This window comes from Cannabis sativa, chromosome 7 (genome assembly GCF_029168945.1).
Source record: "Cannabis sativa cultivar Pink pepper isolate KNU-18-1 chromosome 7, ASM2916894v1, whole genome shotgun sequence".
In the NCBI taxonomy this organism is placed as follows: domain Eukaryota; kingdom Viridiplantae; phylum Streptophyta; class Magnoliopsida; order Rosales; family Cannabaceae; genus Cannabis; species Cannabis sativa.
This window is the reverse complement of record NC_083607.1, coordinates 37,853,659-37,925,747: the sequence shown is the minus strand read 5'-3', so window position 1 is coordinate 37,925,747 and position 72,089 is coordinate 37,853,659. Positions and strand designations below refer to the sequence as shown.

The following is a 72,089-nucleotide window of genomic DNA, read 5'->3' as shown; positions in this document are numbered from 1 at the left end:
AATTTTAGATTCCAAAAAGAAATTTTCTTATATTTCTAATTCCAGAATACAATACAGTTACACTTTCACAAGTGTTTAATAACCATTTTCTAACAATGGATTCAAACTGTATGGAATATGAGTTTAGTATTCTGTGACCAGGATCCACTTGCAATATTCTAAGAACTCTTTGATGTAACTAAATCTAAGTCATCAAAACGACACAACCACATTTTATTAATCTATGGCTTTTGTATCTTGTTCATAGTGGTTTTGACAAGATCAATCTCTGCAAAGAGTTTATATGCCTATATCCACTGAAAGTTGTTCATCTCATTCGTCGATGGATGTACATTCAGGGGTGGATATGAGTTTTTTTCGTTGTATTCTTAAAACGATCACTCTAGATTATACCTTATGCAAAGAAATTTGAAATGTTTGAAAAATTTCATAATTTCTAGCAATGGTTAAAACCATTAAGGTAAGTGGTTAAAGATCTTGCGAACTGATAGGGGTGGAGAAATAGTTAGTAGATATGTAGTTCAAAGATCATTAAATTGATTTTTAAATTATATCCAAACTTACCTCCCCAGAAATTTCGATTTGCATATTGATGATTAGTTACTAGTTGTTGCCCAAGACCTTCTATGGTAATACAATTTCAGAATGATGTAATGGTTGTATACTTAATGTAAATCATTACTAGATTCCTGGATGACCTAATCAAAATCTTAAGAAAAGCTAGAACTATTAACCATGGTTTGTTAGCTATTCTAAATGATTAGGGGTGGACCATCCCATAGTCAATGGATAAGAAAGTGTTTGTTTAAACAAATACTACTTTTCTAAGAAAAGGACTAAGTCTGAAAATAAAGTAGCAAATAAAGGAGATAGTTATTTCTTGATTCCAAAAGTGTTCTATCATCTTATTTGACATATGATGATCCCACTGCCTCTGTTGCCTTGTCACAACCAAAGAGGTTTATACCATTTAGTTTTCTTAGACATAATTCATGGTACCTTATCGTAGTGGCAGAGTTTCTAGGAACTTCACCTTCTTATGACTTGGAAGACACTAGTGATTAAAATCCATTGTGAGTTTAAACAAGTAATGGATTGTCAAGATAAGAAACTAAGAAGAAAGCCAAGAGAACTATAGTTTAATCCATTCAGATGGAGTAACCTAAAGTTTTCTATTACAAGGACATAAAAGGAAATTTTCGTTTATAAGTCTATTCAATGGACTTAACAAAACTTCCTATTCCTAGTATTATGGGTTTGAGTTTATCTAAACCTATGGCTTATGGTATACCTGGTAATTACTTACTCTAATGCAAGTAACTTACTTTAGTAAGATGCTGAAGCATTTTCTTTCTAATGACAATCTATAGAAGCTTCTCGACTTCTAGGCATAGATTTTATTTATCTAAGGAAAAGTCTCAACTATTCCAGAGAAGATAAAGCCATGAAAGAATTTCTTATATCAACAGTGAGAGGTCTCAGATATGCTTTAGTATGCCTTAGACCAGACACCTGCTGTTGAGTGGGAGTAATGAGTAAGTATCAGATTAATCCAGGAGAAGAACATTGGAAGACAATCAAGTAAATCTTAAGATTAAGAAGAGGAACTATATGTTAGTTAATAAGGGTGTATTTAAAACTCTTAGACTACACCACATCAGATTTCGAGATTTGCCTTTGTGCTAGAAAATCTTTCTGATAAGATGGTGATTACTCTGGGGGTGGAATAGTGATTTTGGAGAAGTGTAAAAACCTATCTGAAGTCTCTAGGTCTACCAGAAAGGGACTGAATGTTAAAGTTGCAGGAAAGGTACTTATTTAGTCTAAGGAATGTTCTATACATTTTTGGCACCATTCCAAATTGCCTAAACTACTAGTGTTATTTCCTGATTAACCAAAAGTAGTTGCCCAAAGTATTGAATCCAGTATCCCAAGAAGAGTAGACATATAGAGAGGAATTTCACATTATTAATGATTTTGTGATTAAGGAAGAGTAATGGTGGAGAAAAGGTTGTGTTTAATTCAACCTTTCAGATCCTATTACGAGGAGTTTATTACTACTACACTTGATTTGTATATCAAGGTGGTGAGATTATTTGAAATGGACTTTTTGTTTTATATTAGTGGAAGTGGGAGTTTGTTGGGTTTTATGCCCTAAATAAACCTCATTTCAATATAATCAGATTTACTTATTAATATAGATCAGAAATAACATTTAATGTTGCATGGTTCACATGATTTATTTCATGATTATATGTACATAATGTATGAATTCATCTGAAACCCTTTTCACATACTTGATCCTGTTTATTGTGTTGTCAGCACATTGGAAAGTAAACATGACTATGTGAATAAAGTTTCCTAGATTTATCAGACATAGGGTTTTACTGATATGATAATCTACAACAGAGTTTACTTGCATTTGGAGAAAAGCTATGTTCTTTCCAGAGCATTGGTTAAAGTAAAGCTCAGGTTGGATGCGTGGAGTATGCATCGGAAGGGACCGATATTGAACTTTGACTTAGATTTATTAAACTTACCGTAATATCTATTCAAGTCAATATCGCCTAGTTGATACTAAATCAAATGATCATAATCCTATTATGATTAGGCTCAATCTCATGAGGTTATTCGTGTTCTTTGATTTGTTAGTTAAGCCTACTTTTGGGTTAGGGTGATACGTACATTTTGGGAACACGGTAGTGCAATTGAGTGGGAGCGCTAACATAAACATGGAATCTATAGCTTCTATCTTGCGAATAGTAAGTAAAGGATGATCTCCTTCGAGCTTGACCAAACAAAAATAAATGGTGGAGTACTCATTTCACATAAGCTGAATTATCATTTATATAGCGTTAAGTGTTTTAAGGATAAAATACATTGTAGGGTGTAACGGTAATCTAATCCCTTTACAGTGTAGATCATTCATATAGAGGATCATTGATCAAATTAGGATTATAACAATGGATAACTAATGATGTGTCTATATGGTGGAACATATAGAGCATTCTATATACTGAGAGTGCAATTCTAAGTTCTACGCGTGGATTCGACGAAGAATTAATAAGTCAGTGAATTTAGGTTATAAATTCTTGATCTTCTTATTGGAAGCTCGGTTATATAGACCCATGGTCCCCCCATTAGTTGAGATAATATTGCTTGTAAGACTCATATAATTGGTTTTGATTAATCAATTATAATTCTCAATTTAGATTATGTCTATTCGTGAATTTTTCACTAAGTAAGGGCGAAATTGTAAAGAAAGAGTTTTAGGGGCATATTTGTTAATTATGATACTTTGTATGGTTCAGTTGATATATATGATAAATGACAATATTATTTAATAATTATTTATAGTTATTAAATAGTTAGATTTGGCATTTAAATGGTTGAATTAGAAAATTAGCATTTTTGAGAAAATGAGATGCAGAAATGATAAAACTGCAAAATTGCAAAAAGTGAGGCCCAAATCCATATTGTATAGGGCCGACCACTTTTATAGGGTTTTTCATCTGATATTTTCATTATTTTAATGCCAAATAATTCAAATCTAACCCTAGTGGAATGCTATAAATAGATAGTGAAGGCTTCAGGAAATTGACACTTAACTTTAACACTTTTCATTCAGAAAAACCTGAGTCTCTCTCTCTCTATACCTTGGACGACCACTCTCTCTCTCTCTTCTTCCTTAAGATTTCGAAATACTTAGTGATTAGAGTAGTGCCCACACACAACAAGTGATACCTCAATCATAGTGAGGAAGATCGTGAAGAAAGACTTTCAGCAAGAAGGAGTTTCAGCACTAAAGAATCAGAGAAAGAGATCTAGGTTCAGATCTTGATAATACTCTGCGAAAGAAAGGATACAAGGGTTAGAGATCTGAACGAAAGGAGTCAAATTATTCCGCTGCACCCAATGTAAGGTTTACTAAACTTTATATGTGTTTATTTCATCGTTTTAGAAAGTTCATATTTTGGGTGTTAATCAACATACTTGTGAGTAGATCTAAGATTCTGGTAAAATAATTTCCAACAGTTACAACCTAAGATCTATGACCATATTATGTTAACTGTTCGTATTTCGTTCATTCCATCGGTATGCTCCCAAGTACTTGTAATTGTGATCCGTTTGCCAGAACTATGGGGTCTTTCTGTGGAAACCTTCACGAACAATCGTCGTTTTTTTTATGGTTTTTCCGCTTCTCACAGCTGCTCTTTCCACACCTCCGGATATCTGGTGCCAAATCGTCCCCCTTTTCCTTATTTCTTCGATAATAGAGTTGGCTATCTTTGTGGCATCGATTGTACAAGTTCGTGAAGATGGCTGGATGAGTGGAATGAGGGAAAGCGGCTCGATCGACAAAATAGAAGAGTAGCCCAACCCGCAAAGTAACCATCAATGAATTCCCGAGCAATTCTCAACCAACATATGTGATTCATTCCTGTAAATATTATAACACACAGAAGACTCCCTACCTTAGGAGCGGGATGAGTGATACATCCGGCGAGCGGCGGTGAAGAACGCAAGCAAAGCTGGAGCCCGGGCATTGTTATATTCCATCAAGAGAAAGGAGGCAAACTGGTAAGAAGGCCGACCACATAGGGGGGGCGAACCGAAAAGCTCAGCTTTGCGGCGCTGACCAATCTTCCGTACCGCCCCCTTACTCTCTCTATAAAAAAGCCTGCGGGAAGTGCGAAGGGCTAAACCAATTTTGCACCGTTTAACCTCGCATGATAAGTAGTTTGTAAGTGTTTTGTATGGTATGAATCACCCTAATGGTGGCGACCATACTTGACTTGCAAGTTATGAAACAATGGTGGAAGCTCATAAGATAGAATTGCCTTGACTCTCGCCTAAACGGGACAACGCTGAATTCCAATCTTGATCGAATAAAAGGTTGCTAGAATGGTTATCATTTTAGATGAGCTGACAACTCTATTCAATGGATGACGCTTTGACTCTCGCCTAAACGGGACACTGTATCAGTTTGTTGAAAAACCTTGGAAATTATTTAGGATTGTAAGTTTTAGTATTTTCACTTGTCACTCCTACTTGCTATATGTTCATAATTTCTGAATTGTGTATGAATTTATATTGAACCATGTTATTTTCTGTTATTAAGTTGTAGTTTAATTTCGAATCTTCATTGTTGGTCTAACATGTTTGTTTTTCTAATGAGATAAATTCCTAATGGATTTTCACCATTAGACATACATAATAGTGTAAGATCTCGAAAGATAAATATTGTATATGCAACATCTAGCTGTTCATCAATTGATGACACCTTAGACTAGTATTTTTACAATATGAAACAAGAGGATTACATAAATAAGATTACTTTGTCTTTCGCTAATCGAAGCATCGTTGGATTCTTATTTATAAACGAAATTATCCTAATTCCTCTTAGCTTATTCATTTCGAATTAGCTCAATAATATATCATTGGATGAATGGTCTATAAATCATTTCATGTCATTATATTTTCTCTTAAGAAATTAAATGACGCATATGATTATAATCCCGAAATTCTATTCCCAGTTGATATAAATCCTCAATCTTAGAAATCTCCTACTTGTATGGGCAAATCTGACTTAGAGTTTGTATTAGTAGTGCTGGTCCAAGATAAAATTACTCATTATATTTGGTATAAATTTAAGTCTTTGACTTTAATTTTAGATTCCAAATAGAAATTTTCTTATATTTCTAATTCCAGAATACAATACAGTTACACTTTCTCAAGTGTTTAATATCCATCTTCTATTAATGGATTAAAACTGTACGGAATATGAGTTAGGTATTCTGTGACGAAGATCCACTTGCAGTATTCTAAGAACTCTTTGATGTAACTAAACCTATGTCATCAATAGACACTTCCACAATTTTTTTAATCTATGACATTTGTATCTTGTTCATAGTGGATTTGACAAGATCAATCTCTGCAAAGAGTTAATACGCCTATATCCACTGAAAGTAGTTCATCTCATTCGCAGATTGATGTACATTCAGGGGTGGATATGAGTTTTTTGTTGTATTCTTAAAACGATTACTCTAGATTATACCTTTTAGCAAAGAAATTTGAAATGTTTGAAAAATTTCATTAATTTCTAGCAATGGTTAAAACCATTAAGGTAAGTGGTTAAAGATCTTGCGAACTGATAGGGGTGGAGAAATAGTTAGTAGATATGCAGTTCAAAGATCATTAAATTGATTTTTGAATTATATCCAAACTTACCTCCCGTAAATTTCGAGTTGCATATTGATGATTAGTTACTAGTCGTTGCCTAAATCCTTCTATGGTAATACAATTTCAGAATGATGTAATGGTTGTATACTTAATGTAAATCATTACTAGATTCATGGATGACCTAATCAAAATCTTAAGAAAAGCTAGAACTGTTAACCATGGTTTGTTAGCTATTCTAAGTGATTAGGGGTGGACCATCCCATTGTCAATAGATAAGAAAGTGTTTGTTCAAACAAATACTACTTTTCTAAGATAATGACTAAGTCTGAAAACAAGTAGCAAATAAAGGACATATTTAATTCTTGATTCCAAAAGTGTTCTATCATCTTATTTGATATATGATAATCCCATTGCCTCTGTTGTCTTGTCACAACCGAAGAGATCAATACCATTTAGTTTTCTTAGACATAATTCACGGTACCTCGTCGTAGTGGGAGAGTTTCTAGGAACTCACCTTCTTATGACTTGAGAGACACTAGTGATTAAAATCCATTGTGAGTTTAAACAAGTAATGGATTGTCAAGATAAGAAACTAAGAAGAAAGCCAATAGAACTATGGTTTAATCCATTCACATGGAGTAACCTAAAGTTTTCTATTACAAGGACATAAAAGGAAATTTTAGTTAACAAGTCTATTCTATGGACTTAACAAATTCCTGTTCCTAGTATTATAGGTTTGAGTTTATCTAAACCTATGGCTTGTGGTATACCTGGTAATTACTTACTCTAATGCAAGCAACTTACTTTAGTAAGATGCTGAAGCATTTTCTTTCTAATGGCAATCTATAGAGGCTTCACAACTTCTTAGGTATAGATTTTATTTATCTAAGGAAAAGTGTCAACTATTCCAGACAAGATAAAGCCATGAAAGAATTTCTTATATCAACAGTGAGAGGTCTTAGATATGCTTTTGTATGCCTTAGACCAGACACCTGCTATTGAGTGGGAGTAATGAGTAGGTATCAGATTAATCCAGGAGAAGAACATTGGAAGACAATCAAGTAAATCCTAAGATTAAGAAGAGGAACTATATGTTAGTGTATAAGAGTGTGTTTAAAACTCTTAGACTACACCACATCAGATTTTGAAATTTGCCTTTGTGCTAGTAAATCTTTCTGATAAGATGGTGGTTACTCTGGGGGTGGAATAGTGATTTTGGAGAAGTGTAAAAACCTATCTGAAGTCTCTAGGTCTACCAGAGAGGGACTGAATGTTAAGGTTGCAGGAAAGGTACTTATTCAGTCTAAGGAAAGTTCTATACATTTTTGGCATCATTCCAAATTGCCTTAAACTACTAGTGTTAATTTCCTGATTAACCAAAAGTAGTTGCCAAAGATATAGAATCCAGTATCCCAAGAGAGTAGACATATAGAGAGGAATTTCACATTATCAATGATTTTGTGATTAAAGGAAGAGTAATGGTGGAGAAAAGGTTGTGTTCAATTCAACCTTTCAGGTCCTATTACGAGGAGTTTACTACTACTACACTTGATTTGTATATCAAGGTGTTGAGATTATTTGAAACGCACTTTTTGTTTTATATTAGTGCAAGTGGGAGTTTGTTGGGTTTTATGCCCTAAATAAAACTCATTTCAATATAATCAGATTTACTTATTAATATAGATCAGAAATAACTTAATGTTGCATGCTTCACATGATTTATTTCATGATTATATGTACATAATGTATAAATTCATCTGAAACCCTTTTCACATACTTGATCCTGTTTATTGTGCCGTCAACACATTGGAAAGTAAACATGACTATGTGAATAAAGTTTTCCTAGATTTATCAGACATAGGGTTTTACTGATATGATAATCTACAACAAGAGTTTACTTGCATTTGGAGAAATGCTATGTTCTTTCCAGAGCATTGGTTAAAGTAAAGCTCAGGTTGGATGCATGGAGTATGCATCGGAAGGGACCGATATTGAACTTTGACTTAGATTTATTAAACTTACTGTAATATCTATTCAAGTCAATATCGCCTAGTTGATCCTAGATCAAATGTTCTTAATCCTGTTATGATTAGGCTCAATCTTGAAATGCTATTCGTGTTCTTTGATTTGTTAGTTAAGCCTACTTTTAGGTCAGGGTGATACGTACATTTTGGGAACACGGTAATGCAATTGTGTGGGAGCGCTAGCATAAACATGGAATCTATAGCTTCTATCTGGCAAATAGTAAGCAAAGGATGATCTCCTTCGAGCTTGACCAAACGAACATAAATGGTGGAGTACTCATTTCACATAAGCTGAAAATATCATTTATACGGGGTCAAGTGTTTTAAGGATAAAATACATTGTAGGGTGTAACGGTAATTTAATCCCTTTACAGTGTAGATCATTCATATAGAGGATCATTGATCACATTAGGATTATAACAATGGATAACTAATGATGTGTCTATAAGGTGGGACATATAGAGCATTCTATATACTGAGAGTGCAATTCTAAGTTCTATGCGTGGATTCAAAGAAGAATTAATAAGTTGTGAATTTTAGTGCTAAATTCTTGATCTACTTATTGGAAGCTCGGTTATATAGACCCATGGTCCCCGCACTAGTTGAGATAATATTGCTTGTAAGACTCATGTAATTGGTTTTGATTAATCAATTATAATTCTCAAATTAGACTATGTCTATTTGTGAATTTTTCACTAAGTAAGGGCGAAATTGTAAAGAAAGAGTTTATAGGGGCATATTTGTTAATTATGATACTTTGTATGGTTCAATTAATAAATATGATAAATGACAATATTATTTAATAATTATTTATAGTTATTAAATAGTTAGAATTGACATTTAAATGGTTGAATTTGAAAATTAGCGTTTTTGAGAAAATCAGATGCAGAAAAGATAAAACTGCAAAATTGCAAAAAGTGAGGCCCAAATCCACTTGTATAGGGCCGGCCACTTTTGTAGGGTTTTTCCCTCTGATATTTTCATTATTTTAATGCCAAATAATTCAAACCTAACCCTAGTGGAATGCTATAAATAGATAGTGAAGGCTTCAGGAAAATTACACACTTTTCCTGACACTTTCTGATTCAGAAAAACCTGAGCCTCTCTCTCTCCCTATCTTTGGCCGAACCCACTCTCGCTTTCTTCTTCCTTAAATTTCAAAATTCTTAGTGTATGAGTAGTGTCCACACACAGCAAGTGATACCTCAATCATAGTGAGGAAGATCGTGAAGAAAGATCATCAGCGAAGGAGTTTCAGCATCAAAGATTCAGAGAAAGAGATCCAGGTTCAGATATTGATAATGCTCTGCTACAGAAAGGAATCAAGGGCTAGATATCTGAACAGAAGGAGTCATATTATTCCGCTGCACCCAATGTAAGGTTTCCTAAACTTTATATGTGTTTATTTCATCGTTTTAGAAAGTTCATATTTAGGGTGTTAATCAACATACTTGTGAGTAGATCTAAGATCCTGGTAAAATAAATTCCAACACTTCGTTTCCTTCATTCCCCTTTGAAAGAAAAGAAGTAAAAAAAAAAAAGAGCCCTAGGGATACACCCATTTAGAGAGAGAAGGTTGTTGGGTTTTGTGCCCTAAATAAAACCCATTTCAATATAATCAGATTTACTAATAAAGATCAGAAATAACATTTTATGTTGCATGGTTCACATGATTTATTTCATGATTATATATATAATGTATAAATTCTATTTAAGTCCAAGGTGGAATATAATCTTGATTATATGTTAGAAAGTTTATTCCCTGATTTGTCAGTTCACTGGATTTAGACTGGCATGATATAATCAGCGATAGGTATTCTTACACCTTGGATAAGTGTTATGTTCTTTCCAGGGCATTGGCAAAGTTTACCAGTATCGGATGTATGGAGTATACATCGGAAGGGATCAATATTGAACTTTGATTAGATATATTAAAATTTACCGTAATATCTATTCAATTCAATATCACCTGTTGATCCTAGATCAAATGATCTTAATCCTGATATGATTAGGTTCGATCTCAAGAGTCTTATACATGTTCTTTGATTTTTTAGTTAAGCCTACTTTTGGGTCAGGGTGATACGTACATTTTGGGAACATGATAGTATAATTGAGTGGGAGCGCTAACATAAATATGGAATCTATAACTTCTATAGGAATTTAGAAGTGAAACGATGATATCCTTCGAGCTTGGCTAAACAGAGATAAATGGTTGAGATCTCATTTCACTTCGCTGAAATATCATTTATACGGAGCTAAGTGTTTTAAGGATAAAATACATTGAAGGTGTAACAGTAATTTAGTCCCTATTCAATGTAGATCATCTATTAGAGGGTCATTTATCAAATTAGGATTATAACAATGGATAATTAATCGCGTATCTATATCGTGGAACATATAGAGCGTTCTATATGACTGAGAGTGCAATTCCAACTTCTAAGTGTGGATTCAATAAGGAATAAATAAGTTAGGGAGTTTACTTGGTAAATTCGGTTCAACTTATTGGAACCTCGGTTATATAGGCCCATGATCCCCATACTAGTTGAGACCATACTGCTTGTAAGACTCAGTGAATTGATTTTAATTAATCAATTATAATTCTAAAGTTAGACTATGTCTAGTTTATGAATTTTCACTAAGCAAGGGAAAAATTGTGAAGGAAAAGTTTCTAGGGTACATTTGTTAATTAAGAGAATTTGATTAGCCTAATTACTAATCTCCCTAACCTAGCCGCCACTTTAAGTATTCTTCTTCACCATTAAAATTTGAAACCCTTGAGTGATAGAGTAGTTCCCACACACATCAAGTGGCATCTCAATCATAGTGTAGAAGATTGTGAAGAATCCAATCAACAAGAAGGAGAATCAACATCAAAGGAAGGAGAGAAAGAGATCCAGGTTCAGATCTTGGTGATGCTCTGCTACAAAAAGGAATCAAGGGCTAGAGATCTGAACGGAAGGAGTCATTATATTCCGCTACAGCCAATGTAAGGTTTCCTAAACTTTGTATGTGTTTATTTCATTGTTTTAAAATTCATATTAGGATGTTAATGAAACATATATGGTAGTAAATCTAGATCCTGGTAAAATATTTCCAACAAAGGTTGCAGAAGTGCTTCTAGATCTCATGGAAAAAGGCAGAATTTAGAACAACACTTTCCATCTCTTGCTTTCATAGAAAAAAAATTTAGTAGATGAAATCCTGAAACCATTACCGCATGCCAAAATTTGATTTGGAAGAGCAAGCCAGAGAAAAGAAGCGTTGAGATAATATACTTTCATCCGAATCTCATCTACTGAAAAAGGGGGCCCTCTTGACTAGAAAGGATTTTTAGGCAGAATTGGCATAATTATTACCGTGAGGATTGAGCTTCCAAAAAAGAAATTCTTCCAGCGAAAAAAGAAAAAAAAGTATTCTTAAGCCAAATGCTCTTGGATGGGCGGTTGAATAGGGAGAGAAATCTTTTTTTCTCCTTCATATTGAATGTAGTCTATCACTTTGAGGTCATGAGAACCTTGTGAATTGATATAAATTATGGCATGCATTTCTGAGGAGAGTGGCACGGCCAAACATCATCCCAGAAGCGAATCAGCTTACCATTGCCCAACCAAAGTCTAGCCCAAGTCCTGCCTGAAAATCTCTTTGTACCAAATAATACCAATACCTTTCTAGATGCAGGATATTTTAGAGGTGGGTTGGTCAATCCATTTTTGTCATTGGAGAGGTACTTAGCAGCCAAATATGAGCACCATGGCTTTTCTTTTCCTTTGGAAATCTCCATAGCCACTTCATAAGAAGGGTTGGCTTGGTTGAAGTCCACCTCCTTCGTTAAGGTGATTGAAAAAAGAAAGACCACAATTTTTTTTTTCATTTTTTGTATAGGATGTTAGTAAAGATGAACATGACGAGGTCTTACTGTATTACTTTTTTTTAGTTTTTTTTGGAAAATTCAAATTCAAATCTATGTCATTCTTGTGGCAATTTCCTCTTCAAATCACATCAAGATGCACTTTGAAGGAGTGGGGAAGGCTACCCTGGGAATTCGGATTATGGTGGGGTCATAAGAGATGGCAATGGTGCTGTCATGTGGAATTGAACAGGTCTCCTCTAGGGATCAAAGATGCAACCTTTGCAGAAGCAAAAACTCTCCTGCATGGCCTTTTGTCCAAACTATTGATTCTTTTCAAGTCATCATATCAAACAAAAAGGGGATCTCTTAACATGATTAGATGGGCGAATGGTAAGAATCAAGAACCTTGGCGCGCTTTATTCTGAGAAAACATTTCTCAATATATGTTGAGTTAAAATTCATCATGTGAAGAGGGAAGCGACTCATTTAGCTGACCGTCAGGCTAACTTGGGGTTAGGCTGCAGTCTTGTAGTTAGTTGATGGGAGGTCTTCCATTCTAGTCCAGAAGAGATTTGAATTTCACTCTTTCCACCACAACTCATCTCTCTGTGGGACTTGTTCCCTCTTCAACTCAGTGCTTTATAGATAGGAATTTTTATTGAGAATGTAGTCCCACCTTACCTTTCAAAAAAAAGTTGCCGAGCCGAAGGAACTCTCACAAATAGAATTTGAGTCCCACAGAGAAAAGCTAGTTGGATAAACAAGACAGGGATCGCCCGCTCGACAATGCTACATTGGGGAGGAGACAAAACACTTTAGGATAACAATTGAAACTCATATTCAAAAGCTTTTTCGATATATGAAGAAGATTACTATGGAAGAGTTGGTGAACATTATTCTGACTCATAGCTCTAAGATGACTAGCATGAATAAGCCAGCTTCAACACCACCTAGACTCAACATCATATACAGACTTGCACCGACCTCAACATAAAAGGAGGAACATGGTCTGTCTATTCGTACGCATTGGCTTAACTCACTCCTAAGCTCCCTAGACACTGCAAAGAAGACATAATGAAAATTGCCTGGTAAGGGCTGTACAAGGGAACGAGAAAGAAGTTTAAGAAGAAAGAGTTTAAGAATGCGCTTAGTTAACAAACATCGAGTTTGGAGTCGGGGCAGCATGGATACGAGACTATTGAAGTGAAGTTTGGAATCATTGTGGTTTTCTTTCTTCAGATTACCCTATTGGAGAATCGCCAAGGCCTTTCAGCGATTCGACGTGCCCCCCTAAGCTAGACGCTTCACCTACCTGACCTCAAAGAGAATAGAATGAGTCGCCCTAGCCCTAGTCTTACTCTTAGTAAGAATTGCTCTGTAGGATAGTAGGGCGAATGAATTGCATTAGTGCGATTTGGCTAGCTGAATCGCCCTTAATATATATTTATATACCAGGTCAACTGACGCCAGCATCACCACTCACTACGGAAACGAAATTTCCTTAGTCATTTTTCTGTGAAACAAAGCCAAGCCTAAAGCAGATGGACAAGAGAGCAAGGGAAAGACAAACTCTGGCTCTTTCATTTGCCAATGGTCCCCATCGGGCGACTGTCCAAAGCGAGAGAAGCTGAGTGCCTTAGTTGCCGAAGGAGCAAAGGAAGTGGAATCTGACTCTGAGAGCCCAACACGAGTCAATCCTTTACAATTGTTGAATGCCATCCATACAGAGTCCTCTCGTCTTGTACATTAAGGTTTTTCTTAATGAGAATGATGTGTTGGCTATGGTTGACACATGTGCCATGCACAATTTTGTGGCTGAACGGATGGTGCAGACCCGGCGGGTAAGAATCCAAGAAGATTAAGGATGTCAATTCGGCAGCCCAACTAGTGTTGGGTATGGCCTATGGTGTGCACATGAGCATTGGTTCTTGGAGCGGACAATTGAATCTAATGGTAGTGCCGTTAGATGATTTCGATGTCATATTGGGCAATGACTTCTTTGTGGCTGCAAAGTGGCGTTGATGCCGCACCTTGGTTGGATGTTGATCGCGAATGAGAGGCAACTTGTGCCTGAATGCAGCCTACCAGACAAAGGCAGGAAAGCAAAGGCATGGGATGCTATCTGCTATACAAGTGGGCAATGGTTTGAAGAAGGGTGCTGTTACTTACCTATCGGCTTTTATCGAGGTCTTGAAGAGCCACAAGGTGGAAATTCTGGACAAAGTGGCTGAGATTCTCAAAGAGTTTCCAGATGTAATGCCATCAGAACTCCAAAAGAACCTTCCCCCTAGACGGGCCAATGATCACAAGATTGATATAGTCCCTGGTGCCAAGCCCCCTGCACGTGCACCAACTCGGATGTCGCCCTTGGAACTGGCAGAACTTAGGAAGCAGATGACAGAGTTGCTGGATGTAGGCTTTATCCAGCCTTCCAAAGCACCCTATGGGGCCCCTGTGCTGTTCCATAAGAAGCAAGATGGCTCTTTGCGCATGTGTGTGGACTATCGTGCACTGAACAAAGTGACAGTGAAGAACAAGTATCCTGCTCCTTTGGTGGCAGATTTCTTCGACCGATTGTCCAAAGCCTCTTTCTTCCCAAAGCTGGACCTTCATTCGGGCTATTGGAAAGTCAGAATTGCAGAAGGAGATGAGCCTAAAACCACTTACTTCTATTACCAGATATGGCTTTACGAGTTCCTTGTCATGCCATTTGGGCTTACAAATGACCCGGCTACCTTTTGTAATTTGATGAAAGATGTCTTTTATAACAACTAACTATATTGATCGCTTTCTTGTTGTCTATCTTGATGACATTTTTGTCCATAGTGAGTCCCTAGAGGATCACTTGTCCCACCTTAGAAGTGCCCGGGCATGCCACAATGAAAGCATCCCTGCCCCTTGCACTCTCCCCGATGGTGCCTCTTGCAGCTAGGGCACTCGGGGTAGGAGAAGCGAGTCTCATTACCACCAGGACGACTCCTCTCGTTCGGTTCCCCCGAACCTCTTGTTCGACTCGAGCCGCCGAAGCGTGGGTGCCCTCTTCCTCTCGATCAATGGCCGAACCACTACTCCCCGCTAAATCCCGATGCAGAGGGGTAGGAGCTCCGCCACCAACCGAGTACCGGGCCGAATCTGACATACACCCCACTGCGCCCTCAGCTCGCAGTGCCTTCTCCACCATCTGCGCGTAGGTGGTGCTGTCGTCAGTGGTAATCATCAGGTCATGCCTGATCTTGGGATTCAACCCGTCCAGATACTTCTCCTTCCTGCTGAAGTCGGTCGGCACAATTCCCGAGGCTAACCTCGCCAACCGGTCAAACTGAGTAGTATACTCAGTGACACTCATGTTCTCCCGCTGGGTCAGGTGAACGAATTCCTTTCTCTTGGCGCTTCTGACCGCCTCATTATAGTACTTCGCGTTGAAGAGTTCCTGGAACCTTTCCCAGGTCATGGTGGTGACGTCATGGATCTGAGACACCATGTCCCACCATACCAGGGCGTCCTCCTGGAACTGAAATGTGGCGCACACCACTCTGTCGTTGCCGGTGACACCCATGAAGTTCAAGATTCTGGTGATCACCGTAAGCCACTGCTCGGCTTTCGACACATCTGGACCTCCCAGGAACACCGGAGGTGCTTGCTTCCGGAACCGCTCATACAACGGTTCCAATCTATGGGCCGCCACCACTAACTCGGCCTGGGCAGCAGGGGCAAAGGTGTGCCGCCGGAACTACCGGCACCGGAACCGCAGGAGCACCCCGCTCGTCTCAACCTCTCGAATCTCGAGGTCTTGCTCTTCGATCCCGGCTTGCATCTCCGCAAACCGTAACTCCCGGGCCGGGGCTCCCCGATCGGCCGGGGAGCCCGGGCAGCCCGTGGTGGGTTCTCATCACCCCGACCACGAGCCCTGCCTCGGGGACCTCTGCCTCGGCCCCTAGCAGGTGGGGGAAACTGAGCTCCCTGTCCCTGATTCGACCCTACGGAGTTGCCCTGACTCCTCGTGGTCCGCCTGGCGTCCATCTAGTTCGAACCGCCTGCGAAACCAAGAGTTGGCATATCAGGTCGTATTCAGGGCGAGCTTACTAATGCCGCTTAATTTGGAAATTAGAAATGAAACATGCGCCTATTCTACTATCAGGCTACTAACATGCTTCCTAACATACTTTTCTTTTCCATAACTGAATAAAATAATCTACTAAAGCAATAAAGGCTTACTGAACCGTGAACCGAGCTAACTGCTGATGATGATTGTACATGTCGTGACGATCTTCGGAAGACAACCTGGCGGCTCTGATACCAAATTGTAACACCCTAACTATCTTAGGCGTATTACGTGATTTTTTAAACGTATCGTGTGTACTCGTTGCTAATCAACGAGGTTTATGGAAAAACGTGATTAATTAAAATTTTGCTTTTTCATTGAACTTATAAACCATTTTACAAAAAGTCTCGGGATCCCGATTTATAAAAATATTTACAAACGTTTTTACTGTTCAACTTTTACATCAAAATAAAGTCGTCTAACGACAAGCTTACAAAATCTCGCCCGTGTCGTCCCGAGGATCGTACGCTCCAGCCTAACCGCCCCGACATGTACAATCTCATAAGCTCGCTCACGGTCCATCAAGAATCGCCTTGCCTTTACCTACACATGAACGTAAACCGTGAGTCGACGTACTCGCAAGAAAAGCATACTAATATCATACATAAAACCGACCGCCGTGTCCAACACGATACCGAGTCCCGCCATCGCCATGTCCAACATGGTACCGAGCACTACCGCCATGTCCAACATGGTACCGAGTTTTGAACGTTCGTGGACCCGTACTATTGACAAGTATCCTCCCGATCGGCCGAACCGGTCATACTCCGCCGCTGGTCATACTCCGGCTCGTACCGACGGGATAGGTCAATAAGATCGAACCACCAACCGGTGTCGACTGATCGGCCGAACCTGGCCATACTCCGCCGTCGGTCATACTCCACTCGTACCGACGTGACAGGGGTTGGGTGGTTCGAAGCCTAAATACATATCTAATGTAATCTAATGTGCTTCCTACATGCACGCTAAACATGTAATCTACATATGCATACCGTTATACTAATCTTACCCGGATTCCGATTTCAGGTGTGCGGTCCAACCCGACCGGAACCGAAGCCGAACGGCGGACATCGGCTCCTAAACCATAAAAATCACAACGCTATAAGCGACACGCTAAATCACTTCCCGGGGACTAAAACTTGAAACTAAAAGTTTCCCTATCGATAAAAAGCATGGCAATACCCCTAAAGACCCAAAAACGAGGAAAACTAGGGTTCTGAAAAATCCCCAACCTACAGATCGGGTTGCCCAACCGAATTCCGGCTCGGGAAAATTCAGGACCCCATCCGAATTCCGGATGCTCAACCGAATTCGGTTCCTCGCAAAGAACCTAAAAATCACATATCTTGACCAATTCGAACCCAATTGATCCCAAACTTTCCAGACCTCCTCCATAGGTCCCAAATAACAATTCTAGAGCATCAAACCTACCCAGAAACCCCACATGCAAAATTCACCATTGAAGACCAAGCTTTGAGTTCAAGAACTCAAACTTGGTTAAATCCACTATCATGCACCCTAGCCTAGTTAATTCTACTTAACTAAGCATATAATCACCTCTGAAAACATACAGAAACACCCAAAGAACTTCACAAAGAACATATTCACATATTTTCCTTCAAAAATCATACTTTTTCACATAAAAACTAAGAGCTTGAACAATCCTAACTAACAAGCATTCAAACAACTCAATCATCATCAAAATAATCATGCTTTGAACCCTAGAAAAATAACAAAATCACAAAGAAAGCAACAAATACTAAAAACTCATGCATGCATCATCATTTTTCACATAGTTTTTCAAGAAATTAAAGGAGGAGAGACATGAACCAACCTAGCTTGAGATGAACCCTAAGAGATGATGAACCACTAGCCAAAATCCAAGGAGAAAAGTCCCCTCCTTGCTGCTCAAGGTTTGGCCGAAAGAGAGAGAGAGAGTTGTGTGTGTGAGTTTTTGAAATTTTCCTTTAAATTGACTAAGTGTTGAAATAGTGAGGAAAAGGGAATATAAGCCATATAACACATTTTATTTTCAGCCAACAAATAAATAAAATAAACACTTAACATTTATTTTCCATTTCATAAATCACATAAGACAAAAATACTAATGGGGCAAAAAGACCATTTTGCCCCTCCACCATAAAATTATGAAAATCATACTAAAGGGGTATTTTTGGGACATTCTAAATTCCCGGCCATTCCCGACATTCCCAATGTCTAAACCCGTCCCCAAAATACTAACATACTAAGTTGTGATTTCTACTGAGCCAAACGCCGAGTTCCAAAATATCGGACACCGGAAATGCGAAATATAAAAACTGCTGAAGACATAATTATGCATATCTGAATTCCATAAATATCCATGATAAATTATTTAAATAGCTATAAATAATTTCCTGATTAACATAAATAACTGCAAATTTCCAAATTAACTAAGCGGGCTTTACAACTATCCCCCCCTTAAAAGGATTTCGTCCCCGAAATCTAACCTGAATAACTCTGGATATTGAGCTCGCATATCTGATTCTAGCTCCTGTGTGGCTTCTTCCACCTTACTGTTTCTCCAGAGAACCTTGAACAACGCTATGGTCTTATTCCGAAGGACTTTATCCTTTCTATCCAGGATCTGCACTGGCTGTTCCTCATAAGACATATCCGATCGGCCGAAGGCTCTCATAACTGAGTATATGAGAGGGGTCTGAAACGTATTTTCTCAACATTGAGACATGAAATACGTTGTGCACTGCTGATAAAGCTGGAGGCAATGCTAACCGATATGCCACTTGACCTATCTTCTCGAGAATCTCGAATGGTCCTGTAAATCTAGGGCATAACTTGCCTCTTTTCCCGAAACGTTTAATCCCCTTCATCGGAGATACTCGCAAAAACACATGGTCCCCTACTCGGAACTCAACATCTCTACGTTTCGGATCTGCGTAACTCTTTCCGTCCGCTTCCGTGAGGCAAGCATTCTAGCTTTAATCTTCTCTATTGCCTCGTTGGTCCGCTGAACTGATTCCGGACCTAGGTATTTCCTCTCCCCTGTCTCATCCCAGTGGATAGGGGATCTACACTTTCTACCGTACAACAGTTCGTAGGGTGCCATCCCTATCGTACTCTGGTAACTGTTGTTGTACGAGAACTCTATCAATGGTAGATATTTACTCCATGAACCCTCAAAGTCCATAACACAGGCTCTCAGCATATCCTCCAATATCTGAATTGTCCTTTCGGACTGACCATCTGTCTGAGGATGAAATGCTGTACTGAATTTTAGCTTCGTACCCATTGCCCGTTGCAAACTCTGCCAAAATTTGGAGGTGAATTTCGGATCCATGTCCGAAACAATAGACTTCGGTACCCCGTGAAGTCTCACTATTTCCCTGACGTACAGTTCTGCCAACTGATCCACTGAAAATGTTGTTCTGACCGGCAGAAAATGAGCAGATTTCGTAAATCGGTCCACCACTACCCAGATGGAATCATGCATACCCGTGGTCCTAGGTAACCCGACCACAAAATCCATAGTAATATCCTCCCATTTCCATTCTGGTAGGGTTAGAGGCTGCAACAACCCTGCTGGTCTCTGATGTTCAGCCTTGATCTGCTGACAAGTGAGGCATCTCGATACGAATTCTACCAAATTCTTCTTCATACCGCTCCACCAGAAGTACGGTTTCAAATCTTGGTACATCTTGGTGGTGCCGGGATGCAGAGAATACGGGGTAGAATGAGCCTCCTCAAAGATCTCGTTTCTCAAGTCCACGCTGTTCGGGACACAAACCCTGGCTTTATACAAAAGCATCCCACTATCTGACACTGAAAAGTCTTTGGCTTGACCAGCCAATACCTCATCTCGGATCTTCACTAACTCCGGATCTGTTGTCTGAGCAACTTTTATTCTTTCTAACAGATCAGATTGCAGCGTTAAGTTGTGAAGCTGACCTACCACAAACTCAATGCTGGATCTAACCATATCCTCAGCTAGCTGAGGTGAGATCTGAACCATGCTAGCTACTTGCCCGGGACCCTTTCTGCTCAGGGCATCGGCCACTACATTGGCTTTCCCGGGATGGTAAAGGATCTCACAATCGTAGTCCTTCACTAATTCCAACCAACGCCTTTGTCTCATGTTCAAATCTTTCTGAGTAAAGAAATACTTGAGACTTTTATGGTCGGTATAGATCTCGCACTTCTCACCATACAAGTAATGCCGCCAAATCTTCAGTGCAAAAACCACTGCGGCCAATTCTAAGTCATGAGTCGGGTATCGCTGTTCATAATCCTTTAACTGACGGGAGGCATAAGCGATAACCCGATCGGCTTGCATCAATACGCACCCCAAACCCTGTTTGGATGCGTCACAATAGACCACGAACTTCTCCTCGTCCGAAGGCAAAGCTAGTACGGAGCAAGAATCAATCTCTCGTTTCGGCTCTCTTGAAAACTAGCTTCGCATTTATCCGACTCGTATAAATCGCCGATTCTTCTTTGTAAGCTCGGTTAGGGGCATTGAAATTTTGGAGAACCCTCCACGAACCTACGGTAATACCCGGCCTAATCCCAAGAAGCTTCGATCTCCGTCACTGTCTTCGGTCTCGGCCAATCCCTGACGGATTCAATCTTCCCGGATCCACCTTGATCCCATCTTTACTCACAATGTGCCCTAGGAAGGACACCCGAGACAAATCCGTAACTCACATTTCTTGAACTTGGCGTAGAGTCTATGTTCTCGAAGTCGTTGCAGTACCATCTGGAGGTGTAACTCATGCTCCTCTTCTGACTGAGAGTACACGAGGATGTCGTCGATAAACACAATCACACAGATATCGAGGAAATCCTTGAATACCCTATTCATCAGGTCCATGAATGCTGCAGGAGCATTGGTTAGTCCGAATGACATAACCAGGAACTCGTAGTGTCCATACCTAGTGCGGAAAGCCGTCTTTGGAATGTCCTCCTCTCGGATCCTCAACTGATGATAACCCGAACGGAGATCAATCTTAGAAAAGACCGTCTTCCCCTGAAGCTGATCGAACAAGTCATCGATCCTAGGTAATGGATATTTATTCTTCACCGTCAGCTTGTTCAACTCTCTGTAGTCGATGCACATCCTCATAGATCCATCCTTCTTCTTCACGAACAAAACCGGGGCTCCCCAAGGTGACACACTGGGCCGAATGAACCCTATGTCAAGCAACCCCTGGAGCTGAATCTTTAACTCCTTAAGTTCAGCTGGAGCCATCCTATACGGGGCTTTAGAAACCGGATCCACCCCTGGTGCCAAGTCAATCACAAAGTCAATCTCCCGATGAGGTGGTAACCCTGGAAGTTCTTCGGGAAAAACGTCCAAAAATTCCCGAACCACATTGATGTCCTCTGGCCGAATGGTGTCTGGCCGAGTGGTGTCCACCACCACGGCCAGAAACCCTAAGCACCCACCGTGCAATAATTCTCTCGCTGACATAGCCGAGATCACCGGGATCCGAGATCCCTGAACCGAACCCACAAATACGAACGGTTCATCACTTTCCGGTTGGAAGACCACCATCTTCCTCTTGCAATCAACGCTCGCCGAATATTTAGATAGGAAATCCATTCCTAAAATAATATCAAATTCGACTAAGCTCATCTCTATCAGATCAGCGCTTAATTCTCTACCATCTATCCTGATCGGCATAGACCTAATCCACCTGTTGGAGATAACCAATTCTCCGCCAGGTAACAGAGTTCCAAACCCTGACTCATATCTATCAAAGGGTCTACCCAACTTACTAAAGACTCTGGCCGCCACATAAGAACGTGTAGCCCCAGAATCAAACAAAGACCGAATAAAACGAGTCGTTAATAAGAATCTGACCTGTAACAACTGATGGGCTGGCATCTGCATCAGCCTGCGTGATGGCGAATACCCTGGCTGGAGTGGGTATCGCTGGAGCTCTCTGCCTCCGGCCGAGCCGGGGACATTCCCTCTGAAGTGCCCGGGCATGCCACAATGAAAGCATCCCCGCCCTTGCACTCTCCCCGATGGTGCCTCTTGCGCCTAGGGCACTCGGGGTAGGAGAAGCGAGTCTCATTACCACCAGACGACTCCCTCTATTCCGGTTCCCCCGAACCTCTTGTTCGACTCGAGCCGCCGAAGCGATGGGTGCCCTCTTCCTGCGATCAATGGCCGAACCACTACTCCCCGCTAAATCCCGATGCAGAGGGGTAGGAGCTCCGCCACCAACCGAGTACCGGGCCGAATCCGACATACACCCCACCGCGCCCTCGCCCGCAAAGGCCTTCTCCACCATCCGCGCGTAGGTGGTGCCGTCGTCGTCGATGGTAATCATCAGGTCATGCCTGATCTTGGGATTCAACCCGTCCAGATACTTCTCCTTCCTGCTGAAGTCGGTCGGCACAATTCCCGAGGCTAACCTCGCCAACCGGTCAAACTGAGTAGTATACTCAGTGACACTCATGTTCTCCCGCTGGGTCAGGTGAACGAATTCCTTTCTCTTGGCGCTTCTGACCGCCTCATTATAGTACTTCGCGTTGAAGAGTTCCTGGAACCTTTCCCAGGTCATGGTGGTGACGTCATGGATCTGAGACACCATGTCCCACCATACCAGGGCGTCCTCCTGGAACTGAAATGTGGCGCACACCACTCTGTCGTTGCCGGTGACACCCATGAAGTTCAAGATTCTGGTGATCACCGTAAGCCACTGCTCGGCTTTCGACACATCTGGACCTCCCAGGAACACCGGAGGTGCTTGCTTCCGGAACCGCTCATACAACGGTTCCAATCTATGGGCCGCCACCACTAACTCGGCCTGGGCAGCAGGGGCAGGTGCCGCTGGAACTACTGGCACTGGAACTGCAGGAGCACCCTGTTGTCTCAACCTCTGAATCTCGAGGTCTTGCTCTTCGATCCTGGCTTGCATCTCCGCAAACCGTAACTCCCAGTTCGGGGCTCCCTGATCGGCTGGGGGAGCCTGGGCAGCCTGTGGTGGGTTCTCATCACCCCGACCACGAGCCCTGCCTCGGGGACCTCTGCCTCGGCCCCTAGCAGGTGGGGGAAACTGAGCTCCCTGTCCCTGATTCGACCCTACGGAGTTGCCCTGACTCCTCGTGGTCCGCCTGGCGTCCATCTAGTTCGAACCGCCTGCGAAACCAAGAGTTGGCATATCAGGTCGTATTCAGGGCGAGCTTACTAATGCCGCTTAATTTGGAAATTAGAAATGAAACATGCGCCTATTCTACTATCAGGCTACTAACATGCTTCCTAACATACTTTTCTTTTCCATAACTGAATAAAATAATCTACTAAAGCAATAAAGGCTTACTGAACCGTGAACCGAGCTAACTGCTGATGATGATTGTACATGTCGTGACGATCTTCGGAAGACAACCTGGCGGCTCTGATACCAAATTGTAACACCCTAACTATCTTAGGCGTATTACGTGATTTTTTAAACGTACTGTGCAGCTCGTTGCTAATCAACGAGGTTTATGGAAAAACGTGATTAATTAAAATTTTGCTTTTTCATTGAACTTATAAACCATTTTACAAAAAGTCTCGGGATCCCGATTTATAAAAATATTTACAAACGTTTTTACTGTTCAACTTTTACATCAAAATAAAGTCGTCTAACGACAGTTACAAAATCTCAGCCGTGCTGTCCCGAGGATCGTACGCTCCAGGCCTAACCGCCCCGACATGTACAATCTCATAAGCTCGCTCACGGTCCATCAGCAACTGCCTTGCCTTTACCTACACATGAACGTAAACTGTGAGTCGACAGACTCAGTAAGAAAAGCATACTAATATCATACATAAAACTGACTGCCGTGTCCAACACGATACTGAGTCCCGCTACTGCCATGTCCAACATGGTACCGAGCACTACTGCCATGTCCAACATGGTACTGAGTTTTGAACGTTCAGGGGACGGTACTATTGACAAGTATCCTCCTGATCGGTCGAACCGGTCATACTCCGGCTGCTGGTCATACTCCACTCGTACCGACGGATAGGTCAATAGCACCGAACCACCAACCGGTTGTCACTGATCGGCCGAACCTGGCCATACTCCGCCGTCGGTCATACTCCACCGTACCGACGTGACGGGGTTGGGTGGTTCGAAGCCTAAATACATATCTAATGTAATCTAACAGGCTTCCTACATGCACGCTAAACATGTAATCTACATATGCATACTGTTATACTAATCTTACTCCGGATTCCGATTTCGTGTGTGCCGTCAACCCGACCGGAACCGAAGCCGAATCTACGGACATCGGCTCCTAAACCATAAAAATCACAACGCTATAAGCGACACGCTAAATCACTTCCCGGGGACTAAAACTTGAAACTAAAAGTTTCCCTATCGATAAAAAGCATGGCAATACCCCTAAAGACCCAAAAACGAGGAAAACTAGGGTTCTGAAAAATCCCCAACCGGCAGATCGTTGCCCAACCGAATTCCGGCTCGGGAAAATTCAGGACCCCATCCGGAATTCCGGATGCTCAACCGGAATTCCGGTTCCTCGCAGGCAGCAACCTAAAAATCACATATCTTGACCAATTCGAACCCAATTGATCCCAAACTTTCCAGACCTCCTCCATAGGTCCCAAATAACAATTCTAGAGCATCAAACCTACCCAGAAACCCCACATGCAAAATTCACCATTGAAGACCAAGCTTTGAGTTCAAGAACTCAAACTTGGTTAAATCCACTATCATGCACCCTAGCCTAGTTAATTCTACTTAACTAAGCATATAATCACCTCTGAAAACATACAGAAACACCCAGCAACTTCACAGCAACATATTCACATATTTTCCTTCAAAAATCATACTTTTTCACATAAAAACTAAGAGCTTGAACAATCCTAACTAACAAGCATTCAAACAACTCAATCATCATCAAAATAATCATGCTTTGAACCCTAGAAAAATAACAAAATCACAGCAGCAACAAATACTAAAAACTCATGCATGCATCATCATTTTTCACATAGTTTTTCAAGAAATTAAAGGAGGAGAGACATGAACCAACCTAGCTTGAGATGAACCCTAAGAGATGATGAACCACTAGCCAAAATCCAAGGAGAAAAGTCCCCTCCTTGCTGCTCAAGGTTTGGCCGAAAGAGAGAGAGAGAGTTGTGTGTGTGAGTTTTTGAAATTTTCCTTTAAATTGACTAAGTGTTGAAATAGTGAGGAAAAGGGAATATAAGCCATATAACACATTTTATTTTCAGCCAACAAATAAATAAAATAAACACTTAACATTTATTTTCCATTTCATAAATCACATAAGACAAAAATACTAATGGGGCAAAAAGACCATTTTGCCCCTCCACCATAAAATTATGAAAATCATACTAAAGGGGTATTTTTGGGACATTCTAAATTCCCGGCCATTCCCGACATTCCCAATGTCTAAACCCGTCCCCAAAATACTAACATACTAAGTTGTGATTTCTACTGAGCCAAACGCCGAGTTCCAAAATACCGGACACCGGAAATGCGAAATATAAAAACTGCTGAAGACATAATTATGCATATCTGAATTCCATAAATATCCATGATAAATTATTTAAATAGCTATAAATAATTTCCTGATTAACTTAAATAACTGCAAATTTCCAAATTAACTAAGCGGGCTTTACAATAGGCGTATTACGTGATTTTTAAACATACTGTGCAGCTCGATGCTAATCACCGAGGTTTATGGAAATCGTGATTAATTAAAATTTTTGCTTTTTAATTAAACTTATAAAATATTTCATACAAAATATTGTGGGATCCCATTTAAAAAAAAGCTTTACAAAAGTTTACTGTTTAATACAAAATACTTGTCGCCTAGCGACTAATTACAAAAGCACTGTTGTCCCGAGGATCGTACGCTCCAGGCCTAACCGCCCCGACATGTACAATCTTCACCGGCTCGCTCTCACGGTTCCTCAGCCTTGCCCTTGCCCTTACCTACACATAAACATAGCACTGTGAGTCGACAAACTCAGTAAGAAAAGCATAATCATAATCATACATAAATTCCAAGTTATGATCAGACGCCCATACCCCTGACCATAACCCTAACTGTCGTGTCCCACACGATACTGAGTCCCGAACGTTCATAAGACGGTACTATTGACAAGTAACAGCCTATACTCGGTTCACTGGTCATACTCCAGCTGCTAGTCATACTCTAGCCTAACCGATGTGCAACAGTATCAGCCTATACTCGGTTCACTGGTCATACTCCAGCGACTAGTCATACTCTAGCCTAACCGATGTGATATGTTTGGATGGTACAAAGCCAATATACATATCTAATGTAATCTAACAGGCTTCCTAACATGCACGCTAAACATGTAATATATATGCATACTGTTATACTAATCTTACCTCAATTCCGAATTCAGGTGTGCCGGTCAACCTGACTGGAACGAACTGCACGGCGGTTTACATGCTCCTAAACCATAACAATCACAACACTATTAAGTGATATGCTAAATCACTTCCCGAGGACTTAAACTAGAAACTAAAAGTTTCCCTATCGATAAAAAGCATGACAATACCCCAAATAACATAAAAACGAGAAAATCTAGGGTATCTGAAAATCCCCCAACTGGTAGACCGGTTCTACAACCAGAATTCCGGTTCTGGGAATTCCTGAACCCCATCCGAAATTCCGGATGCACAACCGGAATTCTGATTCCTCGCAGGAAACTTTCAAAAATTCATAACTTGCTCAAATCAAATCCAGACCACACCAAAACTTCCAGACCTGTTCTAAATACCCCAAAGAACAAAACCAAAGCATCAAAACAGCCCAGAACACACAGATACTAAAAATGCCATGTGAGCTCCAAGCTTTGAGTTTCAAACTCAAACTTGGCTAAAGCTCACCTACAAGCATCAAAACCTAAATAAAACTACATAATCATGCAAAATAACACTGCAGAAACCATTCTCAAACTCATGCAACAAACACAGCAACCAATTTCAAAATTTCTCTTTGAAAACTATAATTTTGAGCCAAAACTTCCAAGCTTGAATCAAAGCAACTAACATACATTAAACTAGCTCTATTCTACTCAATCAATCAAGAATAAACTTCTGCATACAACATATAAACACAACAGCAACAAGCAACACAAAACTAGCATGCAACACTCATCTTTTTCATCAAAATTTCAAGAAACTAAAAGAGCAAGATCAAGAAACTTTACCAACAATTAGAGATCACAAAACTTGCTAAAATGAGCTTGAATCACTAAGAAAAGGTCCACTTCCTTGCTGCTCAAGGAGGGCCGAACAAGAGAGAAAGAGAGAGCTTTGAGAAAATTTTTGTTTTTCTTTTAACTTTTCTAATTTTGAAATAAAGGAAATCATGCCAACTCAACCCTATATTCAGCTAACAATTATCAATTAAAACCATATAATTTCACCACATAAAGTCCACTAAAGGACAAACTATCATTGGGGTCATTTTGCCCCTCCACACTAAAATGACATAAAGGGCACTAAAGGGGTATTTTGGGAAATTCTAAATTCCCGACCAATCCCGACATTCCCAATGTCTAAATAACCGTCCCCTAATACTAACATACTAAGTTGTGATTTTACTGAGCCAAACACCGAGTTCCATGTTGCCGGGCACCGAAAATGCAAAATTATGAAATTCACTAAATGACATAAAATGCATTTCAGAATTCAATAATAACAGCATAAAAAATTATTTAAATATCTATAAATAATTTTCCACAATTAAACATAATTAACTGATAATTTCCAAATTAAACTAAGCGGTCTTTACACACTAAGTCAAGGAAGGGCCACCAATTACTGAGCTGGTCAAGCTTACCCCGCCCTTTGACTAGTACTGCCTATATGCAATTTAAATTTATGTAACAAAGGAAGATACCTAGATATTTTCTTAGTTGGGTGCCTCTCTTGGTCGGTTAATATGGATAGATTTATGTCAGGCCGTAGACAGATAGAAAAATACGTAATTCCACATCTGAAAAAAGAGGAACACTTATACTACGACTATAGGTAAGTGTTTTTGCTCGAGTAGAGGGAGTGAGGTGAGCCAATAGTTTTTAGTTATTCGCCGGCTCGGCGGCTCAAGCGAAAAGGTAAGAAATAGATCTACAAGTTCAGGAAGTTTTGTCCTGTCTGGGCAAAGGGAGAATTAGCTTTTTGAGTCAAAAGAGTTCCAAGCGGTCGAATTGAATTGGTTGCATCCATCTTCCCGCTTAGTGAATCTTTAAGGGGCGTAATTAATCCAATCTCTCAATCGGTTGGTCAAATGCATTGACATTTGCGCATTCGATTTCTTCTTTTCCAAAAAGTGGGAAAAAATTCCCTTGCCTTGCTGCTGAGTATGCCCTAGTTTTTTTTCTTCTTGAGGAGTGGCTAGCTTATTTCTTCATCTACCATTGGAATTGAAAGTTGCGGAATCACCCATGATGGCTGTTTCAATTCTTGATTCAATTGAACGGCCCGGCCGAGCTCTTCAATTGCTTCAAGCGCGTTTCGTTCTTCAATCTCTCAGAAAGAAGAAGAGGTCCCCGGTTGATCCGTGTGTTTAACATTTTTTAGTGTTCCTTCTTCTCCTCTGCTTTTGCTCTAGCCTAGTTGTAGGAGCTCAGGTCAGGCCCTTGATTCTTGCCACTCATGCCTTGCCTTTTGCTTGCTTAATTTAGCTAATCCGCTAATCGTGAATCCCTTGTTCGCTTTGTTCCAGTTCATCTTTCTTCTGTTGTTAAGCGAGGGAAATCCATAGGTTAATTAATAGCTTTCTCTATTTTTTTGTAAATAATAAATATGTGTCCCTCCCCTCTTATCTGTTGAGTTCATCTCGTAAAGGGGGCTATAGGTCAATAGTATGGGCATTTCTCCAACGTTGAGGGAGGGCGTGTTAAAGCCATCACATAAGGGCTCCCGTAGTTGCTCCAACAAGGATTGATAATAAGCATCAATCCGGCCTTCTGCGGAGATAAAAGGAAGAATATATTTGAAATATTCTCTTTATTTCCATCTCAAGCTCGGTCATTGGTTGTTCTCCTCAATCGATTAGACTATGGCGAATCACTTGTGTATTGGTCTTTGGGAAAGTATAAGACGCTATTGCTCGCAACTGGTCGGTCCCACAAAGAAATCCACTCTAGTTGCTTCTTCTGTCTGGTCAGAAACTGGTATTTAGTTTATGGGGTAAGGGTCGGCAGCAAGCATAGGAGCTAAGGTCGAAAGAGGGGTGGAGTGAAAGTCGGCAACAGCTAATTGGATCAGGTGATTCTTGTTGTCGGGCGTAGGGTACTCTTTCGAGTTTCAGAGGTGAATCCTCATATGAAAGATTTCCTTCCCCGGAGAAAGCCCCCCTTGGTGGCCTCGAGAAAGAAAAAAAAGGAAAAAAAGAAACATCAGCTCAAAGCAAACTACGACTCAAAAGAAAGAGAAAGAAGATGCTTCTAACTCATAAGCTACTAGCCCGAAAGCCTTACCAACTACGTCTACGTTACTTACTAGCTAGCCTAACAAGAGAAGTACTGGCCAATGGAAGTACTTACTTAGCCTACCGAGCCTATCAATAAAGGAGAAGTGGACAGAGAGCCGGCTAAGCCATATTTACCGAGTAGAATGAATGTATGTAGATTGGACGGCAGATCAGGGCATTAAGATTTTAGGACTCCTACAACTTCAATCTTGGAGAAAGCTGAGTGGGCTAGGATCGGTGGATCGAGTAATGGCTGGCTCGGTGCTCCCCCCAATTCATTTTGTTCTGAAGGGATTTCTAGAGCTGGGGGAACGCTCGAACTTGATGTGCCAGAAGCTCCTTGCGGGGAACATCATATTTGCGATGGGGGGTATGACTTCGGCATTAATGAGCGCTGGAAGGAGCAAACCTACCGCGATGACCACCCCCTCAAAAACAAAGCCACTCTCGTTGCAAATTGACCCCCTACTTTCCCAAGTATGAATTGAAAATAGGGAATCCTAATTGTTGACAAAGAAGATACAGAAACAAAAGCATAGTCCCAAGGAAATCAGAGTCTCAGATCTGTTTCAAAATGGCTTTCCATTGAGAGGAGAGTAAGACACGACTCGACAGCGAGACACGAGGAATTTCTGTAGGTTTGACGGGATAGAAAGTATCTTATGGATCATGGAAACTTTCTTCTTATTCTTCTCCTCCTGATCGAAGGATATGCTATCTTTAACTCTACTCTAGTGAACAGCCAGAGTTACCTCACGAATTGGATTTGAACCAATATCAAGCCACTTTCCTTTTAGTGGATCGTGAGTCAAGTAAGAGACCACCCATCGACTTTTCTTCCCTTCAGGAAGAGAAACGAAGGAAGGCACGAGCCTTATTGAATGAATAAGGAGAGCCCTATTGATGACCAAACCACTCTTATACTACTCCTTACCTCACCCCCTTGTCACTTAAAGGGAGAAGTCGCTGAAGCGAGTCTAAAGGCCAAAGAGTGCTCTTTGAACGCTACTACGCATCCTTACTAATAGTAGTATAGTGTAAGTTAGGTTTGGGTATAGCAGGACTTGAACCTACGACCATTAGGTTAAAAGCCCAATGCTCTACCAACTGAGCTATACACCCCCAAAAAGAGTCGTAAATAAGGATTGGTGGGAAAAGAGGGCAGCCCATCTTCTTCTCATCATATTAAAGGGGTTGGGCTCTGTATGAGGCTCGTACTGCATAGCAAGCGAAGAAAACTACAGGGTGCGCGTTAGCTAGGCCATTTTCTTGTAGGAGTGCTAATGCGCCCCTTATTGAAAACCCAAGGAAAGCCTTGATCGATATGAGAAAGATGCGCTCAAGCACCCAACCTAGGTTAGGGGCTTGGGCTCGAAAGCCGGCCTTACTCAACAACTTTATTAGGTTGGGTGCTTGTTTCCACTCATTGAAGATTCTATCTACAAGAGAAGGTCGACGGGGATACTAAAGTAGCTCTCACTGACACCATCTACGAGAAGGTGAGGTCGTCTTTCTTTCCCCATACAGTTCGCCTTAAAGCCTTAAAGACAGAGAAGGGGAGGAGCAATTATCTATGTAATTACGGTCTTTGTTGGTCGTTGTTACGGTCGTCTCTTTGTCCAATTCTGTCTTACCAAACAAGACTGACTTCTGACCAACCCGCGAAGGGTTGTGAAGTTGGACCAGGTACGAAGAATGAATCTATATCTATGTACAAAAGGGCCGGCGACCGCTCAACTGTTCGAGCGCAATACAGTGGTGGTTGGTTTCGATTCGACAAGGGTAGCATGCCTGGTCGAAGGTCCAGTACAGTAGGTAGCAGGCGTGTTCGTTTTTGCTCCCGAGCAAGAACAAGAAATAGGCGATGCACCTTCCTTGCTGCTACGTACGTTGACCTTGACTTGACAGATTCATCCAATTGAACCCACACTTAAAGGAGGACCACAAGCCCAGGGCTCGACGAAACAGAAAGTATCAACATTAAGAAACTTCTTGGGGTTAGCAGTGCAAGAAGGAGCGGGGCATTCATTTCTTCATTCATATTCATAGCTTAGTCTACTAGAAGAGGGACCGGCCTCATCGTTGTAATTAGAGGGCATCGTTGATGAGTTCGCCTATGCTCTATTGTTTTACCAAACCTACGATGGTTTTGTCAACGAACGCGTCCCGGGTTGGATTGACTAACCTAACCCTTAAGGGGGCCTTGCCATAGTTGGGTTCTCTGCTTTAGTATGATTGACGAAGGCTAGGCTAGATTTGGTAATACCCAAAACAAATGAAAAGAGATTAGGGTCGATAGTTGGCAAGGAACTAGATCCCCCCCTAAAAGGGGCAGCTGCAGTCGAACTCTAATTCTGGAAATAAGTCGGGGCCCTTTTACCAAGTCTGGCAGATAGAAGATGATAGAGGGCCAACTATTATTGCGTTGGACAAGACGATGCCGTTTCACTTCGAGTTCCTTCCTTCATAGTCAAATCTGATGATACGCTTAGGCGATGTTACCTACAAAATAAAAGGCTTGCTAGGTGATCGAAATCGCTCAGGTCAGTGAGGACTCACTCACCTACTCCTTATCTATCTAATAATTTCTTCTATCTTCTTACTGAATTCAAAAGGCGACCCGCCGCGCTGGGATATAAGATACAACTGTTGTACTACTTGACTGGTAAGAAAAAGCTTACGTAAAAACTGGAAGACTCTTGTATGGACGGTAACCCTCTCTTCCGCTACTGGTGGACTGTTGCACAGAAAGGCCGACAGAAGCAACGTTTCTTAGCGCGCTTTTCAAGCACTTATCTTCTGCTCGCGGCGGGCGGCAAGGCCATAAAGTAAGTTTAGTTGGAAGCCTAAGCCAAGAAGGTACGAACGAAGTGACGTGCCCCTTTAGAGATAGGGGTAGGTTAGTGGCTTTCTTGTGGTCGTAATTGCGAACATCTCTCCTTTTCTCTTAGCGTGCATAGTTTGCTTGCATGCCCCTTTAGGCACATCTCTCTTTCTTAGTTTCACGCTGGCCTAATGAAAGTCAGTCTTTTAGTAAGCATATATAAACAGCTATTTAATGTATAAGCAATTCTTTAGTGGCCGCACCGAAAGGTACGTACGGTGGAGGTTTGTTGAAGATGATGTTACGCGGCGTTCAGAACTAGCCTTGAAGTGAATGAATTAGAAAGAACGAAGAAGTAAGGAAATGAGACGACTCTTTCTTGAACTATATCATAAACAGATCTTCCCCTCCACACCAATCACGAATTTTTCTCCATTCCTCTCGTATATCGTCGTAACGCCTTTAATGCTAGGTTTTGAAAAAGACTTTTCATGTCATTCCCATTTAGGTCCGATTCGGATCCCTCTGTTGTTTCCTTTTCCTCCTGCACCTTTTCCTCAAAATGAGAAAGAAGATGGTACACTCGAATTGTATTATATAAGTGCTTATTGCTTGCCAAAGATCCTACTTCTACAATTGGGAGGTCACCGGGTTATTAAAATAAGTCGTGTTTTCTGTGGTTTTCCCATGTTACAACTTTTGTACCAATTCAGTCGATCCAGAATGGATCGGTTAAACATTTTATTAGGGAGCCTGGTCTTGACTCTTCTGTGTGGTATTCATTCTCGTTTGGCTCTTGCAATCACATCCAGCTGTGGTTGTAACAGCTCATAAAATCCAACCACTTTACCTACTTCATTGCCACCAACCCTTTCTTGTACCTCTATTGGAACAGAAAGGTTTCATGTTCTTTCATCGATTGGTTATTCCTCTCCGTTCGTATCTCTTTTTCCAATTTCGGTCTCGATTAGTTTACAAGATTGAATGGCCAATTCTCCTCTGGACCCTCGATTCGATTGTTTTCTAAGAATGTTGAGCCGGGTATGTAAGCCATGTTTCTGGGAGGAACTTAAAAAAAAGAAGAGCTTTAGGTTTTTTGCATCCTGCTTTGGTCTTGCTGCTATTTATTTTAGAATCCATTTTTTATTTATTATATTATTTAAGAGAGAATCTCTTTTTTTTTTTATTTAGAAGAAAGACTATATATATGTCCAATCTCTAGTGGTGGTTGGTTCCACAGCATGCTCCTCGCTGCCCTATGGAGTAATACGGAGGGCAAGACTCTCTTTCTCAAAGGCTCTGTTCATGCGAGCCCCCAAAAAGTCACTAGTTTTCCACTATCTCTCATCTAGCATCTCAGTGCAGTCCTACAGCTCATAGCCTACTTACCACAATAAAAAGATTGTAGGTAGGCCCTAATATTCGAAGCGCTTCCAGAAGGCATTGCTTCCTTCACCAATCATAACAGCCGGTAAGATGGGCTTCTACAGATCTAATTCATTACATACCTTGGCAAAGAAACCACGACAGATCTGTGATTATCTCATGGGGGAGGTGTCAAGCTTGATTGGTCTCCCTTTCTCTTTTGTTATGATGGAAACTATTGCAAAGATGAAATCTTGCTCCCACTATTCAAAAGGAAGACCGAGAAGACGAATGAATCCAAACCAGGGCCCTGGAAAGCTGTCTCTAGAGAGAAATTCTTTCTCCATTGTACTTTTTTTTACAAGGAAATAAAAGCAAATGCCGCTCTATTCTCAAGGGCCCCCATCCAGATCTGCTTTATATCTCGGTAGTCTGGTATGTGTAAGTTATACCAGCCTTACAACTAGAAACAAAGACACAGGGAACGGGTTACCTACTCTCTTAACGGTCAAAGTGAATCCTTTCATTCCGAATTAAAGAATTCAGAATGAATCAAATCTCCCCAAGTAGGATTCGAACCTATGACCAATCGGTTAACAGCCGACCCCTCTACCACTGAGCTACTGAGGAACAATAGGAGGTTAGATCTCATAAAGTTCAATTCCCATTCTCATCACATGACCCATATGAGCTCGAAGTTTCCTTTCTAACTCTCGGAACTTCTTCTTCGTGGCTCCGTTCCATGCCTCATTTCATAGGGAACCTCAAAGTGGCTCTATTTCATTATATTCCATCCACATCCCAATTCCATTCATTTAAGATCCCTTTGGTGTCATTGAGATAAGAGATGTCGTTTCTAGTTTATCTCTTTATATATATGGAAAGTTCAAAAATCAGCATATAATAATCCAGAAATGGAATAGAAAAGAACAAGGGGAGGATGATTTTTCAATTTTTTAAACTAGGTTATCTAGTATCCTTATGCATGAAGATAATAAATTCGGTCGTTGTGGTCGGACTCTATTATAGATTTCTACCACATTCTCCATAGGGCCCTCTTATCTCTTCCTTCTCCGAGCTCGCGTTCTGGAAGAAGGAGAAGAAGGAACCAAGAAGAAAGTATCAACAACAACCAGATTTATTACGAGACAGCTCATGATGTTCATATCGATCTATTATGTGCCTCTGCATCTAGCATTGGGTAGACCTCAAACAATAACTGTCCTAGCTCTACCCTATCTTTTGTTTCATTTCTTTTGGAACAATCACAAACACTTTTTTGATTATGGATCTACTAACAGAAATTCAATGCGTAATTTTTTTTTTTTGAAAAATGCATTTATAAATAACTTGAAGTTAGACCTCATGGTCATTACAAAAGATATTAACAGGTCTAGTAGATATCTCTACCATGCCCGTAATATTGTTGTCAAACGCCATTTGGCCACGTTATTGGCCGCGTAGTTACAGTTTCTGGCTATACTAGAAAAATTACAATTAGTCATAAAAGTAGAGAGGAGCTTGCACTGACGCACGTTGTAAGCTTGCTAAGATTACAATTCAATGCGTAATCTTAGCATTCAATGTGTATTCCTGAATATTCTCATTTTTCAATTATTCAACCATTTCATTTTACCAAGTTCAATGTTAGTCAGATTAGTCAACATTTATATGTTTCGATGCAACAACAAGATGTTATTTGTAACAAGTAGTTTTGTTGGTTGGTTAATTGGTCACATTTTATTCATGAAATGGGTTGGATTGGTATTAGTCTGGATACAGCATAATAATTCTATTAGATCTAATGTACTTATTAGATCTAATAAGTACCTCTTGGCAGAATTGAGAAATTTTATGGCTCGAATCTTTAGTATTCTCTTATTTATTACTTGTATCTACTATTTAGGCAGAATACCGTCACCCATTGTTACTAAGAAACTGAACGCAAAGAGTTCTACCGAGGACTTAGTCAAGCAGTTACGGTAGCAGTCCTCTTTGGTTTCTTACATGACAACTTTTGAAGCAAGATAGCCAAGCAAGGATAGCGAGGAATGAGAAAGATACATCTAGAAGGACTGTATTAGGATGGGCCCTAGCGGTTAGTCATGCAGGTGGAAACAACGTTAAATACTATACTACCTTCGATCCGTTCGGTCAACCTCGCCCCTCATCGCTTGTTCGAGAGCTATAACTTAACCGGTGAGATTGTTAGCCAGGTTAGATCTATTTGATTGGGAAGTTCTTAGCGGATATCAAAGGTGCAATCCAACAATCGCATGTGTTAAGTATGGAGAGTAGATTCATTTCACCGAGACTTCGTTCTCGACCGGGACTTCTTCGATATGAGAGATATAGATATAAAGGAAGCTTTCCATTTTCTTCAAAATAAGGTGGAACCAGTTGGCAACCTACGCCATGCTTTTCAACAGAATCTCATGGAAGGGATCTTACACATTCCCGCCTTATTTTTTTTAGGATAAATGTTGTTTTCATGAATTATTGAATTAGAAGCATCTTGGGGACTATTTTCGATGTGAAGTAGACTCGGTTGTAGATCGCTAGGCCCTTTATGAAAAAGGAATTGATAGAGTCAGATTCATATGTAAAGGCTAGGCACCTTCCTCGCATTCGCACCTTTAATAAAGTTTATAGAACTCATGCTACATCTGATCTGCTAATTTAATTAGATATTTTATCTCTTCCTCGGAACAGGTAAATCAGAAATTTGATCTCCATGCCCAGAATCTGAGGAAGGTCTAAGAAGAGGCAACATCAACAGAATCTCCTGCATGGCTCTTTCCTGTCTTTGAATGCCTTGTTAGTACGGTGGATACTAACCTTTTCAAAGGGTCGGTCCTGTCTTGATGTCGAGAATTCGGAATAGAATGCCCTCTTTGGAATAGAATACAGAGACTAGGCTGCACATGAAAGGGAAAGGGCTTACTACTCTCAGTAATACAGAATACACTCTGAGGGCAGTTTGTGCAAGTTAAATTGAAGGCACTTGCAGCTAAGGCGAGGAATCGGCCAAAAGCGCTCACAAGGGAAGATTTTAGCTTATGAATGGTCTAAGAGCCTACTAAAAGTCCTAGAACTATTATCCACGTTATACACAATCTTACTATTATAACTAGTCTTGCTATTAATAGGAGAACTATCTTACTATTAACTCTAAGCTAAGATATACACCTTATTAATACTATCCCCGAAAAAAAGTATCCCATCCCAAGTAGGAATGTTTTTAGGAGAACTACTAGTGTTTATCTTAGGGAATAAATTATTAAGCTGCTTTCTCACTTGCTTGCCCAGGGAAGTCATACCGATATTAAGGAATGGACATTCAGACTCATGTTACGCGTCCACGAAGGGGCCCCTTTTACCCCAGAATCCCGATCCCTAGTTTTCTTTCTCATTGTCTTTATTCACTAGCTTGCCCTTTTTTGTATGCTTTAATTTCAAACTGGTTGGCAGGAAACTAACTAGAAGAAGGTTCCTTATGCAATCTCCCAACTCCAAAAGAAAAAGACCCCCATGCCGCTTGATCTTATTTTCTTGGATTGGAGAGGCCCGTATACATAGCACGCAAGGGATCCACTTGGGGAATTGAAATCCTTATAGTTGGATCTCCCTATAAGCTTTCGTCGATCTTAGGAGCTTAACCCATCGTTTGGCATCCTAATGATGGGGTTCTTCTATCTGTGGGAGCTACTAAGTGACATTCAAATCATTAAATTTAATCGGTAGTCCCTTTGTTATAAAGATCTCGTACTCACCCCTTTTTAGATAAAGTGAAGCGTGCAAAGAGAACAAACAAGATGGTGAGAGCGACGTGGGGCACTCCTCTTTACCCAAAATTTGAGAATTCACAGTATGGTTGAACTCGGGACCGGATCCACAGGCGTTGGAACTACTCTAAGGACTCTCTCCCCTTTAGTGCCGGCAGAAGTAGGTAATCTGGTCCCCTAAGAACTATTGTAGGGACTTCAACAACTTCCTTTATCTATGGGGCTACTAATGTGGCGAGAGACTCCGTGGTAGAGTTTCCCTCTCTCTTCACAAAATGGCTTTATCCATCTCTTAGTTGCAAGGTCTCTCGAGCCTCAATCAAGCGGTTCTCCAAGGCGGAAGGAGCAAGGGTTAAGTTAAAGGGCTAACTATGTTATAGGATTCTATTCCAAGCGAGATCACAAAAGAATCACTTTCGGTCATGTGCATAACCTGGGCCAAGACAAGAATGTCTATTCGTTCTTACCTTACGAACGAAGGCGACCATGGGGGCAGACCAGTTCCTTCTTTCTTTATGTTATGTTGGTTGCGGTGGAGGGCACTTAACTAGAGTTCTTGCGGGCAGGCTTCCTTAGAGGACAGGCTTTCTTACCCCATCCAACTTACTTTTGTTGCTAAACCTGAACCTACACCTAAGAATCCTACAAATACAGGAGACGGTAAAAAAATATGATTTTATTTACTCTCTAGTCAATCTCGTTAGACTGGAACGGGCTATTCTTACTGGTTAGTAGAAACTCTCCCCATTTCAGATAAAAGAAGAAAAAGTCTGTCGGGACGACTCACTAACTACAAGGGGCACCTCTCGCCTATCTAAATTCCAGGCTATGGAGTTTAAGAACAATCAATGGTTTTCTTCAAGTATGACCGTGGTTTTTTCTGGAGTCTGTCCCCCCAGCCAGTATATTTTCTCCTAATTTTCTCGGATTTTGTGTTGACGATCTCAAAGCTCAACATTCTACTGCTCTCTAAAAGGGGACATTATGGATAAGATCATGGCACGAAAATTTACTGTACCCTAAATCTGTTCAACATAGACCCTACTCCCACTCAATAAAAATTTCCTTCCGGATATGAGATAATAAATCTGATTATATTGAAATGGGTTTTATTTAGCGCAAAAAACCCAACAAATATAGCCTGATGTAGACCTTCTGCTATCTTGGCATCCAGCAAAATCAGAATCAGAATACACTACGACCTCCAAATGATCTGACTTCCTATATGTGAGAATGTAATCTTTTATTCTCTAAAGATACCTCATAACCCTCTTGGCTGCTATCCAATGGTCCATACCAGGGTTGCTTAAATATCTGCCTAACATCCCAAAAATGTACGCATTATCTAGATGCGTACATACCTGATGATACATTAGACTCCCTACAACTGATGCATAGGGAATCTTTTTCATTTCCCGAATATCAAGGCTGCTTTTAGGGCATTGACTAAGACTGAATTTATCTCCTTTAGCAATAGGGGTGTCACCTGGTCTACAATCTTGCATGCCAAACCTTTTGAGTACTTTATAAATGTAGCTCTTTTGTGATAATCCAAGAATACCCCGAGAATGATCTCGGTGTATTTTAATTCCTAAAAAAAAAAGAGGCGTCACCAAGATCTTTTATCTCAAATTACTTAGATAGAAATCTCTTGGTTTCATCCAATAAGCCTATATCATTAGTGGCAAGCAATATGTCATCGACATATAGAACCAGAAATATGTATTTACTCCCACTGAACTTGTGATATACACAATCATCAATAATATTCATCTCAAAACCAAATGAGATAATTACTTGATGAAACTTGTGATACCATTGACGAGAAGCTTACTTGAGTCCATAGATAGATTTATTTAATTTTCAAACCATATTCTTTGGGTCACCAACAACAAAGTTTTCTGGTTGCTCCATATAAATTGTCTCATCAATGTCGCCATTGAGAAAAGTTGTTTTAACATCCATCTGATGTAACTGAAGGTCAAAATGAGCAACAAGTGCCAATATTATCCTAAAAGAGTCTTTCGATGAAACCGCAGAGAAAGTCTCTGTATAATCAATGCCTTGTTTCTGAGTATAGCCTTTTGCTACAAGACGTGCCTTAAATCTCACCATATTACCATATTCATCCTTCTTGTTTTTAAGTCCACTTACAACCAATTGGTTTTACACCTTCTGGTAATGGGTCAACTTTCCAAACCTTATTGTCTTTCATAGACTTATTCTCTTCATTCATGGCATCAATCCACTTTTGAGAGTTAGAACTTTTCATGGCCTGATGCAAGTTGATTGGATCATCTTCCATCATTCCAATTTCATCCTCATGTTCTTGAAGAAATACAAAATAATAATCTAAAATAACATTTCTTCTCTCTTGTGGACCTCCTTAATGGCTCTTGTTCTTGAGGGTTTTGAATTTGTTCTTCAGGAACAATAACCTCATCCTGATTTGGGAGTTTTTTAACATTGACTTGTTGAGGTTCCAGATTCATTTCTTGATCAATGACAAGTGTGGAATCATGAACATTGTCTAAAATGATTGTAGTGCCCTAAATAATTAGGCACGCTACCCAAGATACTTATGCAACCTTAATCCCCTAATTGGGATTACTAATAAAATTAGCGCGGAAATTAAACTTTAATTATAAACGGAATTAAAATAAAACTTGTAATAATTTAAACTTTACAATCTAAAAGTTACAGAAGTTGGGATCCCAAAAACATTTACAAAATATTATTACAAGTCCTTTTTCTTTCAGCTGGCCTAAGCGGCAAAACAGAGTCTCAAAAAAAAAAAAACAACACTGGTAGACCCCAACCCACTTGGTCTGATATGGCCCGGACATGTACATTCTTCGTCCAGCTCCTGCACTCATGGCTCATCAGCAATAGTCCTACCCTTTCCTGCACAGTAGAGCACCCGTGAGCCAAGCCCAACAAGATAGTATAAAACATATCAATAATATGCTCACCATATAATATAAACAACAATGCCATTCAAATTTGTCTGTGTGACACAAACCTGCATGTTGCGCTCACATGCCTATTTATGTCTACGTGGCGTAGACCTACGTGTTGTGCTCACACGTCTAAATACAATAAGGCCTTAGAACAGTTCATCTCGGTTCTTGTTACCGAGTCCAACCTGATTATGCCTTGAACGCATAACCCTTAATCTCAACATATATATTTATCACATAATTAATGGTGCCACTGCACTATTTGTCTATTTGCTATATACCTCCGTGTTACACTCACACGCCTATATATGTCTATGTGGCATAGACCTACGTGTTACTCTCACACGCCTATATATGTCTATGTGCCATACACCTACGTGTTACACTCACACGTCTATTTACAATAAGGCCTTAGTAAGGTTTATCTCGATTATAATTATCGAGTCTAACCTGGTTATGCCTTGCTAACATAACCCTATTCATATATATTTACGTAATCCATACATTACGTTCTTTCAGTGGTATATCCTGATATCCAATGACCCACAATTACTAAAATGATCACTTTATTTTTGGCCAAACTTCAAATAACAATACACTAATATATATATGAGCCCATATTGAGGATTTTAATCCAACAATCTCCCACTTGGGCTACATACGTTTTCTGATAGTGTGTAACATTATAAGTGCTTAAACTTTTGCTATCATAATTATAGGCATTTCAAAACAATCTCATCCATTGATTATACTAACATAGGATCAAAGCGGCTTTCGCAACATTTAACATAGCTAAACCCATCAATGGTCACATATATCAATATAACTAAATAACATAGATCAATCATAGATGCATAGCATGAAAACTACATGCAAATGTGATCTTAGCATGCCTATCTCTAACTGGTCCTCCTTAATTGAGATCAATCCTTTATTCTTTCTACCCTTATACTTAAACCTCAATAGAAAGAATACATTCAGAGTACTCAAAACTTAAATCCATACTTTATCTGCAGAATCAAACCATAAATATGTGTCAGCTTGATAGAACATTCTAAATACAAACTCTCACTAAACTAGCACAATCTTAAATAATACCACATCCATATATGAGTAACAAGCTCCTGCAAAGCCTTAAGTGATATATCCTTAATGATCCCGATCACACAAAATATAGAGTTTGTCCTTATTATGTTCTATAGACACCTTATTACTCTAAACTTCATTTTAATAACAATTAGCTCAAAGTCAATGTGCCTTTTGACCTTATAGAGTTAATATTGTTACTAAAATGAAACCTGATTGATTTATTGTCACAACATATATCTTTAATAACTTTCAATACCATTCTTAATTTTGCAACCATATGTGACAAAAAAATCTCACAACTAAAAACTTTATAAGATCAGAATCAGAAATCTTAATGATCTCTAAAATTTTCTATTTTTTTTTTTGTTATTTATGATAAGTGAACATAGAATATTTTGTTCTCCTTAAATTCCTTAGAGCCCATTTGGCTGCATATTAAAAGTTCCTTATATGCTTACTTAAATATCTATCCAACCTTCTTAATGTGTATAAGTACAAAAACATACATGCTTGAGCATATATTAGATTCCAATGTAAATTAAGAATCTTCTATATTTCTTAAATTCTAAGGTTGCTTTTAGGGCAATAATTTAGACAACTTATTTTCTTTAGCTACAAGCCTATAACCTGGTATAGTATCTTTCATGCCAAATTTTTTGAATACTTTACTGATATATCTCTTTTGTTATAATTCAAGAATATTTCAAGAACATTCTCAACAAATCTTGAATTCTTAATACAAAATGAGTATATCATTAATGGCAAGTAATTGTTCACCAATATAATACCAGGATCATATTCTTACTCCCACTAAACCTGTGATAAATACACAATCATCAAAAGCTTATATCTCAAAACCAAATGAGAATACGTAATAAAAATTGTGTTATTGTTGACGAGAAGCTTACTTGAGTCTATACATAGATTTTCCTAATTTGTAAACTATATTCTTTGGCTCTTTTGATACAAAGTTTTATGGTTGCACCATATAACTTTTTTCATCAATATTACCATTGATAAATGACACTTTAATAATCCATTTAATATAACTCAAGACCATAATGAGTAGTCAGTGTCATGCTTGTCCTGAAATAGTCTTTCAATTAAACCAAAAGAAAGTCTATTTAAAATGAATATATGCTTTATGAGTAATTCTTTACATACAAGACACAATGTGCATCTCTCCACATTGCAATTTGCATCCCTCTTGATTATAAATATTTATTTATAACAAATTAGTTTTACACCTTATAGCAATAGGAAAAATACCAAAACTTTATTGTCTCACATCAATTTGTACTCTTTATTTATGATATCAATCCAATTTTGAGAGTTGGAACCTTCATGGCATGATAAAAGTTGATTGGATCATCGTCTATCATTCCATTATTTTCTTATGTCCTTTCTCTGATGAATTTCTTTAATGACACTGATCTTTGAGGTTGTTGAGTTTGGTTATCTGAAACATTTACCATATCTTGAATAGGAAGTTGTTTGATATTGTCTTATCAAGATTCTGGATTCACTTATTGATCAACGAAAGTCATGGAAACCTAAACATTGTCAAAAGTGATAGTTGGAATTGAGTTTAACATTAGTTCCTTCTCAAGAACAATATCTATAATAATCTTATTTCTCCCCCAAACTCAACATCCTCAAAATTATTAAAGTTTCTCGTCTCAAAATTGAACCATAGTGTGGGATCACAAAATTTGTAGCTTTTTAATTACTAGAGTGTTAACGCAGATTTTCGTTAACTAAATTTGAACCTCACAGTAGTGATTTCACGCAGAAATAATAAAAGCCATAGAAATAAAAATATGAACACAAGGTTTTTTTACGTGGTTTTGCAGTTAAAATTCTGCATAGTCCACAAGTCAATCTTATTCAGATTTCTGATTATTTTTTATGACCATGAGTTTTTTCGTCCCCCTTTTTGATCTTCTCTGCCACTATTTATAATTACACAGTGGATAGTAAAATTACAAAAGTTGACTGTAATTTTTACAGCAATTATTCCCTCAAATCATGGGATTTGATTACAAATTATGCTAAGTAAATGCAGTTTTTATTTAGAATCCACACAACTGTGAGTATCTTTCTTTTATTGGACCGAGATGAACACATATTTAAAGATATACTGTAAGCCTTATCTCATGGGGATGCCTCGCTAGGAATGGAGCCGAGTTAACTTTGATGGCAAGCTGTTGCTCGTCATATGACTTCCTGAGATTAATATTGCTTTAACTCTGATAACTACATTTTTTGGTGTCAAGATGATCTTTCTCGCATGCATGCCATCTTACAGCGAGATAGACGCCTCGCTGTCTGTCATCTATTTATACTTAGTTTGTATACCATGTAATATACGCTAAGTGTTTTTATCGTTATTGTTTTTGTTCCACTCGACGAGGTTGAAGCCTCGTCATGCACACTTGCACTCACATGGTTTCTCGTCGATACATAAGTTAGCAGTTCGTACGTTTTTGTCTCACAAAAGACTACTCAGCCAGTTGAGTTATAAACATACTCTACAAATTGTGTTTCTAACGAGTTGTTCCATGCTAAGTGTACTTACGATTGCGTGTTTGAGTTCTTCGTTCTTCCCATCTCGACACGTGTCTTCCTCTATTGTGCTCACCGAATTTTATGTATAATAATGGCCTCTTAAAAAGTTCGTTTTTTTAAAAAAGAGCTTTTTTATGATTACAAAGGGTATTTCCGTCATGTTCCTATTTTTGAAAAGACGCATGTCCTTTGATTTTGGCAGTTGTGCGGTTTTGAGGTACATCAGAATTAAATGACCATCTTTTCCACTCCGCTTTGAATCATGTCCGTAGGATCAAATCTTTCTCTGATCCTGCCACTATCATGGGTATAAAGTAAGAAAAAAGGAACCACCTTTGCATTATTTTCTCCATTTTAAAAACTTTGAAAAAACTCTTAAGCTTCTTCGTCAAGGATCACCATTAAGTTTGTTCGAGGACTAGCATGCCATCTCTGTCCTTGACCTTCTTCCTATGAGTTTCTTCCGACTTCATCCTCTCAAAGTGATCCTTGATTCGTTTGAAGATTTACAGATGGAGTAACCACTCATTGCCCTGAGCCCTAACTTCAAACAGTAAGTTGCTTTCTTCTTTCTGATGTTTGTTACATTGTGTGGATTTATTACTTAGTCTGTTTGTATTGTTGTCATCTCATCTAGTTTTGGTAGTTTTTAGGGTTTAAACTGTATCTAGGTTTATACTAGGGTTCAGGCAATATGTAGGTTATTTTAAGATCTCCAACTCATTACCTTCGGGTTTGATAAAATTCTCTCGAGGGATTGGGACTGCTTTTTACTTGCAGCAATGTCCCACTCTGGTTCAAGAATTTATCGTCTAGAAGTTTTAGAGTTTGAGTTCCCTACAAAATCAGCCATCCTATATAAACCCAACCCTTCAAAACCCACCTCCAAATTAAAGTTGAACGATGCTAGGGTTAGGGAACACGTAGTGAGAACCTAATAGGAAGATATTGGTAGTCGCTACAGGTGTTTCTTGCAAGAAATCTCCGAAGGCAAACGCCGATTCTTGTGAGAAGCAGCCTGGCCAGAACCATCCAGCATGTCCTTTATTCTTGTGGCAAAATCTTTGTTTTTACCCAACGTCACGATTGCTTTTGAACTAGGTGACTTGGATTTTGAAATTATGCCTCCTAAGCCACGTACTTTAAAGACTCCCCAGGTCCCCAATATCACCTTTGAGGCTAAGTTAATAGAATCGAAGGTACGATCTATCTCAGGCTACACGGGCGAGATGCTGAAGACCTGCGGAATTGAACTTGGGCAATCATACCAAGTTAGATCAGTACGAAGGGTGAGTTCAATTGTTACTGTTGGGTTTTATGCCCTAAATAAAACTCATTTCAATATAATCAGATTTACTTATTATAAAGATCAGAAATAACATTTTATGTTGCATGGTTCACATGATTTATTTCATGATTATATATAATGTATGAATTCCATTTAAGTCCAGAACATATGAATTTGTTAATGATTATAGTGTTGTCAGTACATTGGAATATAATCTTAATTATATGTTCGATAGTTTATTCCCTGATTTGTCAGAGCACTGGATTTAGACTGACATGGTATAATCAGCGATAGGTATTCTTACACCTTGGAAAAGTGTTATGTCCTTTCCAGGACATTGGAAAAGTTTACCAGTATCGGATGTATGGAGTATACATCGGAAGGGACCGATATTGAACTTTGATTAGATATATTAGAATTTACCGTAATATCTATTCAATTCAAAATCACCTGTTGATCCTAGATCAAATGATCTTAATCCTAATATGATTAGGTTCAATCTCAAGAGTGTTATTCGTGTTCTTTGATTTGTTAGTTAAGCCTACTTTTGGGTCAGGGTGATACGTACATTTTGGGAACACGATAGTGCAATTGAGTGGGAGCGCTAACATAAATATGGAATCTATAGCTTCTATCTGGCGAATAGAAAGTAAAGGATGCTTTCCTTCGAGCTTAACCAAACAAAAATAAATGGTGGAGTACTCATTTCACTTAGCTGAAATATCATTTATACAGGGTTAAGTGTTTTAAGGATAAAATACATTGTAGGGTGTTACGGTAATTTAATCCCTTTACAGTGTAAATCATCTATATAGAGGATCATTGATCAAATTAGGATTATAACAATGGATAACTAATGACGTATCTATATCGTGGAACATATAGAGCGTTCTATATGACTGAGAGTGCAATTCCAAGTTCTAAGAGTGGATTCAATAAGGAATTAATAAGTTAGCGAATTTACTTGGTAAATTCGGTTCGACTTATTGGAAGCTCGGTTATATAGACCCATGGTCCCCATACTAGTTGAGACCATACTACTTGTAAGACTCATTTAATTGATTTTAATTAATCAATTATAATTCTCAAGATTAGACTATGTCTATTTGTGAATTTATCACTTATTAAGGGTAAAACAGTAAATAGAGAGTTTAAAGGGTATATTTATTAATTGGGAAACTTTGATTAGTTTTTATTAATAAATAAAATAAATGACAATATATTATTCAATAATTAATTATAGTTATTAAATAATTAGATTTGACATTTATGTGGTTGAATGAGAAAATTGACAATTTTGGAGAATGGGAAACTAGGAATGATAAAATAGGAAAGTTGCAAAAGTGAGAGGCTTGTTTCCATATTGCTATGGCCAGCCACTTTGCTTCCCTTTTCTCATTTTATTTTTCATTTTTAAATTTCAAGTAATTTAACCTTAACCCTATGTGGTATTCTATAAATAGAAGGTAAAGGCTTCAGGTTTCACACACACATTATTGCATTATTTTCTTTCACGCAAACACTCTGAAGCCGCCACTCCCTCTCTCTCTTTTCTTCTCTAAATTTCGAAATCCCTTGAGTGAATGAGTAGTGCCCACACACATCAAGTGGTACCTCAATCATAGTATGTAAGACTGTGGAAAATCAGCATCAAAGAAGGAGAGGAAAAGATCCAGATTCAGATCTTGATAATGCTCTGCTACAGAAAGGATCCAAGGGCTAGAGATATGAATGGAAGGAGTCATTATATTCCGCTGCACCCGATGTAAGGTTTTCTTAAACTCTTATGTGTTTATTTCATTGTTTTAGAATTCATATTAGGGTGTTAATCAAACATACTTGGTAGTAAATCTAGATCCTGGTAAAATATTTCCAACAGTCACCCCCTGCGCGTATTGCCAGCAGTAACCCGGGGACCAGCAGTGAGACTAGTACCAGTAGTTCGACTAGTATGGGCGTCTGGAGCCTTGAACATATTAGTGCAGGGGCCACGCTTCCTCTCCGGGACTACTTCAAAGATTATATAAATCACATTGGAGTTGCCCCATTCTAGTTGACTCCCATCTCTTATAGGATTCTCGCTAGTTTGAAAGTCTTATACAAAATTCTGAACTGGGGGTGTCACACACCAGTAGAGATTGAGTATCTTTACTCAGTTAAGGCCATTCCGTCAAGGAAGAACGCCGTAGGGGACTTTTTCTATCTCGGTACTCATTCTAGCGAGCCTAAAATTATTGTAGACTTGCCAAATAAAGTATCCTTCAAGAAGAAGTTCTTCTAGACGTCTGGTCTTTCCCCCATCGACACAACCATGTTTTGTAAACTTCGTAAGTGATTGTTCTCTTCTTGCTCATTTACATCAATCTTTGTTTTTCAGGTTTATGACTGATGTTTTATTTATTTTGACAGCTCTCATGACGAGGCCTACTCCTACCCTCGAGATGGTTAGTAGGCATAGGCGACTGATAACTCTTCCCTACGGTCTTCGGTCATGCAATTTCCTTTTGAGTGAGGCCAACCTGCGATCAGTGGGCCTTCTTGCTGATAAGGAATATACTTGTGATTACAAGATTCCCAAGTATTCTTCTTGGTAGCTGATTACTATTTTGAGCGAGGACCAGGCCTGGGATCTCTTGGCTCAAGCACAATACCTTCAAAATACTACCCCTCAAGAATCCGGTGAAGGAGCATCCCGAGGTAATCAATGTGGCTGGTCTCCTACTATACTTAGGGTTGAACGTAATACATTAGTCACCTTCCAAGGCTCCCACCTTAATTTATATGTTTGGAATTCCCTTCTCCTTTATCGCATTGCTCATAAGTTTGACATTGGTATCCTAGATTCCACTTCCAGGTTAACTGTCACGAGTCATATTATGGTATAGCTGATCAATACGGTACTATTAAAGATAGGGCAGGTCACATAGATGTGAGCTGAGATTTATAACCAATCGAGCCTTTTGATATATTCAAGATTACAGGCTGTAGGGATTTTAGTGGTTATTATGGTCCCTCTACCCCTTCATCTAGTGATAGCTTGCCTTCTAGTGACTTTGGTATATCCCTTAGGTGGAAAATTATATTTCTCCCTTTTTCATCAGCCTTTTTAATAATTGTAACACCTTGTCCTGTTTTGCAGACATGAGTTATGAAGATATCATGGACTAGAAGGGGAAGAAAAGGACAACAAACCCTGGGGTCCCTACAGCTGCTAAAGTTGTTCCTCCCAAGAGGCAAAGGAAAACCACCACCCATAAGAAGAAATAACTAGCCGAACCCATTGATCTCGAGGCCTCTATCAACAAAATCTAAGAACAAGCTCCTCCTCCAGTCATTTCCGATGCGAATGCACCTCGCCCCGAGACAACCCCTGCTACTGCTTCTTCAAGAAGACCATTGAGACCTTGTCGGGCGCAGCAGGAGAGGTTGCGTCTGAATTGGCCCAAGCATATGGAGTTGCCTGCTGGTGCAAACTTCAAACTCTTCTTCCCCTTGATTGGGATTTTCTCAATCTTAGGAGTTCAAAAGAGATGCTTTCAAGGAGCTTGGACTATAACTTCATGGTACATTGGATTTTGTTATTATAATTATATTATTCTTTTTATACCTCTTTCATATTCATTTGTTTGCAATTCTCCAGGCTTCTTTTGCTTCCAATTGACTACTCTCTGAGCGGCTTGAATACTTGGAGGGTGAGGTCCACAAATTACTATCCCAATGCAAGGTTATGAGTAAGCATTGGGACGACGCCCAACAGGACAATACCCACCTTAAGCAAGAAGCTGAGAAAGATATGGAGGAAGCCGAGAAGGCAAAAGAGGAAGCCGAGAAGGCAAAAAAGGAAACTGAAAAGGCAAAAGAGGAAGTCGAGAAGACCGTCAAAGCCCAAGCCGATGAGTTTGAGAAGAAGCTTGCTGAAAAAGAAGCCAAGACCGTAGAGCGATGCGACAAGGTTGGTTTTCGCACTGTATATCGGGCCTGGATGGTGAACCCTAATATGGTGCAGGAAGAGGAAACTTTAGCTCTTTGCTAGAAGACCATGATGGAGGAAGAAGATGGCGAGGTCGAGGAAGAAGAAGAAGAAGATTTGTCCAAGTCTCCCAGCATGTAGACTTGGTTATTTATTTATCTCCTTTTTTCCTTTTAGAAAATGGCCCTTTGGCCGAGACAATGGTTTGCCCATGGTGACACTTTTTTTTTTTGTAAAGACAGATTTGCAAGGTTGGATGGCCAACTTTGTTTTTTTTATGCCTCATACTTTTAAGTTTAAAGTTTAATGTGTAGATGTTTGCTTGCGTTTCATTCACAATCTAAATAATCACATGCATAAAGTTTATTAGGGGTTTCCATTGCTCGTATTTTCCTCTGATGCTAAGTAGTTTATTTCCTACTTTACGCGCAAGCAACTTATCTGCCCAACCCTCAACCTGCGAGCTATCATTGATTCCACCTCGCGATCATCAGAAATGATCATATTTTAAGCAAACTCAAATATATTTTTATTGAACTTGTCATTTTCTATATATTTTCATTGCTTACATGAGTAGTTAGATCTTCTACCCATGTGTTAGGTTTAAGTATTATTTTAAGACACTTTGACATCTCGTTTAATACTTTTCCTTAGCGTGAGCCGTTAGTATATAGCTTTATGCGCTAATCATAACTTTTGATTTTCCTTTCTCGTCAGATAGGTTTTAAACCAAAAATTATAGTTGTTTGATCCCTTTCTCGCAAAAAGGTTGTTGGGAATTATTTTACCAGGATCTTAGATCTACTCACAAGTATGTTTATTAACATCCTAAATATGAACTTTCTAAAACGATAAAATAAACACATATAAAGTTAAGAAAACCTTACATTGATGCAGCGGAATAAATGTCTCCTTCCACTCAGATCTCTAACCCTTGATTCCTTTCGTAGCAGTATAATCAAGATGTGAGCCCGAATCTCCTTCTTCTTCAAGCTTTGATCCTTCACAGTCTTCCAATCTATGATTGAGTTACTGCTTGCTGTGTGTGGGCACTTACTCTTTCACTAGGGTCACGAAAAAGATGAAGGGAAAAGAGAGAGAAAGATTTCGGCCAAGGTAGAGAGTGAGGAAGGCTCAATTTTTCTGAAGAGAGAAATTTCTGTCAGAAAGGTTTGTTGAAAACTTGTATTTTGACTGAGCCATCACTTTCTATTTATAGGCAACCACTAGGTCTAGGTTTAGAATTATTTGGCATTAAAATAATGAAAATATTAATTTGAAAAAGCCTTTTAAGTGGCCGGCCATATGGTGTTATTGGGCCTCACTTAATTTTGCAATTTTATCAAATTTTATCTTTATTTTCTCAAAAATGCCAATTTTCCAATTCTAACCTTTTAAATGCCAAAACTAATTATTTAATAGCTAAAATACATTATTAAATAATATTGTCATTTAATTTAATTATTAATTAGACATATAAAGTCTATTAATAAATAAATAAACCTAGAAAACTCTTTTCCTTACAATTTCACCCCTGCTTAGTGAAAATTCATAAAATTAGACATAGTCTAACTTTAGAATTATAATTGACCAATCACGAATCAATTAATGAGTCTTACAAGCAGAATGTTCTCAACTAGAATGGGGACCATGGATCTATATGCTGAGCTTCCAATAAGTGAACCAAATTTACCAAGTAAATTCCTACTTATTAATTCTTCGTTGAATCCACTCTTAGAACTTAGAATTGCACTCTCAGACTTATATAGAGCATATTGTATGTTTCACGATACCAATATACTATCTCATTTAACCATTGTTATAATCTTATTGTGATTTAAAGATCCTCTATATAGATGATTTACATCGAGATGGGATTTCTTTACCGTTCTCACCCCTCAATGTATTTTTCCCCATAAAACACTTAGCTACCTGTAAATGGTGTTTAGTGATCTAATAATTAGTCAGTTAAACAAGAGCTCATCCATTTACTTCTATTTGCTAAGCTCGAAGGGAATCATCACTTAACTTCTATACACCAGTAGAAGCTATAGATTCCATATTTATGTTCAGCACTCCCACTCAATCATACTATCATGTTCTCGAAATATACGTATCACCCTGACCCGAAAGTAGGCTTAACTAATAAATCTAAGAACATGAATAGCACTCCTGAGTTGAGCCTAAGCATATCAGGATTTAGATTCTTTTAATCTTAAGATCAACTACTGATATTGACTTGGAAAGATATGTATAACGGTAAGTTTGTAATATCTTAACTTAGTTGCAATATCGGTCCAGTCCAATGTATACTCCATACATTCGAAACTAGTATACTTTACTAATGTCCTGGAAAGAACATAGCACTTACTCCAAGTGTAAGTACACATCATCGCTGATTATCACATTAGTGTAAATCCAATAACACTGATGAAACAGGGACCAAAACTTTTGATTCATATGATCACAATCACATTCCACTGTGTTGACGATACTGTAATTGTGAATAAACATATGATCTGGATTTAACTGATTTTGTGTGAATGAATGTAATAAACATATTAAACATGTTAAACCATTAGCATGTAAAATTCATGCAAACATCAATCACTTCAAATTTCTTTTATTGATAACTAATCAGATTGTAAAGAGTTTTATTTAGGGCATAAAACCTAACAAACTCCCACTTGCACTAATATAAAACAAACTGCGCAAATAGGTTAATCTGATGTCTTGATCTTCAGATCAAGTGTAGTATATTTGAATCCACCCAAACTTCTGGAAACTAGTTCATAAATACACTTATGAAACATCCTTTACTATATGCTTTACTTATCAAGGGATACTGAAATCTTTACTGTTTTAAAAGTACATCTGAATTAACAGAAGACATATCTCTCATATTTTAAAATATGTAATTGAGATAATACAGTGTAGACTTTTCTTCAGTGATATAACTTTCTGGTATTTTCGAATAGACCAAGTTATAGTTCTTCTCTGGTAGAGCTTGAATTATTATACAATAATTCCTCCACCCCCAAAGTAAGCACCATCTCATATAAATCGAAATTAGATGGTGAGATACAAAGACAACTGATACACAGTTCCTTAATATCTGACATATAGATCACTTTCATAAATCCTTCTTGAATATCTTCTAATGTTCCCTATTTGATTACATCTCAGATAGCTCCCACTCAATAGCAGATGTCTGGTTAAATAATACTTTTAACCTCTGATTGTTTAGAGAGTTACCTAGTTGTGACTTTTGTGTTAGTCTGAAACTTTAAGTTAAGACTAAGTCATCAACATAGCAGACTAGTATTTGAAGTGAAAAATACATGCCAGAGATTAAAGTAATCAAAATTAAGATACCATCAAATTTTATGAGGATTAAGAATTCTTGGTTCAAGTCATTCGAATGGACTGAACTAGAGTTCTTTATCTTATTCTCATAATTCTGATAAGCTATACCTATCCATGTGAATGGTTAGATTTGCTTTTCAGTAGTGTTCTTAAGTACCTATCACAATTATCAACCTAATGAAGATGGGTATAGAACTTTAAAATTCTCCCACTCAATTAAGGTAATGTGAAACTTTAACAAAGAACTTTCAAAGGTATCAAACTTTTACTTACAACAGTAAAATCGAAATGGAACATACAATCAAGATCAAGAATTTATATTGACAATAGCTGACTCATTATATTACTTCTATGTTTAAACAAGATATGTGTTTCATAGGGAATTGTGGAATAGACTCCACCCCTAAGAATATACATATAGGGTACTTGTGGATAACCTCCACCCCTAAGTATATAGAGATTATGATCCACCCCTAAAGGTTGTAAAGATCATGATTCTCTTAGTGTGATAGAGTTTATGTGGAGTTGAATACTATCCAGAGTTCATTAGATATAAAAGATCGTTGAACTGCATAGTTTTCTTAACTTTTCTCCACCCCTATCAGATCATAAGATCCTTTTATTAAACAAATTCTTAATAATTGTATGAGAATTAACAATTATTGATAAACATAGAAATAATTTCTAATGTTTATATAATATAACTCTATGAAGAGTTGTAAATATTATAGAATTTGCATCAATAATAAAAACACTTACACATACAAACATACAAATATAATGTGGTAATAATTGATGAAGATAAATTAAATGAAGCTCTATCTCATTAATTGCAATAGGGAATTTCGAAAAAAAAACTTTATTAATATTAAAAAAAAATATTGCAACAATATGAGAGAAACAGGGATAAATATCCCTAACTAAAATTTGAAATCCAAATTGTCTTTAAACTAAAACAATTAATTCAAATTGAAGAGCTTCATCTTCATCTGGACGATTTTACCCTTTGGTCCAGCTTTCTGATCGAACTCATTTGAGTTCAAGTAGCTGGGCCTATGAGAAGAAGAATACAAATAAACAAAGTTTAGTCCAGAATCATAAATCCAATTGGATAATAATTCACTAAACTTTTAAAGTTTATTGATGGAAATACCTTGTTTCTTTGCAAGAAGTTTAGGACACTGGGATTTCCAATGACCTTTTTCATTGCAGTGGAAACACTTTCCTTTAAGTGTAGCATCACCAGAAGGAGCAGCCTTTTTCATGGCTTTTGTTCGCTTCTTGGTGTTCTTCCACTTCTTCTTCGATTTGGGCTTTGAAGCAGAGACAACATTTGCTTCAAGTTTTATCGTCCCATTACCATTACCAGGATGAGGTTTACTCCCTTTCTTCTTGGGTCCTCCAATCAAATTTTCATAAGTTTGAAGGTCATTGACTAATTCATGAAAGTCAATTTCCTTTTTATTCATGACATAATTTGATGTATATGGTAGAAATGCTGGAGTCAGGCTATTCAAGATAAGACTAACTTGAGTAGCACTGTCCATTTCAGCACCATGATCCTGGGCTTCTTGGAAATAACTGGACATGAGGAGGACATGATCACGCACGTTTTGATGAGGTTCCATCCGTGCATTGATGTACTTCTTAATCGCGTCAAAGCGTGACTGAAGTGATGCCTTACCGAATAGCTCATTTAACTTCGTCATAACTTCAGCAGCCTTCTCAGTTTTAGAAAACCGAGTTTTGAGGGTGTCAACCATGCTAGAAAGCATAAAGTATAGAGCTTTGTCATTTGCCTTCTACCAACGCTCATACTTTTCTTTAACAGCTTTGGATGCATTGTCCCCAGGCACTTCAGGTGAGGCTCAGTTCCTATGAGAGCAATATTAATGTTCTCATTCCATTTATTAAAGTTAGATCCATTCAGCTTATTTTCAGTCAACAGTGATAACATGGGATTCATTTTGACAAAACAGGATACTACAAAATAATAGAAATCAACAAATAGAAATTAATAATGGTTTAACACACAAAATCAATTCAGAAATTATAAGCACATAGCAAGTAGGAATGATATGAGAAAATACTTAAAAATTCAATCCTAAATAATTTCCAAGGTTTTCAACAAACTGATATCAGTGTCCCGTTTAGGCGAGAGTCAAAGCTACCATCCATTGAATAGAGTTGTCAGCTCATCTAAAATGTTAAACATTCTAGCAACCTTTTATTCAATGTTAAACATTGAATAGAGTTGTCAGCTCATCTAAAATGTTAAAAGAAATACTTCAAGCAAAAATATCACCTATCTAGATATTCTTTTGACTAGTTAATTCAATTTCTAATAATATATATATATTTTAAATTCATTTATTTTAAATTAATCAATTAGATGAAAAAATCATTGATTGTAGTTGGTCCAAGAATTAATTAAAATAAATAATTAATTTACAACTCAATCTATTTTTCAAAATAAAAAAAATTCGAAAATATTGCATAAATAAAATGCAATTTTCGAAATTGATTAATAAAATAAAGAAAAATATATATATTGAAAATTATTTAAATTTAAGTTGAAAAATTAAATTTCAACCTAAAAATAATTTTCTATTTAATTAAGTGTCATGAAAAATCAATAAATATTTAAGTATCATGATGAAAATCAACTTAGATATTTAGATTTTTCAAGTTAATTAAATGTATTAAATTCAAGAAATAAATAATTAAGTGTAGAGAAGGCTTAATTATTAATTTCTATTTAATACTAGAAAAAATATACTTAATAAAATTGTACCAAAATTAATTATTTAAATAATTAATTTCACAAAAGTATAATTTTCCTATATAAATATTAGAAATAATAAGTAGTCTAGAAATTACTATCTAGAAAATATCTTATTCGACTAAGTATCTTTTCAAAATTTGAAAAATATCTAATTTAAGTTATATAGAAAAAATCTAAAACTTAAATAATTTCAAATCTAGATTTAATTAAATATCACAAATTAAGTTGTAACCACTTAATTTGAAGATATCTTTTGAAGTTAATATTTGAAAAGATATTAACCAAAAAATATCTAAGATATTCCATTTCAAGTTAATATTTGAAAAGATATTAACTTAAAAAATATCTTAAGAATCTTTAATAAATAATGCCTAAAATTCCTCAACTTGATTTAAAATTTAAATCAAATATTCAAATTTAAGTTAGTTAAGAAAAATCAGTTGATACAACTAATTTATAACTTAAATAGGAATATTTAATTAGATAAGCTCCAGAAAGAATCTTAGTTAGTAAAAATTCTATATTTAATTAAATACAAGAAAAATACAAATAGTTTGTCTAGAAATAATATCTAAAACTAAAAGTGTTTTTCTTAAAATTAACTTTAAAATATTAAAATGAAAAATAAATTTTCATATATTTTAAAAGTTAATTATGTTGCTAATTCAATTTTTATTAGGTCAAACTAATATAATTAACCTAGTACAGTTATTCAAATCAGGCAAATGGGCCTTCACAATTGGGGTAGTTCATGTGAGGGGGTGCTGGGTTCAGTATGTCGTACCCACTTCTATGGCACCCAACTCTCACACAAGGCCCAAAAGAGAGGAATTTAACCTTAAAATGAATAACTGTTATTAATTGAATAGGTCCAAAAACTAAATGGACCTAAATAAAATCTATCATGGTGTGACATTTTATTTAGCAACAACCTATATGCATCTATATAATAAAATAAACACATAGGCTCACACAGGCACACTTTGGATGGATCCTATCATGTTGCTAGGTCATACACAGATGAAAGAAGATTGTAAAATATACCTGTTACAAATTATTAACTTGATCAAGGGAGCCATCAGATCATTAGATCTGGCAAAAAGTAACCATGGCTATTTGCAATCAAGTAATAATAGGTTTTTAAAACTTACACACAAGCTAAAAACACATACTCCTGCAACAAGGTTAGCTGGATAGTTGGAAGTAGTATTTATTTAATTTTAAATAAATAATTTCGAAAAAATAAATAATTAAAAAATATATTTTAATTTTTGAAAAATAAAATAAAAAAAAAAATTTTAATTTCGGAAATAATAATTTAAATTTCGAAATAAAAAAAAATATTTAAAATTAAACCTACTTTTTGAAAAGTTAGGTTTCAACCAACCTAAATATCATTTCAAAAATTTGCTAACTACTTTTTAAAAATTAAATGTTATTTTAAAAATAAAAATTAAATAAAAAATTAGAAAAGATAAATAAAATATCTTTTCAGATTTTAAATTTAATTTAAATAAATAAAATAACAAAATTTAAAAGTTAGCAAAATATCTTATATCTATTTAAAATTACATGATTATAAATATCTTATTTTAAATTTAAATAAGGTCAAAATATCTAAAAAGATTTAATTAAAAAATCTTAAAAAGATAAGATATTTTTAAATATCTTAAAAGATATTATAAATATCTTAAAAGATAAGATATTTTATATATCTTAAAAGATATTATAAATATCTTAAAAAATCTGACCTTAAATTTAAAAAAAAATATAATCAAATTTAAAAATAAGATAGATTTTTAAGCAAAAAGATAAATACTAATTCTATTCAAATTCAAATTACACTAATATCTTGAATTAAATTAAAAAAAAAATTAAATTAATTCAAAATGATAATTAGAATTGAATTAGGAATAGTAATAGTATATATACAAAACCATACAAAAAATTGGAAGTTAATTCCATGAAAAAGTATGAAAAATTGAAGAAAAAAGCAAAAATTCGAAACTGTACGGACAGTTCTGCGATCGGAGGAAAATATCAGCAGAGCTCCGATTTTGTCAAATCTTCAAAAAATCATAACTAATTCAAATAAAATCCAAATTGAGTTCTGTAAAAGGCTAACTTGCTTAATTTTTTCCATACTATCCAATAAAAATAATTCCAGAAACGAAATCACAATTATTTTTCACGAAAATTTCACAAACATCAATCAATCATCAAATAACACTCAATACAACATGATACCATCCAAAGAACATACAAACAATCATTTTAAAGTCCAAATTACATGCAAGTAAATCAATTACCATGGCTCTGAGGCCAGTTGTTGGGAATTATTTTACCAGGATCTTAGATCTACTCACAAGTATGTTTATTAACATCCTAAATATGAACTTTCTAAAACGATAAAATAAACACATATAAAGTTAAGAAAACCTTACATTGATGCAGCGGAATAAATGTCTCCTTCCACTCAGATCTCTAACCCTTGATTCCTTTCTGTAGCAGAGTATAATCAAGATGTGAGCCCGAATCTCCTTCTTCTTCAAGCTTTGATCCTTCACAGTCTTCCAATCTATGATTGAGTTACTACTTGCTGTGTGTGGGCACTTACTCTTTCACTAGGGTCACGAAAAAGATGAAGGGAAAAGAGAGAGAAAGATTTCGGCCAAGGTAGAGAGTGAGGAAGGCTCAATTTTTCTGAAGAGAGAAATTTCTGTCAGAAAGGTTTGTTGAAAACTTGTATTTTGACTGAGCCATCACTCTCTATTTATAGGCAACCACTAGGTCTAGGTTTAGAATTATTTGGCATTAAAATAATGAAAATATTAATTTGAAAAAGCCTTTTAAGTGGCCGGCCATATGGTGTTATTGGGCCTCACTTAATTTTGCAATTTTATCAAATTTTATCTTTATTTTCTCAAAAATGCCAATTTTCCAATTCTAACCTTTTAAATGCCAAAACTAATTATTTAATAGCTAAAATACATTATTAAATAATATTGTCATTTAATTTAATTATTAACTAGACATATAAAGTCTATTAATAAATAAATAAACCTAGAAAACTCTTTTCCTTACAATTTCACCCCTGCTTAGTGAAAATTCATAAAATTAGACATAGTCTAACTTTAGAATTATAATTGACCAATCACGAATCAATTAATGAGTCTTACAAGCAGAATGTTCTCAACTAGAATGGGGACCATGGATCTATATGCTGAGCTTCCAATAAGTGAACCAAATTTACCAAGTAAATTCCTACTTATTAATTCTTCGTTGAATCCACTCTTAGAACTTAGAATTGCACTCTCAGACTTATATAGAGCATATTGTATGTTTCACGATACCAATATACTATCTCATTTAACCATTGTTATAATCTTATTGTGATTTAAAGATCCTCTATATAGATGATTTACATCGAGATGGGATTTCTTTACCGTTCTCACCCCTCAATGTATTTTGCCCCTTAAAACACTTAGCTACCTGTAAATGGTGTTTAGTTATCTAATAATTAGTCAGTTAAACAAGAGCTCATCCATTTACTTCTATTTGCTAAGCTCGAAGGGAATCATCACTTAACTTCTATACACCAGTAGAAGCTATAGATTCCATATTTATGTTCAGCACTCCCACTCAATCATACTATCATGTTCTCGAAATATACGTATCACCCTGACCCGAAAGTAGGCTTAACTAATAAATCTAAGAACATGAATAGCACTCCTGAGTTGAGCCTAAGCATATCAGGATTTAGATTCTTTTAATCTTAAGATCAACTACTGATATTGACTTGGAAAGATATGTATAACGGTAAGTTTGTAATATCTTAACTTAGTTGCAATATCGGTCCAGTCCAATGTATACTCCATACATTCGAAACTAGTATACTTTACTAATGTCCTGGAAAGAACATAGCACTTACTCCAAGTGTAAGTACACATCATCGCTGATTATCACATTAGTGTAAATCCAATAACACTGATGAAACAGGGACCAAAACTTTTGATTCATATGATCACAATCACATTCCACTGTGTTGACGATACTGTAATTGTGAATAAACATATGATCTGGATTTAACTGATTTTGTGTGTATGAATGTAATAAACATATTAAACATGTTAAACCATTAGCATGTAAAATTCATGCAAACATCAATCACTTCAAATTTCTTTTATTGATAACTAATCAGATTGTAAAGAGTTTTATTTAGGGCATAAAACCTAACAAACTCCCACTTGCACTAATATAAAACAAACTGCGCAAATAGGTCAATCTGATGTCTTGATCTTCAGATCAAGTGTAGTATATTTGAATCCACCCAAATTTCTGGAAACTAGTTCATAAATACACTTATGAAACATCCTTTACTATATGCTTTACTTATCAAGGGATACTGAAATCTTTACTGTTTTAAAAGTAGATCTGAATTAACAGAAGACATATCTCTCATATTTTAAAATATGTAATTGAGATAATACAGTGTAGACTTTTCTTCAGTGATATAACTTTCAGGTTTGATAAAATTCTCTCGAGGGATTGGGACTGCTTTTTACTTGCAGCAATGTCCCACTCTGGTTCAAGAATTTATCGTCTAGAAGTTTTAGAGTTTGAGTTCCCTACAAAATCAGCCATCCTATATAAACCCAACCCTTCAAAACCCACCTCCAAATTAAAGTTGAACGATGCTAGGGTTAGGGAACACGTAGTGAGAACCTAATAGGAAGATATTGGTAGTCGCTACAGGTGTTTCTTGCAAGAAATCTCCGAAGGCAAACGCCGATTCTTGTGAGAAGCAGCCTGGCCAGAACCATCCAGCATGTCCTTTATTCTTGTGGCAAAATCTTTGTTTTTACCCAACGTCACGATTGCTTTTGAACTAGGTGACTTGGATTTTGAAATTATGCCTCCTAAGCCACGTACTTTAAAGACTCCCCAGGTCCCCAATATCACCTTTGAGGCTAAGTTAATAGAATCGAAGGTACGATCTATCTCAGGCTACACGGGCGAGATGCTGAAGACCTGCGGAATTGAACTTGGGCAATCATACCAAGTTAGATCAGTACGAAGGGTGAGTTCAATTGTTACTGTTGGGTTTTATGCCCTAAATAAAACTCATTTCAATATAATCAGATTTACTTATTAATAAAGATCAGAAATAACATTTTATGTTGCATGGTTCACATGATTTATTTCATGATTATATATATAATGTATGAATTCCATTTAAGTCCAGAACATATGAATTTGTTAATGATTATAGTGTTGTCAGTACATTGGAATATAATCTTAATTATATGTTCGATAGTTTATTCCCTGATTTGTCAGAGCACTGGATTTAGACTGACATGGTATAATCAGCGATAGGTATTCTTACACCTTGGAAAAGTGTTATGTCCTTTCCAGGACATTGGAAAAGTTTACCAGTATCGGATGTATGGAGTATACATCGGAAGGGACCGATATTGAACTTTGATTAGATATATTAGAATTTACCGTAATATCTATTCAATTCAAAATCACCTGTTGATCCTAGATCAAATGATCTTAATCCTAATATGATTAGGTTCAATCTCAAGAGTGTTATTCGTGTTCTTTGATTTGTTAGTTAAGCCTACTTTTGGGTCAGGGTGATACGTACATTTTGGGAACACGATAGTGCAATTGAGTGGGAGCGCTAACATAAATATGGAATCTATAGCTTCTATCTGGCGAATAGAAAGTAAAGGATGATTTCCTTCGAGCTTAACCAAACAAAAATAAATGGTGGAGTACTCATTTCACTTAGCTGAAATATCATTTATACAGGGTTAAGTGTTTTAAGGATAAAATACATTGTAGGGTGTTACGGTAATTTAATCCCTTTACAGTGTAAATCATCTATATAGAGGATCATTGATCAAATTAGGATTATAACAATGGATAACTAATGACGTATCTATATCGTGGAACATATAGAGCGTTCTATATGACTGAGAGTGCAATTCCAAGTTCTAAGAGTGGATTCAATAAGGAATTAATAAGTTAGCGAATTTACTTGGTAAATTCGGTTCGACTTATTGGAAGCTCGGTTATATAGACCCATGGTCCCCATACTAGTTGAGACCATACTACTTGTAAGACTCATTTAATTGATTTTAATTAATCAATTATAATTCTCAAGATTAGACTATGTCTATTTGTGAATTTATCACTTATTAAGGGTAAAACAGTAAATAGAGAGTTTAAAGGGTATATTTATTAATTGGGAAACTTTGATTAGTTTTTATTAATAAATAAAATAAATGACAATATATTATTCAATAATTAATTATAGTTATTAAATAATTAGATTTGACATTTATGTGGTTGAATGAGAAAATTGACAATTTTGGAGAATGGGAAACTAGGAATGATAAAATAGGAAAGTTGCAAAAGTGAGAGGCTTGTTTCCATATTGCTATGGCCAGCCACTTTGCTTCCCTTTTCTCATTTTATTTTTCATTTTTAAATTTCAAGTAATTTAACCTTAACCCTATGTGGTATTCTATAAATAGAAGGTAAAGGCTTCAGGTTTCACACACACATTATTGCATTATTTTCTTTCACGCAAACACTCTGAAGCCGCCACTCCCTCTCTCTCTTTTCTTCTCTAAATTTCGAAATCCCTTGAGTGAATGAGTAGTGCCCACACACATCAAGTGGTACCTCAATCATAGTATGTAAGACTGTGGAAAATCAGCATCAAAGAAGGAGAGGAAAAGATCCAGATTCAGATCTTGATAATGCTCTGCTACAGAAAGGATCCAAGGGCTAGAGATATGAATGGAAGGAGTCATTATATTCCGCTGCACCCAATGTAAGGTTTTCTTAAACTCTTATGTGTTTATTTCATTGTTTTAGAATTCATATTAGGGTGTTAATCAAACATACTTGGTGTAAATCTAGATCCTGGTAAAATATTTCCAACAGTCACCCCCTGCGCGTATTGCCAGCAGTAACCCGGGGACCAGCAGTGAGACTAGTACCAGTAGTTCGACTAGTATGGGCGTCTGGAGCCTTGAACATATTAGTGCAGGGGCCACGCTTCCTCTCCGGGACTACTTCAAAGATTATATAAATCACATTGGAGTTGCCCCATTCTAGTTGACTCCCATCTCTTATAGGATTCTCGCTAGTTTGAAAGTCTTATACAAAATTCTGAACTGGGGGTGTCACACACCAGTAGAGATTGAGTATCTTTACTCAGTTAAGGCCATTCCGTCAAGGAAGAACGCCGTAGGGGACTTTTTCTATCTCGGTACTCATTCTAGCGAGCCTAAAATTATTGTAGACTTGCCAAATAAAGTATCCTTCAAGAAGAAGTTCTTCTAGACGTCTGGTCTTTCCCCCATTGACACAACCATGTTTTGTAAACTTCGTAAGTGATTGTTCTCTTCTTGCTCATTTACATCAATCTTTGTTTTTCAGGTTTATGACTGATGTTTTATTTATTTTGACAGCTCTCATGACGAGGCCTACTCCTACCCTCGAGATGGTTAGTAGGCATAGGCGACTGATAACTCTTCCCTACGGTCTTCGGTCATGCAATTTCCTTTTGAGTGAGGCCAACCTGCGATCAGTGGGCCTTCTTGCTGATAAGGAATATACTTGTGATTACAAGATTCCCAAGTATTCTTCTTGGTAGCTGATTACTATTTTGAGCGAGGACCAGGCCTGGGATCTCTTGGCTCAAGCACAATACCTTCAAAATACTGCCCCTCAAGAATCCGGTGAAGGAGCATCCCGAGGTAATCAATGTGGCTGGTCTCCTACTATACTTAGGGTTGAACGTAATACATTATTCACCTTCCAAGGCTCCCACCTTAATTTATATGTTTGGAATTCCCTTCTCCTTTATCGCATTGCTCATAAGTTTGACATTGGTATCCTAGATTCCACTTCCAGGTTAACTGTCACGAGTCATATTATGGTATAGCTGATCAATACGGTACTATTAAAGATAGGGCAGGTCACATAGATGTGAGCTGAGATTTATAACCAATCGAGCCTTTTGATATATTCAAGATTACAGGCTGTAGGGATTTTAGTGGTTATTATGGTCCCTCTACCCCTTCATCTAGTGATAGCTTGCCTTCTAGTGACTTTGGTATATCCCTTAGGTGGAAAATTATATTTCTCCCTTTTTCATCAGCCTTTTTAATAATTGTAACACCTTGTCCTGTTTTGCAGACATGAGTTATGAAGATATCATGGACTAGAAGGGGAAGAAAAGGACAACAAACCCTGGGGTCCCTACAGCTGCTAAAGTTGTTCCTCCCAAGAGGCAACGGAAAACCACCACCCATAAGAAGAAATAACTAGCCGAACCCATTGATCTCGAGGCCTCTATCAACAAAATCTAAGAACAAGCTCCTCCTCCAGTCATTTCCGATGCGAATGCACCTCGCCCCGAGACAACCCCTGCTACTGCTTCTTCAAGAAGACCATTGAGACCTTGTCGGGCGCAGCAGGAGAGGTTGCGTCTGAATTGGCCCAAGCATATGGAGTTGCCTGCTGGTGCAAACTTCAAACTCTTCTTCCCCTTGATTGGGATTTTCTCAATCTTAGGAGTTCAAAAGAGATGCTTTCAAGGAGCTTGGACTATAACTTCATGGTACATTGGATTTTGTTATTATAATTATATTATTCTTTTTATACCTCTTTCATATTCATTTGTTTGCAATTCTCCAGGCTTCTTTTGCTTCCAATTGACTACTCTCTGAGCGGCTTGAATACTTGGAGGGTGAGGTCCACAAATTACTATCCCAATGCAAGGTTATGAGTAAGCATTGGGACGACGCCCAACAGGACAATACCCACCTTAAGCAAGAAGCTGAGAAAGATATGGAGGAAGCCGAGAAGGCAAAAGAGGAAGCCGAGAAGGCAAAAAAGGAAACTGAAAAGGCAAAAGAGGAAGTCGAGAAGACCGTCAAAGCCCAAGCCGATGAGTTTGAGAAGAAGCTTGCTGAAAAAGAAGCCAAGACCGTAGAGCGATGCGACAAGGTTGGTTTTCGCACTGTATATCGGGCCTGGATGGTGAACCCTAATATGGTGCAGGAAGAGGAAACTTTAGCTCTTTGCTAGAAGACCATGATGGAGGAAGAAGATGGCGAGGTCGAGGAAGAAGAAGAAGAAGATTTGTCCAAGTCTCCCAGCATGTAGACTTGGTTATTTATTTATCTCCTTTTTTCCTTTTAGAAAGTGGCCCTTTGGCCGAGACAATGGTTTGCCCATGGTGACACTTTTTTTTTTGTAAAGACAGATTTGCAAGGTTGGATGGCCAACTTTGTTTTTTTTATGCCTCATACTTTTAAGTTTAAAGTTTAAAGTGTAGATGTTTGCTTGCGTTTCATTCACAATCTAAATAATCACATGCATAAAGTTTATTAGGGGTTTCCATTGCTCGTATTTTCCTCTGATGCTAAGTAGTTTATTTCCTACTTTACGCGCAAGCAACTTATCTGCCCAACCCTCAACCTGCGAGCTATCATTGATTCCACCTCGCGATCATCAGAAATGATCATATTTTAAGCAAACTCAAATATATTTTTATTGAACTTGTCATTTTCTATATATTTTCATTGCTTACATGAGTAGTTAGATCTTCTACCCACGTGTTAGGTTTAAGTATTGTTTTAAGACACTTTGACATCTCGTTTAATACTTTTCCTTAGCGTGAGCCGTTAGTATATAGCTTTATGCGCTAATCATAACTTTTGATTTTCCTTTCTCGTCAGATAGGTTTTAAACCAAAAATTATAGTTGTTTGATCCCTTTCTCGCAAAAAGGTTGTTGGGAATTATTTTACCAGGATCTTAGATCTACTCACAAGTATGTTTATTAACATCCTAAATATGAACTTTCTAAAACGATAAAATAAACACATATAAAGTTAAGAAAACCTTACATTGATGCAGCGGAATAAATGTCTCCTTCCACTCAGATCTCTAACCCTTGATTCCTTTCTGTAGCAGAGTATAATCAAGATGTGAGCCCGAATCTCCTTCTTCTTCAAGCTTTGATCCTTCACAGTCTTCCAATCTATGATTGAGTTACTGCTTGCTGTGTGTGGGCACTTACTCTTTCACTAGGGTCACGAAAAAGATGAAGGGAAAAGAGAGAGAAAGATTTCGGCCAAGGTAGAGAGTGAGGAAGGCTCAGTTTTTCTGAAGAGAGAAATTTCTGTCAGAAAGGTTTGTTGAAAACTTGTATTTTGACTGAGCCATCACTTTCTATTTATAGGCAACCACTAGGTCTAGGTTTAGAATTATTTGGCATTAAAATAATGAAAATATTAATTTGAAAAAGCCTTTTAAGTGGCCGGCCATATGGTGTTATTGGGCCTCACTTAATTTTGCAATTTTATCAAATTTTATCTTTATTTTCTCAAAAATGCCAATTTTCCAATTCTAACCTTTTAAATGCCAAAACTAATTATTTAATAGCTAAAATACATTATTAAATAATATTGTCATTTAATTTAATTATTAATTAGACATATAAAGTCTATTAATAAATAAATAAACCTAGAAAACTCTTTTCCTTACAATTTCACCCCTGCTTAGTGAAAATTCATAAAATTAGACATAGTCTAACTTTAGAATTATAATTGACCAATCACGAATCAATTAATGAGTCTTACAAGCAGAATGTTCTCAACTAGAATGGGGACCATGGATCTATATGCTGAGCTTCCAATAAGTGAACCAAATTTACCAAGTAAATTCCTACTTATTAATTCTTCGTTGAATCCACTCTTAGAACTTAGAATTGCACTCTCAGACTTATATAGAGCATATTGTATGTTTCACGATACCAATATACTATCTCATTTAACCATTGTTATAATCTTATTGTGATTTAAAGATCCTCTATATAGATGATTTACATCGAGATGGGATTTCTTTACCGTTCTCACCCCTCAATGTATTTTTCCCCATAAAACACTTAGCTACCTGTAAATGGTGTTTAGTGATCTAATAATTAGTCAGTTAAACAAGAGCTCATCCATTTACTTCTATTTGCTAAGCTCGAAGGGAATCATCACTTAACTTCTATACACCAAGTAGAAGCTATAGATTCCATATTTATGTTCAGCACTCCCACTCAATCATACTATCATGTTCTCGAAATATACGTATCACCCTGACCCGAAAGTAGGCTTAACTAATAAATCTAAGAACATGAATAGCACTCCTGAGTTGAGCCTAAGCATATCAGGATTTAGATTCTTTTAATCTTAAGATCAACTACTGATATTGACTTGGAAAGATATGTATAACGGTAAGTTTGTAATATCTTAACTTAGTTGCAATATCGGTCCGATCCAATGTATACTCCATACATTCGAAACTAGTATACTTTACTAATGTCCTGGAAAGAACATAGCACTTACTCCAAGTGTAAGTACACATCATCGCTGATTATCACATTAGTGTAAATCCAATAACACTGATGAAACAGGGACCAAAACTTTTGATTCATATGATCACAATCACATTCCACTGTGTTGACGATACTGTAATTGTGAATAAACATATGATCTGGATTTAACTGATTTTGTGTGAATGAATGTAATAAACATATTAAACATGTTAAACCATTAGCATGTAAAATTCATGCAAACATCAATCACTTCAAATTTCTTTTATTGATAACTAATCAGATTGTAAAGAGTTTTATTTAGGGCATAAAACCTAACAAACTCCCACTTGCACTAATATAAAACAACCGCGCAAATAGGTTAATTCGATGTCTTGATCTTCGCATCAAGTGTAGTATATTTGAATCCACCCAAACTTCGGAAACTAGTTCATAAATACACTTATGAAACATCCTTTACTATATGCTTTACTTATCAAGGGATACTGAAATCTTTACTGTTTTAAAAGTACATCTGAATTAACAGAAGACATATCTCTCATATTTTAAAATATGTAATTGAGATAATACAGTGTAGACTTTTCTTCAGTGATATAACTTTATGGTATTTTCGAATAGACCAAGTTATAGTTCTTCTCTGGTAGAGCTTGAATTATTATACAATAATTCCTCCACCCCCAAAGTAAGCACCATCTCATATAAATCGAAATTAGATGGTGAGATACAAAGACAACTGATACACAGTTCCTTAATATCTGACATATAGATCACTTTCATAAATCCTTCTTGAATATCTTCTAATGTTCCCTATTTGATTACATCTCAGATAGCTCCCACTCAATAGCAGATGTCTGGTTAAATAATACTTTTAACCTCTGATTGTTTAGAGAGTTACCTAGTTGTGACTTTTGTGTTAGTCTGAAACTTTAAGTTAAGACTAAGTCATCAACATAGCAGACTAGTATTTGAAGTGAAAAATACATGCCAGAGATTAAAGTAATCAAAATTAAGATACCATCAAATTTTATGAGGATTAAGAATTCTTGGTTCAAGTCATTCGAATGGACTGAACTAGAGTTCTTTATCTTATTCTCATAATTACGATAAGCTATACCTATCCATGTGAATGGTTAGATTTGCTTTTCAGTAGTGTTCTTAAGTACCTATCACAATTATCAACCTAATGAAGATGGGTATAGAACTTTAAAATTCTCCCACTCAATTAAGGTAATGTGAAACTTTAACAAAGAACTTTCAAAGGTATCAAACTTTTACTTACAACAGTAACATCGAAATGGAACATACAATCAAGATCAAGAATTTATATTGACAATAGCTGACTCATTATATTACTTCTATGTTTAAACAAGATATGTGTTTCATAGGGAATTGTGGAATAGACTCCACCCCTAAGAATATACATATAGGGTACTTGTGGATAACCTCCACCCCTAAGTATATAGAGATTATGATCCACCCCTAAAGGTTGTAAAGATCATGATTCTCTTAGTGTGATAGAGTTTATGTGGAGTTGAATACTATCCAGAGTTCATTAGATATAAAAGATCGTTGAACTGCATAGTTTTCTTAACTTTTCTCCACCCCTATCAGATCATAAGATCCTTTTATTAAACAAATTCTTAATAATTGTATGAGAATTAACAATTATTGATAAACATAGAAATAATTTCTAATGTTTATATAATATAACTCTATGAAGAGTTGTAAATATTATAGAATTTGCATCAATAATAAAAACACTTACACATACAAACATACAAATATAATGTGGTAATAATTGATGAAGATAAATTAAATGAAGCTCTGTCTCATTAATTGCAATAGGGAATTTCAAAAAAAACTTTATTAATATTAAAAAAAATATTGCAACAATATGAGAGAAACAGGGATAAATATCCCTAACTAAAATTTGAAATCCAAATTGTCTTTAAACTAAAACAATTAATTCAAATTGAAGAGCTTCATCTTCATCTGGACGATTTTACCCTTTGGTCCAGCTTTCTGATCGAACTCATTTGAGTTCAAGTAGCTGGGCCTATGAGAAGAAGAATACAAATAAACAAAGTTTAGTCCAGAATCATAAATCCAATTGGATAATAATTCACTAAACTTTTAAAGTTTATTGATGGAAATACCTTGTTTCTTTGCAAGAAGTTTAGGACACTGGGGTTTCCAATGACCTTTTTCATTGCAGTGGAAACACTTTCCTTTAAGTGTAGCATCACCAGAAGGAGCAGCCTTTTTCATGGCTTTTGTTCGCTTCTTGGTGTTCTTCCACTTCTTCTTCGATTTGGGCTTTGAAGCAGAGACAACATTTGCTTCAGGTTTTATCGTCCCATTACCATTACCAGGATGAGGTTTACTCCCTTTCTTCTTGGGTCCTCCAATCAAATTTTCATAAGTTTGAAGGTCATTGACTAATTCATGAAAGTCAATTTCCTTTTTATTCATGACATAATTTGATGTATACGGTAGAAATGCTGGAGTCAGGCTATTCAAGATAAGACTAACTTGAGTAGCACTGTCCATTTCAGCACCATGATCCTGGGCTTCTTGGAAATAACTGGACATGAGGAGGACATGATCACGCACGTTTTGATGAGGTTCCATCCGTGCATTGATGTACTTCTTAGTCGCGTCAAAGCGTGACTGAAGTGATGCCTTACCGAATAGCTCATTTAACTTCGTCATAACTTCAGCAGCCTTCTCAGTTTTAGAAAACCGAGTTTTGAGGGTGTCAACCATGCTAGAAAGCATAAAGTATAGAGCTTTGTCATTTGCCTTCTGCCAACGCTCATACTTTTCTTTAACAGCTTTGGATGCATTGTCCCCAGGCACTTCAGGTGAGGCTCAGTTCCTATGAGAGCAATATTAATGTTCTCATTCCATTTATTAAAGTTAGATCCATTCAGCTTATTTTCAGTCAACGGTGATAACATGGGATTCATTTTGACAAAACAGGATACTACAAAATAATAGAAATCAACAAATAGAAATTATGGTTTAACACACAAAATCAATTCAGAAATTATAAGCACATAGCAAGTAGGAATGATATGAGAAAATACTTAAAAATTCAATCCTAAATAATTTCCAAGGTTTTCAACAAACTGATATCAGTGTCCCGTTTAGGCGAGAGTCAAAGCTACCATCCATTGAATAGAGTTGTCAGCTCATCTAAAATGTTAAACATTCTAGCAACCTTTTATTCAATGTTAAACATTGAATAGAGTTGTCAGCTCATCTAAAATGTTAAAAGAAATACTTCAAGCAAAAATATCAGCTATCTAGATATTCTTTTGACTAGTTAATTCAATTTCTAATAATATATATATTTTAAATTCATTTATTTTAAATTAATCAATTAGATGAAAAAATCATTGATTGTAGTTGGTCCAAGAATTAATTAAAATAAATAATTAATTTACAACTCAATCTATTTTTCAAAATAAAAAAAATTCGAAAATATTGCATAAATAAAATGCAATTTTCGAAATTGATTAATAAAATAAAGAAAAATATATATATTGAAAATTATTTAAATTTAAGTTGAAAAATTAAATTTCAACCTAAAAATAATTTTCTATTTAATTAAGTGTCATGAAAAATCAATAAATATTTAAGTATCATGATGAAAATCAACTTAGATATTTAGATTTTTCAAGTTAATTAAATGTATTAAATTCAAGAAATAAATAATTAAGTGTAGAGAAGGCTTAATTATTAATTTCTATTTAATACTAGAAAAAATATACTTAATAAAATTGTACCAAAATTAATTATTTAAATAATTAATTTCACAAAAGTATAATTTTCCTATATAAATATTAGAAATAATAAGTAGTCTAGAAATTACTATCTAGAAAATATCTTATTCGACTAAGTATCTTTTCAAAATTTGAAAAATATCTAATTTAAGTTATATAGAAAAAATCTAAAACTTAAATAATTTCAAATCTAGATTTAATTAAATATCACAAATTAAGTTGTAACCACTTAATTTGAAGATATCTTTTGAAGTTAATATTTGAAAAGATATTAACCAAAAAATATCTAAGATATTCCATTTCAAGTTAATATTTGAAAAGATATTAACTTAAAAAATATCTTAAGAATCTTTAATAACTAATGCCTAAGATTCCTCAACTTGATTTAAAATTTAAATCAAATATTCAAATTTAAGTTAGTTAAGAAAAATCAGTTGATACAACTAATTTATAACTTAAATAGGAATATTTAATTAGATAAGCTCCAGAAAGAATCTTAGTTAGTTAAAATTCTATATTTAATTAAATACAAGAAAAATACAAATAGTTTGTCTAGAAATAATATCTAAAACTAAACGTGTTTTTCTTAAAATTAACTTTAAAATATTAAAATGAAAAATAAATTTTCATATATTTTAAAAGTTAATTATGTTGCTAATTCAATTTTTATTAGGTCAAACTAATATAATTAACCTAGTACAGTTATTCAAATCAGGCAAATGGGCCTTCACAATTGGGGTAGTTCATGTGAGGGGGTGCTGGGTTCAGTATGTCGTACCCACTTCTATGGCACCCAACTCTCACACAAGGCCCAAAAGAGAGGAATTTAACCTTAAAATGAATAACTGTTATTAATTGAATAGGTCCAAAAACTAAATGGACCTAAATAAAATCTATCATGGTGTGACATTTTATTTAGCAACAACCTATATGCATCTATATAATAAAATAAACACATAGGCTCACACAGGCACACTTTGGATGGATCCTATCATGTTGCTAGGTCATACACAGATGAAAGAAGATTGTAAAATATACCTGTTACAAATTATTCACTAGGATTGTAAAATATACATACATATAGCTACTCATATATACATACAAATTATTAACTTGTATATTTTATATATGAGTAACTCGAGGTACTAATTTACCGAGTCTAGCTTATTTATGATTTAAACGCACAATCTATAATCTCAATATACATACATATTTCATGGCATATTAACAGTTCAC

The 72,089-nt window shown here is 37.1% G+C and overlaps 2 non-coding genes and 1 pseudogene across 2 annotated transcripts; 1 reads left to right on the top strand and 2 right to left on the bottom strand.

Moving 5' to 3' along the window:
* Positions 1-30,702: 30,702 nt before the first annotated feature.
* TRNAK-UUU (transfer RNA lysine (anticodon UUU)) lies at positions 30,703-30,775 on the bottom strand. Its single transcript has one exon. It is a non-coding gene; the product is annotated as a tRNA-Lys (tRNA).
* Positions 30,776-34,400: 3,625 nt separating this feature from the next.
* TRNAN-GUU (transfer RNA asparagine (anticodon GUU)) lies at positions 34,401-34,472 on the bottom strand. Its single transcript has one exon. It is a non-coding gene; the product is annotated as a tRNA-Asn (tRNA).
* A 355-nt stretch (positions 34,473-34,827) lies between these two features.
* On the top strand, positions 34,828-48,700 carry LOC133039704 (protein TIC 214-like; annotated as a pseudogene).
* Positions 48,701-72,089: the final 23,389 nt, after the last annotated feature.